General features: G+C 37.8%; 4 protein-coding genes and 1 long non-coding RNA gene across 5 annotated transcripts; 3 read left to right on the top strand and 2 right to left on the bottom strand.

Moving 5' to 3' along the window:
• The first annotated feature begins 14881 nt into the window (after nucleotides 1-14881).
• Nucleotides 14882-15997, top strand: LOC128265944 (CCR4-NOT transcription complex subunit 9). The gene is made up of 2 exons (XM_053002190.1): nucleotides 14882-15824; nucleotides 15878-15997. The coding sequence occupies exons 1-2, from the start codon at nucleotides 14960-14962 to the stop codon at nucleotides 15889-15891; spliced, it is 879 nt and encodes a 292-aa protein (XP_052858150.1). The 5' UTR covers nucleotides 14882-14959; the 3' UTR covers nucleotides 15892-15997.
• A 10602-nt stretch (nucleotides 15998-26599) lies between these two features.
• LOC128265945 (beta-arrestin-1) lies at nucleotides 26600-32068 on the bottom strand. Its single transcript, XM_053002191.1, has 2 exons — nucleotides 31292-32068; nucleotides 26600-29382 (listed from the first exon to the last, which is right to left on the bottom strand). Exons 1-2 carry the CDS (start codon nucleotides 31878-31880, stop codon nucleotides 28538-28540), a joined length of 1434 nt encoding a protein of 477 aa, XP_052858151.1. The 5' UTR covers nucleotides 31881-32068; the 3' UTR covers nucleotides 26600-28537.
• A 500-nt stretch (nucleotides 32069-32568) lies between these two features.
• On the top strand, nucleotides 32569-34919 carry LOC128265947 (DNA-binding protein modulo). Its single transcript, XM_053002193.1, has 4 exons — nucleotides 32569-32944; nucleotides 33182-33482; nucleotides 33547-34281; nucleotides 34356-34919. Exons 1-4 carry the CDS (start codon nucleotides 32702-32704, stop codon nucleotides 34679-34681), a joined length of 1605 nt encoding a protein of 534 aa, XP_052858153.1. The 5' UTR covers nucleotides 32569-32701; the 3' UTR covers nucleotides 34682-34919.
• A 1672-nt stretch (nucleotides 34920-36591) lies between these two features.
• On the bottom strand, nucleotides 36592-57510 carry LOC128265946 (205 kDa microtubule-associated protein). Its single transcript, XM_053002192.1, has 2 exons — nucleotides 55592-57510; nucleotides 36592-39562 (listed from the first exon to the last, which is right to left on the bottom strand). Exons 1-2 carry the CDS (start codon nucleotides 57098-57100, stop codon nucleotides 37853-37855), a joined length of 3219 nt encoding a protein of 1072 aa, XP_052858152.1. The 5' UTR covers nucleotides 57101-57510; the 3' UTR covers nucleotides 36592-37852.
• Nucleotides 57511-63706: 6196 nt separating this feature from the next.
• LOC128265943 (uncharacterized) lies at nucleotides 63707-68151 on the top strand. Its single transcript, XR_008268958.1, has 9 exons — nucleotides 63707-64386; nucleotides 64466-64577; nucleotides 64653-64717; nucleotides 64787-64903; nucleotides 64975-65090; nucleotides 65163-65227; nucleotides 65294-66391; nucleotides 66464-66528; nucleotides 66596-68151. It is a non-coding gene; the product is annotated as an uncharacterized LOC128265943 (long non-coding RNA).
• Nucleotides 68152-71658: the final 3507 nt, after the last annotated feature.

Genomic DNA, 71658 nt, shown 5'->3' with positions numbered 1-71658 from the left:
CTTTTCCAATAAATTGTCATGGCAAATGCATATATCTTGTTTATCGACTACCATAATTGCAAATTAAATATGTTTTCTAACAAAACTGTATTTCTGCAGAAATTGTTATAAAAATACAAAATAAAATGCACTAACAAAAAAGTGTCTCTTAAGTAAAATTTGTGATAATCAATAATATATTAATAGTACGACATGGCATATTAAATCGTTTTAACTCCAATGTGTGTCAGCTCAACAACACAGATCGGCAAATATTTAGTTTAAATTTCTGCCGAAAATAGATCAGAATTCTTATTTTGCTCTGATTTTTTTTAACTGCATTAAATGAGATTGCGATGGCGGAAAGGGGGATTGGGTTGTCGCTGAATGTAGTTAAGTATTACGGTGCTCAGAGGCATCCTGCACTCTGACACAGTGGACGAGCAGCGCGACTTGGACGAGCGCTACCTGTGTGCGTGTCCGTATATTTAGTATGGCTCTGGGTGCAATTACCAATGAACGTAACAGGTGATCAATTGTTATAAAACTCCCATGGTGCTTTTGCTTTTCATTATTATCATTTCACCGTCGGTACCATTCTGCATGTGTGTGTGAATGGGTGGGTTACCTCAGGCCTTTGAATCCCCGTCGAGGCTTGTGCCCTGTGTGCGGAGCCCTGCAATTTTATTGTCGCCGCCAAAGCGTGAAATTTTGTACATGACGCGTATACTTGATTTCGATTTTTCCGTTTATCCCGCATGCCCCGTGCTTTGGGCATGTCCATTGAGAAAACGATTTAGCGTGACCAATGGCTCTGCTACTTAGTTACACTAAATGTTTATGGCCTAGCATTCCTCACGGAAAAAAGTAAGGGCCAACATTTAATCACGCCCTAGCGTTAGGGAAAAAAGAGAGAAAAAAAAAAAGTCAATTTCCCGCATTGCTTTTGTTTTGCCAATGCTGACAGCTGCATAAATTGCAACCCATCGGCAGGACATCGTGTTACTCCTCCTAGAAGTGAGATAGGAGCACGGACTAGCTCTAGGGAGCAGCAAACTACCTTATCGCAGCTGTTAGTTACGGTAGATTGACTCCTGAAAAGAGCCTTAGTGGGTTAATTTTAATCCGATTTATGACCAGACAACTTTATCAACTGACAATTAATTGAACCTCTTATTCAGTTTAACATAAGATTTCTTCAATATAAGAATTACGCCCTAGAAAAATTAATAATATAAATTTAAATTGAAAATTACTAACTTACTTAATTACTTACTTTTTGGTTAAGGATATAAAATTAAAAATATTTCCCAATTGTGCAGTGTTTAAATTACCATTCATTGCTTTATTAAAATAAACTTTAAAGAGAATACACAAATTCCTAATGAGCTCGGTGGTCAGCAAACCAAACTTCATGGCACTCAACTAAACGCATTACACGCATTACACACAAGTGGAAGCTAGATAAACCGCTAATTGAATTAAGGCCTCTTCAAAGTTTTAAATAGAGAAAAGCTACGGAACAGAGATCGATTCTAACGATTTTCTGCTTATCTTAGCCACTTTAGAGGCAGCACAATAATTACGCTGTAAAATGCTAATACATCTAATAGCTTCAAACATCAAGAAGCCAGGTGTTTTTGGGAGTAGCTCTGCCAGAACCCCAACTCATTAGCAGGACGAGTTGGGCAAACAAAACAACGCAAATATCAGTCCGAAAGGAACAGTCAGGCCAGATCCCAGGGCTATCTCAGCTCACCAAGTGAGAGTGTGAGTGCCTGTATGCGGCTGCACTAATGTGTCATGTTAAATTAACACTTTAATTTATTCCGCGTTTGCCAAGCTGCAAAGTGCATATTTAATCAGTTTGTATTTGCGTTTCCGCCGCCCCACGTTTTTTGGGCTGCGGCTGCCGACGAAAGTCGGGTTGAAAAGTGGGAGAGTCGCGCGGAGGGGCCAGGGTGGTGACTGTGTCTGCCTAACGCTTTGTGTTTGTATATACAACCGAGACCTTAATACGCCCATGCCGTCACTACTAAGAGCTTTTTTGTAAGCCAGTTTAATTCGTGCTTGCATTTTTAATTGCTGCGTTTAACAAACAAAGAGAATTTTAAAATATGCAAACACATTGCCAAATAATATAAAGTAATAACCAAACATCCAAACAAATGCAAAGTTAATGGTCAGTACAGGTCATAATTTAAATATTGATTGCATTTAAGAAGCTCAGAATCCTTTAAAAACACATGCTTTTATAAATAAAGAGGATAGTTCAACATTTTGGGAGGCAATAATTTTCACGAATAAAATATAATATTTTATATATCCAAAAAGTAGGCGTAATCAAATTTAAATTAATCAAATTTCTGGGTATTTACCAGGTGACTTATTTAACAAGGAAATTTGTTAATTTTTAATGCAATCATTTTTTAACGCACTGTTAACTGTTGAAGTTTGTTATTAAATAAATAAATTAAAATGATTGCATTATTCAGTGCAGTAAAAACATTAACATGCAACCAGCCCAACTGCAGCTAGGAGCTCAAATGTTGTCATAATAGTTCAGCAGTGCTGTCAGTGTAATTTTTCCTTTGACCCTTGTGTGCGTTTGTGCAACATGTGGGAACATAGTCCATTTTCAAGTGGACAATGCAATTCATTCAAAGACCGCGCTGACCAAAAGGCAAACTGTGCGGGTTCAAAAAGGACAAAAATGTCACAGATATTATGATTAAGGTCCAAAAGTGCAGTCCATGTGATCCGGCAGCAGCAGCCCTCCTGCAAAACACCTAGTTCTATATTGTAACGTTTGGTCAGCGTTAAAGCGTAAGCAGCATGTAACACATGTGCTGCCTGTCCTCACATTTGAAAGCCTTCCCTTAGTTCAGCTTCTGGACTTGCACCGCGCATGAGGGTAATGTAACCAGGTAAGGTGGATTTTGGACTATACCCAGATATCAAGAATGCTCAAACCAACACACAAGTTAGTGGAGGGCAATTTCAAGAATTATTGGAAGTGGCATATGAGAAGTTGAAAATGTATAAGGTAAAAATAACCAAACCAAAAAAAAATTTGACAAGAGCACAAAGAATTATTTTTAATTTTATGATCATTTTAAGAGCATTTTGACTGAATGTAATTTTTTTTCTTTGGTTTGGACCTATCGTCTTTAACTGAATGTAAATTTTTTCTTTGATTTGGACCTATCGACTTTACGCACCTCCAGTTTAGTCTTGTTTCGTTCTCTAAGCAAAGCAACCACGGCTCGGCGGCAGCAATTCGGTTGTAAAAACACAGCTGCATCAACTGAGGCGTGCCCCGAACCGGGGAGAGGCAAGTTCCAGTTACACGACGGGACTTTTCAGTTTTCTTGCGCCACCCCCACCCACCAAACCCTGAACCGCAAATCAACCTCCAAGCACTTCAGGCCATCAAACTGGACTGAACCTTTCCCACATTCTGTAAGGGATGGCGTACGACTGGTGGTCGAGCCTAACCCACCAACTTTCAATTAAGTCGCACACACATCCACAGACAAGGCGTTGGCAATGGCAATCACCTGAGGTGGCTACGAAATAATTTACGCAGTTGAATTAATTTTGCCGTTGTAAAGAGTTGTGGTGTAGTCCCAGCCCGAAAAACCTAATTTCCCTGTTTTCCCACCTTTGCATATCAATTACAAATGTAGCCGAAAAACCTCTCCACAACGTTAATTAGAAAGTAAATCGTGACCATTAATAAAAAGCTCGACTAAAACTTTTCCATTCGCTCGTTTCTCGCATTTTAAGGTTATTTATCAAAGTTGTTTGCAGCTGAGATTGCTTTTGAGTGGAGAAAAGAATATTTAGCACCTTGAGCCAGTGGAGAACTTAAAGCAAGGGTTGCGGAGCATTACTTACTTGCAATCAGCACGACTTTACGCCTGTCAAATTTGAGACCAATCATAACTCAATTTGGTGTGCAATTTCATGCACCTGTGACGGCACGTAGTGACACGACAACAATATAGTATCAGCACCGCAACCCACTTAACGTTATTATAATGCTTTCTGCATAGTCAAGTGTCCTTCAATGGACACAATTTTCTAGTCACTGAGCTGTCAGCTTTACAAAACAAGAAAATAGCCTTAGCTATGAGATACTCTTAAGTTACTGCCGTACGGTTATGGCTATATAGTTTTTTGGTGAGGAAACTAATCAAACTATCAAATCTTATCGTGGTATAAGACTAACAATAAACAAAATTTCTGATTACAAATCTTACATTGGATTCGGTATAGGTTTGATTGGGTCATTTTTTTTTATTCCCTATGTAGCAGATATTTGAATTGGATAGATTCGATTGCCACCTTTGCTTTACTCAATCGTACATCTTGTGTGGGCTATAAGCAATGTTTATGGAAAATTATATATTTATTTTAAGAAAAACAACGAAATTTGTATAGCTTAAAGAGCTTTACCAGTGCAACTTTTTTTTTAAATCAATTTTTGCCTAATCAATAGTTTACAATTTCAAAAAAAAATCCTGTGAAAGCGGCCAGGACGTGCCTTAAATAGTTTTAGAGTAGCAGCATTCTAAAGAGTGACCGCTCGCAGGCATGTACCGCTGCACCTGAAACTTTAACACCGTTTAACTCGAAACGACATTTTTGAAAACTAATGACATCATAAAATAAAGTTGTCCATTTGGCAGAATTTCTAAAGTCATTTTTTTACCGCATTTTTTGAAAAAAAAAAGTTACAAAACTAGTGCAAAGGGGATAATATATGTTATGTATGCTTAGCCCCACTAAACGAAAATTCACACATTTAATTGAGCCTTGCCAAATTTATAATTTAATTCATGAGCAGTGCTGTGGAGCATTTGGGATGTGCCCGACCATGTGCTAATAGGTTGTAAACCCAACATCCGCACGGAATTTTGTATATGCATTCCGGGATGTGATATCACGTTTCCGCATATACAAACAAATTGCTCTCGTTTTAGCTGAGTGTAGAATACACAAAAAATGTATATATCTTATAATATTATTATAAATAATTTCTAGGAACTAACTTGATTCTAGAGGAAATTTAAGCGTAATTATGCTGTGTCTGTACAAAAGCATGAAAAAAGTGACACATTTTTTGACTAGACTCCCTTTGTTGTCTTAATTAATTCATAAACTATAATTACCTACTAACAATTTAGATTAAAGTTCAATTTTCTGTTTCTTAAATCATCATTCTTAATCTTAATAATGTTGACTTAACATTTTGTAATGTTATATACTTTTTAGTGTACAAGAAAATAAACTATAAGCTATAAACGAAGCCTCAACACACAAACTCGTTGAAACTATAGGCCACATCACTAGGTCTTATGTTCCGTATTACTCCACTTATTGGACTTTATTGTGCTTTAATAAAAATGAAAACTATTAGACTGCGCAAGAGTGCAACAGCATCAGCAGAAGCAGAAAGCATACTCTCACATACGATAATTAACATAATTGGGGCAATTAAGACTCGTACGCATTTGTTGGCGATTTATCGGCTATTGCCCACTTACACAATTGGTGATAAAAATAATGCATTTAACTCGCAACCAGGATGGGTGTAGCTCAAAAAATTACCATGTGAAAAATGGCGATGCTTAAATGCTAACGGGAGTGCCGGACCATGGCAATTGACCATTGGCTATGACGACAATTGTGGGCGCACAAATGGCGCGCAATTGCACTTGGTCATGTGCCAGGACTGGCCAAATGGCCGGCATTAAAATTTAGAAAATCCTGGCCTTTCTTCTCCCTCATGTAAATGGACTGCACACGTAGCACTGGCCACTGGCCACTGGCCACAGTGTAACAGGTTAAACACTGCGACACGTTAATTGCGTTGCTTATTTGTACTACAGTTGCAACTGTTGCATGTGTATGTGGCAATTTTTATGCAATAACAATAAGACTGCATAACAATGAAGGCAACGTTTTTTGTTCTCCTCTTTCTCTTTCGTTTTTGAAAAATTTCTTCACACAGTGAATACAGTAAAGGCACTGCACTGGCTGCCCCAAAATGCGCACAAATGAACAGCACACTGTCACAAAATTGCTCTCTAATAGTATGTCGGTCATATGCCTTCTGGTAACTTCATTTTCCCATGCACTAGCAAAAAACGGAGCAATTCTAAAGCACTGATATATTGTAAGGCCTTAAAACAATGAAATCTGATTGCGAATAATCGAAATGTGTAAAATTACCTTACTTTAAAAATTGTAAATAAAGTAGAACAATGTTTTTTTTTTACAATAAGCCCCTAGATATTTTCCACCAGTGCACAAATCCGGCACATTCACAATAGCTACTCTAATTGCCACACATTTTCGTTTTTTCAAAGGTTTATACCAGAAACCAAAACCGCCCAAACCGACGCACAAGCTGCCTGCCCCGGATTACGTCCGTATAGTGCCTTGTTTGTGGCCACTGGTCTGGGGCGTCAGAGGAGCTACTATTACATTCTCAATGCCCACTTTCCGACATTGTTCCTGAGCACTCCTCGGGTGTATGAGTTGTGTGCTCAATTGTGCAAGCAAAAAACGAACATTAAAGTTAACTTTTGGATACGCAATTGCTCAACTTTGTCAAGTAATTAATTTCATAGGCAATTTCTGTGGCTGTGGTCCCAACACTGTTAGAGCCAACACTGTCCTTGTATTTATCATTGGGTTTTTTAAAGTAGTTTAAACGTTTTGTACTAAGCTTGAGGTTTGGCTAGGTACAATTGACTTGGTTAACAACTTACAAGAGAAGGGCAGAAATGAAAATAAAAACAAGTAAGAGCCAAACTTTGACAAGCAGCTACCACAGTCAACAATTTAAGTGATATGGTCGTCCGTTCCGACTTACACTAAGGCTTTTGGAAAAGTTTCATATAGGCAGCTTTTGGGTAGAAATGCTGATCAAAAATATATATGCTTGATAGGTTACTTTTACTTTTGAAGTTTAAGTACTCTTAAGACCTAAAATTCTAAATTTTTGTAAAAAAAAATTGTTGGTCTTCAAAAAAAATGATACCACAATCGGTGCTGTTTTAATATTCCCCAGTTTGAGAGCGACCACCCACAAGCTAATACCTGAAACCGAAGCAAACCAAAGGGCAAAATTGCATTTTGGTGCAGTGGTTCACCACCGCCAAACGACCCTCTCCACACCATATAAGAACTGCTCCCTGCCGACGATGTCCAGGGGGCTGCTATTTTGTCTAATTTAAATTAATATTATGCCAAGCTGCAGCGATGGCCGCCTTAGGCAGTTCAGCTTTGTCCTTTGGTCCTTTTTGGGCCCAAACCAGACAGCTATTGGCCATTGTTCGCTGGCCACGCAAATTGAAATTGAAACTGCAACCGGATGTAATTGGGCTTGCATATGTACGTTCTGTTCGGGTCGGTGCGCTTAGGTCGCTCTGTCTGTCTGTTGATGATATCATTGATATCTTTTGCCACAATTTGTAACCACAATAAGTTGTTGCTGGTCACAGTTGGAGGGGCAAAATGGGACTATGCGTGAGTCTTTGTGAGGTGAATGGCATCTCGAAAATGAAAAGTTTAAGCTGCCCTTATCTGCTGAATGGCTTGTTGATTATTACCGAAGCTGGCAAATGGATTTGCAATTGCTTCATTTGTGGCAATAATGAACTTGTGCGCCAGGCTGGTAGCTTAGTGCGTTGGTGTGCGAGAACGATTTATTTTTGTTCAAGGAGATCTGTCTTAGCTACATTTTAAAATGATTTCGAATAAATGGCCAAAAGCCTCGATGGACAAATACACTTTTTCAGGCGTTTCCAATGACATTGGCTAGTATTATTAGTATTTCGGCAGACAAACCGTCTATTTTTGTTCACAAAGTTGTTCCGGCGATGCCAAACTTTTGAGAACTGTGGGTTCTCAATATTGTGGTCTCGAAATATTCATCAGATCGTCTTGGACGCTTTCTGCATGCCTGACATTACTAAGACTTCCAGTTACAAGTGCGAGTAAGGGAGTAGCTCGCTTCCCATTCAACAGAAAACTTTTGCGTTAGAAAATTTTTCTACCTCAAACCCGAAAACAAAAATTAGTCAAGTATCTTTAATAATAATTATTTTAAAGGGCTTTACCAAAAAACTGCACACCTATACTAAGCAACAGCAATAAGACATTAAACCGATCAGCACCAGCGAGTAGGAAAACTAAAAAGTGTCGCAATTGTTGTGACTCGTAACTGTTTACAACTGTTTAACTTTGGTCAATAATATCACCTGTGCCTGCTGGCCCAGAACAACACAAAACTGTATTTAGCTGAGAAAAAAAAAAAACCAATAAGTACAGGAGCCAGAAGAAGTCAAGAAAAGTGGCAAGTGGCACGGTAATGCAACAAGTAAAAAACTGCACGTATTTACCATTTACTAAGTAGTTTCTATGACTTTGTACCATTGTTTTTTTTGTTGCTGGGGAACTTTATTCTTTTAGAGGTTTACTCGAGTATTAAATAAGTCGAAGCAAAAAGGGGGAGGGCCGTGTGCGGACCCAAAATGCCCAGCTGCCTGGGAACAATTGTCAACAGTGCATTGTTTTGTTTACAACTTTTGTGCTTAACTTTGGCTTGGCCAAGGAGCCCTAAAAAATGTTCCTTTGCAGCTGAGCAATGTGATTGAGGCTACTTTGGCAAGCAAACACTATTTTCTTTACATAGTCTCCAAAATCCTCCTAAATGAAGTTGGATAGCTCCTCAATATATTTCTAGGTTTTTAAAGTTTATCGGGGAAAAAAGTAAAAGTTCTAGTCTAAAAATATAACGTTATGCCACTCCGGGTTTTAAAGGTCAAGGTATGGGTATTTTTAGAGGTAACGCACTTTACAAGACATTACCAAGAATTAGCTTTCATCTTTTTTAGGCCATCTTCCTGATAACCTGGTCATCAAAATGGCCCAAAAGTCAATTAATCGGAAAGAACAATATTCTTAATGCTGATTATCTATACGAAGTCGATCAATCTTCGGAATGTGATGGTTAATGACACTCTTTCTGCAAAGAAAACATGGTTTTTTCTGTCCGTTTTCTTTAGCTACGCTTAAAAACTTTAATAGGTTTGTAATCGGCATAAATTTGCCATGTACAGCAGTTAGAATTAATGCCAACGCACATGTTTATACTTTAATAAAGTCAAATGTCTCCTAAACCTTCCGTTGCCCCACCAAAAAAAAACTGTTAGCTTCTGCTTTACGTATGACAACATTTTGAAAACGATAACTGACAGTTGGGCGGAGGCTAATGGAGGTAAGGAGGTGGAGATTGTCATTAAAATGTTTCCGTTGTCACCAAACAACAGCAGTGGGCCCGTTGTCAGTCGCCGCTGCTAATCAGTGAAGATGCCGAAAGGTATTCATATGCAAAACAGAGAGACGTCGCCCTCATTATTCATTGCAAATGGCAAACGGAAGGGATACCATGCATGTTTGGAAAGGGCCGAAACTTTAGCGGCGCTTAAGGTAAAATATAATCAAAAGCCGTGAAAACATTTTTACACGTCATTAAACTCAAATTCAACAAACCATGGCAGCGTATGTTACAGCTTTCCATGGATCGCACACACACATTTATATAGAATCAGATGCCTGACGGCGAATCTCACAGATACACTCCCACAAGGAGACTTCTCACAAGCTTGCAAAAGATTGATGTGGCTCGGTTGCATTAATAAATTAAAGCTCCAACGAAATTCAAGGGAAGTGTTTTTGTGCTTACCGACCTTGGTCCTGCAGTTAGTTTTAAGCAAAAACGTATAATTAACGTGTAATGATAACACCCACACTACGCCAAAAAATATGAATAATGACTTTACGTCAAGTTTCGTGAAAGTGTACAAACATAAAGTTAGATTATGTGTATTTGTAGAAATTGAATCTAATTTCATATAGCAAACTAATTAAATTCATTTTCAAGTAGTCGAGGTAAATCAAACCAGTTTAATATCCAGTTTAAAGAACAATTCCCTGGGGACCGGGCCATGATCCATAAGTCTTTGAATTATTAATTTTTAAGCTTTTGCCCAGCAGAAAAAGAGTGACCCAAGGCTTTTAATTTGGCCTGTGGGTCAGTGAAGCACAAGTAATAGGGTGGTGCCCCAGTCCTCTTCCCCACATGTGCTTGCTCGCTTGAGTGGGCATTATCAGACTCAAGTAGCTGAGGGCAACATTATTAAAAAGTCCGAAAATGAAACCTCAGCAAAAAGATAACAAAATATTGATTGAAAATCACATGCATATTGCATTAGTTTTCCAAACCATTTTCCTGCTTTTCGTCGCGGGAGTCTCAACTTTCAACGACTTTGACTTCAAAATTGACACAAAGCTTATTATTTTTGCTACCCAGACAGGCAATTTGTCCAACTGCCAAAAGCAAAATGCTATAACAATACATTTTTTTTACATTCAAAATCAAACCAAACTGTTGTGTTTTAAGCTTCCTGACAAACGGAATAAAGGGAAAAGGTGGCTAACTGTCAGTTTCTCTCTCTAAGTAGCATTACTTTTTTTTTTAAATTTGGCTGACTGGCAATTCACGGTGTGCTTGCTAATGAGTATTAACAAATGTTCAACAAATTTAAACGTTTTTTTTTACCTTTTGCATAAGCTGTTGCTTAAAAAATAAATGATTTTTTTTCGAACCGCTTCATCCAGGTATTTTGCCTACAGGCATTTTTATCTCAGTATGACGAATGGGAACATTTAACAATAAGGGATGCAAACTTCGGCAAGCCGAAGTTCATATACCCTTGCAGCTATTTCAAAAACTAAATATTCTTGAAAACATTAAAATTATGATTTACTTTCGTATATGTTTAAAATCATTGAAGATATTATGATTTGCAGCTTAATAATTCGATAGTTCCTATGGCAGCATATCGTTTTCCGATTTTAATATAAGTAAAAGCGTAATTCTGAACTGTCAAATAATTAAATATTCAAAAAGAATTTCAAAAAAAAAAATGGCTAGATCGACTCTCCTAGTGTTGCTGATCATGAATATATAAACTTTATAGGGTCGGAAATGTCCTTCACTGCAAAGGTATCATGAGTATGAAATGAGTAAAAACAAGAAAGGAAGCAAACTTCGGCAAGCCGAAGTTTATATACCCTTGCAGCTATTGCAAGAATTAAATATTTTTTAAAACATTAAAATTATGATTTACTTGCGTATATGTCTAAAAACATTGAAGCAATGATGATTTGCAGCTCATTATTAGGTAGTTATTTTATATAATTTTATTATTTCGATTGGAGCTATATGATATAGTCGTCCTATTTTGATGAAATTTTAACCGTAATTCTGAAATATTTATCCATTACTATATCTCGAAGAACTAAAAAAAAAATTAAAAACACCAAAGTTATAATTTTTTTTTATTTACTTTTATGATTGTTCCTATGGGAGCTATATGCTATAATCGTCCGATTCTGATGAAATTTAAACCGTAATTCTGAAATATTTATCCATTACTATATCTTGAAGAACTAAAAAAAAAATTAAAAAACAGAAAAGCTATAATTTTTTTTCATTTATTTTTATGATTGTTCCTATGGGAGCTATATACTATAGTCGTCCGATTTTGATAAAATTTAAATCATAGTTCTGAAATATTAAACCATTACTAAATGTCGAAAACTAAAAAAAAAATTAAAAAACAGCAAAGTTATAATTTTTTTTCATTTATTTTTCCGATTGTTCCTATGGGAGCTATATGCTATAGTCGTCCGATTTTGATAAAATTTAAATCATAATTCTGAAATATTAAACCATTACTAAATGTCGAAGAACTAAAAAAAAAATTAAAAAACAGCAAAGTTATAATTTTTTTTCATTTATTTTTCCGATTGTTCCTATGGGAGCTATATGCTATAGTCGTCCGATCCGGCTCGCTCCGACTTATATACTACCTGCAATAGAAAGACAACTTTTGGGAAAGTTTCATGCAGATAGCTTAAAAACTGAGAGACCAGTTTGCATATAAACGGACGGACAGACGGACAGACGGACGGACAGACGGACATGGCTAGATCGACTCTACTAGTGATGCTGATCAAGAATATATATACTTTATAGGGTCGGAAACGTCTCCTTCACTGCGTTGCAAACTTCTGACTGAAATTATAATACCCTCTGCAAGGGTATAAAAACAGCAAAGTTATAAGTTTTTTTTATTTTTTCCCGATTGTTCCAATGTGAGCTATATGATATAGTCGTCCGATTTTGATGAAATTTAAACCGATATTCTGAAATATTAAACCATTACTAAATGTCGAAGAACTAAACAAAAAATTAAAAAACAGCAAAGTTATAATTTTTTTCATTTAAATTTCCGATTGTTCCTATGGGAGCTATATACTATAGTCGTCCGATTTTGATAAAATTTAAACCATAATTCTGAAATATTAAACCATTACTAAATGTCGAAGAACTAAAAAAAAAATTAAAAACAGCAAAGTTATAATTTTTTTTCATTTATTTTTCCGATTGTTCCTATGGGAGCTATATGCTATAGTCGTCCGATCCGGCTCGTTCCGACTTATATACTACCTGCAATAGAAAGACAACTTTTGGGAAAGTTTCATGCAGATAGCTTTAAAACTGAGAGACTAGTTTGCATATAAACGGACGGACAGACGGACATACGGACAGACGGACGGACAGACGGACGGACAGACGGACGGACAGACGGACATGGCTAGATCGACTCTACTAGTGATGCTGATCAAGAATATATATACTTTATAGGGTCGGAAACGTCTCCTTCACTGCGTTGCAAACTTCTGACTGAAATTATAATACCCTCTGCAAGGGTAAAAAAATAGTATTTGCCTTTCACCGCACTTTCTCCTAACCCAAAGAATTTTCTAAGTAGTAGTTTTAGCGACATTTTTTGATTGGTGTATTACTCCTTACGATCGGATTAACACAGCCGATTTTCAATTCTGCGGCTATATATAGTAGTCTCCTATGCACACGCTCTTTGTGCGCATCGTCACTACATGTACTGCCGTTCATAGTGATAATCTCTTTTATTTTATAATTTCTTTGATTCGTCAATTTTCGATAAGATTCTTAGGGTATTATTTTTTGTTGCCCTAAATTACACTATCAGTCAAATTGAGCCGGGGGCTATCAGCTTAAAGCAGTTGCCACTTCTAACAAAATTCCCTAAATGTTTTTACAAGTTAATTAGAAGCAACCAAACTAATTAACTTACCCAAAATGTTTGATGCTTGACAAAAAAAAAATTGACTTTATCAACTTGGTGGCTAGATCGACTCTCCTAGTGTTGCTGATCATGAATATATAAACTTTATAGGGTCGGAAAAGTCCTTCACTGTAAAGGTATCATGAGTATGAAATGAGTATAAAATTAGTATTTGCCTTTCACCGCACTTTCTACTGAACCAACAAATTTTCTAAGTATAGGTAGTTTTAGCGACATTTTTTGATTGGTGTATTACTCCTTACGATCGGATTAACACAGCCTGTACAATTGTTTGCCAAAGGCCTTGTCCTTGGTTGTTTTCGTGTGGTGAAATATTTGTATAATTATAACAAAAATAAAACTTATAAAACGTCTATATTTGAATTTGTGATGCATATCTTAATTAATACAGATTGCGCTGGCATAGGCAATTATTTTTTGGAAACTGTCGCAGCTGGCCGACGGCGTTGTTGAAAAAATCTGTTTATCGATGCCATAATATTGGTTTGACTTTCCTCTTTTTTTTTGTTTTTAATTGCCCAAATTAAAAAGGCAAATTTTGTGCTAATGACGGGTCAGCATGTTGTTCCTACAATAATGGAGTTGCTGCCAATTAACACGCCATGCACACACAAAAGTCCGCCCATTCAAACCCATACATGTAGAAGACCGAAACAGATTTCCGCTTCCGTTTTGCATTATGCGCTCCATGGAAGGACTCGTGATGACGTCTTCGCCACACATAAATTATTGCAAATTGTTTGCATTTAATTGGGTGGCTGAGTTCGTGTGTCCTTGCTTATTGTTATGCATAATTCATAGGAGCGTGTTTGGAAGAGTATTCTCGGTATCTGAATGCATTCGCTCTAATTAACTGCAACTCATCAACTTGTTTAATCTATGGCCAAACAACGTCCCGATGTACGGTTTAAGAAATGGGTCAGCTGATGGGGTCTAATAGTGATGCCTCTGCCCAAGAAATGACAAATGGGTTGTTAGATGGATATGTTCGTTTGAGAATCATCCAAAGCAAAATTAAAGTAAAATATCAGCAAAAAACTAAAGCTAAATATAAACAAGAAAGGACGCAAGCTGATATCGTTTTCCATATAAATAAAATTAAAAGTGTAAATTTGACCTGTCAAATTATTATTAAGTCAAAAAGAATTTAAAAAAAAAATTAAAAATTAAGTAAGTTACACTTTAAAAAAAAATTTTATTAATATTTTTATTGGTCCCATGGCAGCTTTATATTAATACCCTCTGCAAGGGTGTAAAATAATAATTAAAATTTATTTCAAAACTTAAATTTAACAATTCTATTTTGTAATTTTTTTTTAAAGTTCTTTTTGACTTATTAATAATTTGACAGTTCAGAATTACGTTTTTAATATTATTAAAATCGGAAAACGTTATCATATAGCTGCTATAGAAACTATCGAATTATTAAGCTGCATATCATCACATCTTCAATGTATTTAAACATATACGCAAGTAAATCATAATTTTATTGTTTTCAAGAATATTTAGTTTTTGCAATAGCTGCAAAAGTATATAAACTTCGGCTTGCCGAAGTACATTAGTACATGGCAAAACAAACATACAAAGAAGTGTCAAACATTAAACAAATACATATGCATATAAGCTTTCAGTTATACAGCAGGCCAGTCAACAGAAGTTCAAAATCAAAAAGTTTTAAAGTGATTCGGAAACCTGTTTCTATAATGAGTGCCACAAAGTCGGGTTGTAAACAGCGCAGCGAAACAGAGTGTGTATACGGTTGGATCACCGATCTTTGCAGCAAGCAATCGCGCCTGTTGGCCATGTTGGAGCTCTGCGAAAGACGCAGCCACATCGAGAGTCTGGGTCCCTTGCTGTGGCATTCTTTCGGAGCTGTAAGTGGCTTGCTGCAAGAGGTTGTGTCTATCTATCCGGCTATCCTGGCCAACGAGCTGAACGGACAGCAATCGCAGCGGATTTGCGCTGCCATCGGATTGTTCCAGGCAATGACCTCCCACCCCTTTATTGGCATTGAGCTGATGCGCTGCCAATTCTTATGTTATCTGATGCCATTACTTAAATTGACCCCACAAACTAGGTCCGTTGAACATGTTCGCCTCTCAGTTTTGAGCGTCGTCTGCGGTCTACTGAAGTCGGATCATCCGCAGATCGTGGGTTACTTTCTGGGCACCGAATTGATTCCACTTATCCTGCGCCAACTGGAATTGGGTTCCAGTATGAGTAAGGTGCTATGTGCATTTGTCTTGTGCCGCATCTTGGAACACGAAGTGGGCCTGACGTTTGCCAGTCGCAGATTGGCCCGTAGGCTGCATCTAATTCACACTTTGGCAAGGGTCGTGCACCAATTGACGCTGGAACCAGAGCCTAGAGTTCTTAAACATGTGGTTCGGGTCTATTCCCGTCTGGCTGATCATCCCGAAAGTCTGCAGCTAATCTTCAATCACCTGCCGGCGCAGCTTCGAAACGGCTATTTCTGTCAGGACAGTTTGCTGGGCTTCGAGAACGCCTCTCTGGAACTGGCTGATCTGAACCGAAAGCTGGTCAACAGGGACGTGAAAAACGACACAGGTATTAACTCCATAACTACCGAGATCGTTATCTCACACCATTCACTTTTTTAGCTCGTAAGGAATAAAACGCTGCCTGGATACAATTTACACCTCGGCAATTCAACCCACACAATTCGATTTACCAATATATGCTCATGGCCAACCACCCAAATACTTTATCTGGTGCGAAAATGTTGGCTTGGAAATTCATTTTTTTTCTTGGTTTTTGGGGTTGGAGAATTTAAATGGGTTTGCTGGGAGCATCAAGTTTGCGTAATACAATAAACAGATCGTAAATATTTTGATACCAATTTTCCAGCGTAATTGACTCGACGGTACTTTGAGTGTCAAACAATAAATTCAATTACTAATCCATAGCCCCAAAAATAATAGCTCTTTCCGTTGGGCATAACCCTTTACAGAACAAACACACAAGGCAGTTACGCTTAACCGTACCAAACACGTGCAGTGGCTCGGCATTTTGGCATGAATACACCGAAAAATGTTCGGAGAGACAAAAGCTTGAAGCAAAAGCTGGAGTTGGATACTGATGTTAGCCAAAGCAAGCGGAAAGCCACTCGAACAAAAAATTGGGACTTTAAAGTGGAACCCGCAACAGCAAAATAAAATTTAATATAAAATTTAATAATTGCATAAATGACTAAAACTACATTATAATTAAAAATTGAACACCAAAAAGGTAATAAGAGTAATATAATAAGTGTAAAACCCCAAGTCATTTAGTGGTTCGTTTAAGGGTCACAAATTTAAATTTAATTTTAGCTGAACGGAAAAAAAAAATTGGGCAAATGGGTATAACAGGGCATCAACAGTCCGCACTAAGGGCTACAACAATGACAGTTAAACAATGCAAAATCAATTTAAATTTTTATCCCAGACACGACCCAATGGATGAGAAAATGCCACGGAAAAGGGATAAAAACGCACACAAAATGGGTGAAAAAATCAGTGGAGCAACCGCAATCTCTTACCAAATTGTTTCGAGGATTGCCATTGCCTTTTTTCCACGCTGCATCAGCTTTGCCACGCAACTCAATCATAAATATATCTGCCTCACACACACGCACGTCGAAATAAAGAAAAAAAAGGAGAGAAAAAGTGAACCTTATTATGCCCCCTGGGTAAAATATAAACGAAATGTAGAGCGGGGGGAAAGTGGGAGGCGGTTTGGCAGGCGAGACACGTTCTAATAGATTTTTCCAGCCTTTTGACTCTGGGCAGGCCGTACAAGTTACACATGTTGCTGTTGCTTGGCTTCCTGTCACACACACTGATGAACAGAAGGAGTCCCAAACACAGACCTATGTACGTAAAAATATATAAATCTTATCTAGGTCATAAACCTTATAGTAATTTTCATTTACTCTTTTGCTCAAAAATAGGGACTCATGTTAAATATAAAGTTCAATTGCTTAAACTAGAAGAAAATAGGTGCGGCCAATCAATTTGAATTATAGCCAATAAAGTAACTTTTTCTTTTTTTTCAGTGTGCTAAATTCAGCAGACAGAATTCTGCCACAATTTACGGCCGTAAATCCTTTATTAAATTTTTGTCGCGATAAGCGCGTCACATTCAAAATCCGAAAAAGGATTTTAAGGCACAAATCGGCACAAATCGGCAGCCGTACAGCATATAAGCCTGGCCATATGCAAATGCTGGCAATCGACTGGCAAGCAAATCCGAAAATTATGCCATTGGCGCTCCACGAACAACAATGAAGGATGAACAGAGCCGTCACAATCCCAGTCGAAGCTGCTGCTATTGACAGGAGGGAAATCTGACAAAGATAGCCAGCGGGTGGTGGATAAAACGAGAAGCAGGATGAGAGCCAGAGCCGGAAGCTGGCACACAACTAATTGGACATCCGTTGGCCCCGCCGATTATCGACTTTGAACCAGGACAAGGGCAAGGTAAAGGTAACTCAAGTATTCTTTCCTGCTGCTACGTTTTCTGTCACTGCTCTGCAGTAAGTTTTGCGCCACGTTATTAACACCAGATTGAGTTAAATGGCGAAGTCCGTAAAAGGAGAAGGTGGGCTAAAAGGTCGCCATGACTGCCAGTTGTAGGTAGGTCGCTCTATTTCGCTGCTATCTCCATGTACGTTGGGGCACAAAAGAACCTGGAACGCTCGAATTGCCGGAGTCGTTTGGCTTGATTTAATTGAAGCAGATTACCCAGCTGGTGACTTCAGACCAGGCCGCCAGCTGGACGGCCTCATTAGATCGATCCATGTCCGTGTTCACGTCCGCTTATCAAAGTTGGTTTGGAATGGCGACGCTAAAGACGTCTGTTCAAACCAACAGACAAAGAAAGCACCTAAGAAGGAAATACAAATTAATTTTAAAAACCGAGCCAAGCCACTTAATAAGTTTTGTTGTTATATTATTCCAAGTGCTGTGTTAGTCGTTTAAAACACATGTGCCAAAATTTAATCGAACCGGATTTATTAGAGTCCACAACAAAGCTTGTTCAAGATCAATGGGATTGTCAGGGCTTCCACGTCAAAAGTTTTGCGACGGCAACCACTTCAAACCGCCTTTTAAGTGGTGTAGCACTGCCTATTTGTCACCCGCCTGTGGATCAATGCTCCACCCTTCTTGGTGATTCATTAGCCACCCGCATTTGTCTGTTGACCCGCTTTATGCTGAGAACTTTTAAGCTAAATTAAGTTTTGATAATTCCTTATAATCTATTCAAGCAAGTTTTCAAAAATGCTTGTTCTCTTGGCTGTCGCACTAAGTGGTTTAAATGGGATGATTTGTGGTGGCTTGGCGCGGAGGCAAGGGATTCAAATGAAGATGAGGTGAGCTTTTGTCGTCCGCTTCGCCCCCTTTCCTTCTGTGCGAATTGAGTTTTGAAATTTTCTTAGATTTTAATTGTTAGATAGATGGCGACTTATTAGATCGGAATACACAAATCCAAACTCAAAAGTTTTGCGGCGCCTCCGCTAGTATGCACTGTGCAAACACGGGTAGTAGGATAAAATACAAATTTGTTATTTATTATTGTCGTGACGACATATACAAATAAAAGAACCAGTTCTTAGACTATCAAACGCGAAAAAAGTTTTAAAATTTTCCACATTCGTTTAATGACCTTTTCTAGCAGTGTAATTGTTTTGAACAACTTTTCTGCCAGCAACTATTGTTGAAAAGTTTTCAATTGAGTATATTAATTTAGCCAATACACGTGGGCAAAGGAGCTGAGGGAAAGAAAAACAAACGGTAAAAGTTTTGTGGTTGCACAGCTCGAAACCAAACCAAAAAGAGGCGGAAACCGGTGGTAGGGCGTGCCAGGTATGGTGAGCTATATGGGATGTTCATCCTCGACTTCAGGGCGACGAGGTGCCGTCATAATATGGTTTTTGTGGCGCACTTTCTATAGTATAATAAAGAACAGTCGCTTTCTACTACCCACTTGCTGCCCCACTCAGAGCCTTACACTCCCGGGGACAACCAATCAGCGAAGCACACGCACTTTGGGAAAATTAGCTGCGTGTCCAACCAAGTTGGCCATGGGCCTAGTATTTTTGTGGCGAAATGAAGTGAATCTTCGTATTCAGTGATTGCAAATATTCTGAATACAGTAAGAAATGCGGCCAGTTGTCTCTTTAGCTTATCTTCAAAACAAACAAAAATTGAATTTAGTTTATAGGCAAACTACACCCAAAAAAATTTGACTTGTCAAGTAATTTGATGTAATATTTGTTTTTGTTAAATTATTATTCTTATTAATAACATCCATTTCTTTCAACTGTCTAAACATTTGAATTCAAAAATGACTGCAAATAACTCGATTTGAACAAAATCCATAAGGTTTGGTTTCTGTGTGTATATGAGAGAAATGCAGAACGGATCTTGTTAAGCCGCCAGGCACATGGCACGGTCTCCAACCCGTGTTCACCTGCAGGGAATTAGCATGCAAAACCGAACCCCACCCGAAAACACACCGTCTATGAGTGGGGGTCAGGTTATGAACATTGCGCTCATCATCGATGGCCGCCGGCTAAACTGGCGGATGGCAGACGGCAGCTGTTCGAGTGCCCATCTCGTCCCCACCCACGCCTTTGGAGTTGTGTCCGAAAAATGTTTTCCCCGGCATCTGCATGGTAAAACGGCAACATGGTGAGGTGGTCATCGTAAGCTCGGAGTGTTGTACTACACTCAAAGTCCATTCAATCACAAAAGCAATGACAAACAAAATGGACACAAAGACGAAGAAAATATATATTTAAACGGGAACAAATATGAAAAAAACTTTTACAAAAGTGTAAGGTATTTGGGATTTGATTTTTTTTTAAATTAAAATTGTCCTCCTACAAAAAGTACGAGTGAAAAGGGTAATTCTTTATGATCACCTCAACGTCGTAACCCCTATTTAAATGAAAATTTTGTTCACTGTAAGCGCACATTCTTTTTAATCACACACACATTTACAGACGGGGGCGAGTCAAAGGAAGTTGAAAGCCTGGAACCAGAGCCAGAAACAGAAACTAAACCAACGCAGGACCTGGATCTGGGACTGGGTGGAGACGCCCAGCGGTAACAACTGTCCAATGCAGAAGCTTCTCGGTTCCCACTTGCTTTGTTTTATGCTAGGTACACATGTTTGTTACCTGCGTGGAAGCGGAAGCTGATGGAAGAGGATGAAAGTGGGCGGCAGTGGAGCGAGCGCAGCTTGTTTCCGGTCCGCCAGGCCATGCAATACGAGAAAAGAAAGCAAACTGGTGCCTGCGGAACACTTTTGCATTTCGAGTGAAATGTCCGAACAAAGCTTCAATGCTGCTGGCTCTCCATTTCTGCACCAAAACCAAATCAACTCGTAGAAACACAGGCTTTTAAAACGTACAACAAAAGTTATAACTTAAAAAAATTTAGATGCATAAAATAAATTGCCTGTAAAATTGCCTATAAAAAATAATATTACAAATGCACATGCTCAACTATCTTTTAGCGACTTTATATTTATACTAAAGTATAAATAAAAGTATGGAAACTTACAGAAAAAAGTTCGGGAAGATCTCCTTAATTCTTAGATCTAAATTATTAAATTATTAAATATTGTATTAAACGACTATATTTCGAATTTATGCGTATATGTTTAAAATCAATGAAGCTATGTCGATTATCCGCTGAATTTTTTTATCGTTTCTATTGCAGGTATATGATATCGTTGTCCGATTTTTATAAAACTAAAACCGTTATTCTGAAATAGTAATTCATCGCTCTATCTCTGAGAATATTTTTATAAAATTATAAAAAAGCTATTCTTTTTTGTTCATTTACCACTCCGTTTGTTTCTATGAGAGCTATATGATATAGAAGTCTGATCCGGTCCGTTCGACCGGCAATATAAATAATATTTTTTGGTTTCATCCGTATAGCTTTTAAACTGAGAGACTAGTTTGTGTAAAAACGAACGGATGGACGGACATGGCTAGATCGACTCTCCTAGTGATGCTGATCAATAACAGATATACTTTATACATTATTTATATGGTCTCTGCGTTGCAAACTGTTGACTGAAGTAATATTACTCTCTGGAAGAGTATAAAAACAATACAGAAACTTACCGAGGGAATTTAAATTATGATTATGTTAAGTTAATACTCCCGCGTACTTAATGGAGCTGTTTCATAACCATTTAACAGTATTTTTGACGAACTAACACCTTGAAAAAATTACAACGCAAAACGTGGCTTGATTAATAATTAAAACACATATATACATATGTACATACGTTTGTATGTCGATGTACAAACTCAGTCTCCTCTTCTTGCCTTTCTGCCAGAGCTCAATTTTCGGCTCTGGCCAAAGGAATACTTGCTTTAAATGTGCAATTAAAAATGTTTAAAGCTGTAAATGTGTATGTGTTTAAGCATTTTCCATTTAAAAACATTCCTATTAAACATTTTTGTCAAGCAATTCCAATTGTTCTTATTGTAAAACAATCCTTGACGCGTCGACGAGTGACTGATTGAAAGACAACTTATTGCAGTTTAACAGAGCATTATAGAAGCTGATTTTAAATAAAAATAAGCTTTACGAAGCAATGAAAACGCTTTTAAACAATTCAACACAGAAGCTTTGCCGATTTGCCTTAAATTGCGCACTTATAAACATTCGACTTAAAATTACAGACCGATCAACAACAATGCTCTTTCAAATATCGAATACAGAATCGAAAGATCGATAGATTTGTTCCAGGGCTGGTTGTTTATTTGAACGTGGGTTTTTTTTAGCTCAGTTTGAAAGAGTAATTTGAACTTGAAGCATTCTCAATTTTCTGTGTAGGCAGATCTTTTACGTTTACAACTCATGAGGGAGCAAAGTATTTCAGGTAATTAATAATAAATAAATCTTCTAAAAAGAATAGTATACAAATTAATTGCCGTCCACGTGAGGTGTCACACTTTGAAATCGGCCTTAAATTAGTGAAGTGAATTTCCTATTCGCAGAGAATAATAACACAAACCTAAATTAAAAATGTTTTGCCAAGATTTTATGAAATTTAACACAAAGACTTTGCCACTTTGAATTTGGGATTGAGGTAGAAGCTAAAATCTTCCGGTTGAACAAAGTTACAGTTTTGCACAATTTGGATAAATGAAAGAAAAGCAAACCATTACAACATCACAAGCAATTATTAATATATATAATATAAACATGAATTAAAGTTCATAGATAATTTATGCTTGGGAAAAGATCTGCTGCTAATGCCCTCTTTCCACACAGCCCATCCGTTGGAAACGGTTGGAATTTTCAAAAAATGTGAAACTCCGATTTCCACAGAGCACATCGTCCTTCCGATTTCAGCTGATCTGAACAGCTGTGGCTGTCAACGGTCAACCATCTTTGTTTATGTTTTGATGAGCTGCAGCTGTTAAGATCAGCTGAAATCGGAAGGTGGATGTGCTCTGTGGAAACCGAAGTTTCACTTTTTTCAAAAATCCCAACGGTTTTTCAGGGATGGACTGCGTGGGAAAAGGGATGGACTGCGTGGAAAGAGGGATGGACTGCGTGGAAAGAGGGCTGCACCGCAGAAACATCGGCTAGCTATCGCATAAATTAGTCCGTCAAAGTCCGTCAAATTTTAACGGCGGACTAACTGGGAAGTTTTTGGAACGGCAAAACCTTATGGACCATCCCTTCAACGGATGGTGGAAGGTGGATGGATCTCTATGGAAATACCTAAAAGGCTATATAAACAGCCATATTGAAAAATTTGGTTTTAAATAAAAAGAATTGAAATCTAAATTTTCCTTTGGCTAAACCAATAAATATGATAATAATTACGTAATCATGTTTTTAGTTTAATCATTATGACTCTCCACAGTTATGTGACTCACTTGGGTGAAAAAGTGCGAAAGTTCATATAAAGATAAGAGCTAGCCTATAAAAGGGCCCATTCTCCCGATTGTTAAATATTCACTATTCGCACGGCAACCAGCTCACTTCTTTTGATAGAAATGTTTTTCTCCTTCCAGCTGCTCTTCGTCGCCCTTGTGGATCTGACCGCAGTTAGAGTCACTCCGGCGGATTCAAGTACTGGACTTAGCAGAGGTTGGTGGATTTATCAACATCGGGGACTTAAAGTTGAAGATCCGCCGGAACAAAGTGATCAACGAATTTCTGTTTGACTTGCACTTTTAACATGTCCAATTCGTCTGGTCTGCGCTTGGTGGACTTCAAGCAGACCGCCTATCTGGCTGGCGTGGAACTGGACAGCAGGAACACCCTATTGGTAAACTTCTTCCAGACGCAGGCTCAACTCTGGGCGAGTAGCAACTTAGAAGTCAACTGTTTATTATTAAACAAAACGAAATCAAAGAAAGATATTTACCAGTTTACGCATAAGGAGGGTGGTCTGATGGAAAACGATATTCAATGCATTAATTAAGCTAACGAGGCCCTGCATGGCTCATGTGGGGCTGCGGGGTTTTAGACGCATTGTCCATAAATCTCAATTAAAATTCAACAGTTTTTGTGTGTCAGGGAGGGGCTAGGGCCACTCCTTCGGCTGCAACTCCTTCTCTTCTCCTTTGACTGAGCTTGCCCCTGTAGTTTCTGCTGCTCTTATAATCCGCTTAAGTAACTCAACAGGAACGGAAGCCGGAAATGAAAACCATATAGTATACAAAGCAAGAGCAGAAGAAAGGTAAGGACGCCGCAAAAGACAGGGGGGACTCGGGAACAGAGATGGACTGAATTGTTTTGGGTTGGTTTGGTTCAGGTGCTTGTGCACTTGTCGCTGATTTTCCCCTGAAAAAAGAATTGCAAATCGACCTTTATTTGAAATATGGTCGATGATGCCAGCAAAATTGGATACATTTTTGGGACAAGTATAAAGTATAAAAAGTTTAAATAATGGTGAAAGAGATAAAAAAAATCATTTAAAATACATTAAATAAAAATCACATTTATCCACCAAAGGGCTCGATGACATTATAAAATAGTCAATTTATTGTTAAACTATATTAAAAAGCAGATAAAAATGAGCAAACTTTTTCGAGTGCAGCCACTTGCCTATACTATAAAAGAAAGGAGTTGTAAAGGAATCACGGTTCTTAAGCTGCACCGGAAATGAACAGCTCCTGCTCGACTGCTGTACAGATTGACTGACTGACTGACATAGACAAGACACAACCGCAGCGAATTCTCTCAAAAATGGATACACTTTTGGTCCCCTTTAAGAATCCGTACTCTGCGGTACCGTACATTCATAAAAGTTTCAGCCGAATTTGGTTGGCAGAGATTTCTGAGAGAGTGAGAACTTGAAAACGTAAATCCAAACAATAAATGGATTTTCCAGGTTGCGGTTTTCCGTTCAGCCCTTAACTCATCATAATAACCATTTGTCCGGACTTCCGCTCCAGGCCTTCATAGCCGTGATCCAAAGTCCGCTGCGCATTAATCAAATATTTAGATATGCATGAAATATGATCCGCAACAAGTCCTTCGTACTTTTTTTAGGGGTCAAGTGAGATTTGTTCTTAAAATTAAGCGGCATTCTCAGATTGTAAACCGAAACGATTTATCTCTGCTATCATCAAAAAAAAAATTTTGCCACGCTCTAACGGTGATTATTCATGATAATTTTTTACATTGAGTTTTTTTATTTTTTTTTATTGTTGCATAATTATTTAATAGTTCCCATTAACATTAAACTGTTCATGCAAATACAGAGACATTGTTATTTTGTCCCATTTTTTTCGTTCCCATGCCTGGACACCAAAAATATTTAATTCATCAATGAATTATTTTATAAATATAATATTGACAATCAAATAAAAAAAGTATTGGTGTTTATAAATTACGTTCCGAATTAATTATTAACTGCGTTCCGAATTAATTATTAACTTCTGGTTTTGTTTGCATAATTCTCATATATGTAGAATATTAATTATTTGATGGACACGTTGGAGACAAAGTGAGGATTATCATGGCATTGGTCTTTGTACCGATATAACAAACTAAAACAAATATTAAAATTTTTTGTAATGAGGCTTGCATGTATTAGATTAAAGCTTTTCCAACATAGTATTTCGCAGACATCCACACTTCCTTTCCCTCTCTCATACACACAACTCCAACGTGTCAGCCAACAATTTCAATATTCCTACCAATTTTCATGCTTTTACCGGTGCTTTGTAACATCAAACAAACAACATTTAATCTTTCGCGTTTCCCTTATTTTTTGAGTTTTTTGTGTTTGATTAGCAATAGGTCGGTAGTAAAAGATTTCATATTTCGTTTTGTTCGCTCGATTGGCATAGGGGCTAGGGTGGCTAATTTTGTATCACCTAGTTCTTTGCATACATACATTATAAAACTAAAAATGTATCAAATTTAATGCATCTCGTTACCTAACAAAAAGGTTAAAAAATAAAAGTAATTTCTCTTAATCTTTTCTGTGCAGGCTGACAAAAGGATCTGCAGGATCTTTTCAATCAACTCACTATATAATTTGCTTTAATATATATATTTGCTATTTTAAAAAGGTACTATCAAAACATTACAAATTATTTTTATTTATAGCTTAGAATTGTTTTTTAAATGGTTAAAAAATGGTTCCCCACATTAAAACAAGAAAAACCAGTTCACCAAGAAAAGAAGCAAACTGTCAATTTATTTATAAGTCAAAAAGAATTAAAAAAAAATTACAAAATAGCAAAGCATTGTATGTATTGTTCCCATGGCAGCTTAAAGTTATAGCGTTACGATTTTGATGAAATTTAAACCGTAGTTCTAAAATATTTCACCATTACTATATGTCGAAGAACTAAAAAAAAATTAAAAACAGCAGACTTATAATTTTTATATCTTTAAAACCGAAAAACTAGTTTGCGTAGAAACGGACGGACGGACAGAAGGACACGTACAGACGGACATGGCTAGATTGACTGTGCTAGTGAGCTGATCAAGAACATATATACTTTATAGGGTCGGAAACGTCTCCTTCACTGCGTTGCAAACTTCTGACTGAAATTATAATACCCTCGCAAGGGTATAAATATGGGAAAAAAAAGATTGTACACAAAAAACGGTATAGTATACAGCACACTTTTAGGCATGTACAAACAAAATCAAACTTTATTTTGTTTTTGAAAACTTGATGACAACGGCATATTTTAGTTCAGAATCTTTTCAATTTATGTTTAATTTAAATTATTACTTAAAGTTCAAGCACGTAGGATATGCAAAAAATAAATCCAACTTATCTAGTCAAGATTTTAGGTTAGGTTCTGCAGAAAAACAAGAAGGTCAGCTAACTCCGAATAAAATTATTGTATATTATTAAATAGTTGATGGTGCAATTATGTGTTCAGTTGGATCAACTGCAAAACAAATCGTGGCTTTCTTCGGAAATTGCTAAAATAAACTAGTGATATTGCTGATCTTTTAAGGGACAAGAATGTCTACAATTTAAATGCTTTACACTCGTCTTCAGTATAAATCTTGTCAAACAATTTTCATATTCACACAATATTATCCAAGTACTGGAATAATGTTCACATTTAAATATACATTTATAAATATTAATTGCTCTAACATATCTTCATTCTTTTTAGCATATTGTATCCATTTAACCAGTTAGTAATCCACGTTTATATAATTTAACACATTTATTTCATGTTCTGGCTTCTCTCACTTGATAAAAACATTTTAACAAACCTATACGATCGGTGTTAGGGTATATATATATATACGCGTTATAAAAATTCATTTAAAATATGTAAATTTCTGACAATGCCAACATTTTTTAATGTTTTCGTGCTTACGTTGCTTTTGCATGGAGCTGTTTGGAACACTAAAATGAAATTTAAGCTAAATTTTGGGTTTTAAAGCCCTTGAAAACAATTTTTTTTCTTTTTATTTATAAAAGGAACCGAACTTCAGCAGCCTTAACTGTTGGTTTTGTTTACCATCCGAAATGTTGTGAACATATATATATTTTTATTGACCAAATTCCAAATTTCTATCTCTAAAATAATTATACGCACTTTCGTAACCGTGTTTAATTTTTCGTTGACGAATTTCGATTCGGACGTTGCCAATTATAGTAAGATCAATGATCGGATTTTGTGACGTTACACTGATGTGTCACATATATTTCTTCAAAATTCGACGTTCACTATCGGAAAATCCTTTAACTTAATAAGCAATTTCAGTTCAGCGCAATACAAAATCGAATTTTCGATTATATCTTTTTCATATCCTAAGTAGTTTTGAAATGAGGTTGGTTGGAACATCCTTCCTTCTATCTGAATCAACATTTCGATTGCAAATCAGCCATTACTGAGGCCATAAACTCATCCTTTCATAAATTAAAATATTTTTATTATTGATTGGTTGCGTTTTAATTATAATATTGGCCATTTAAACTACTAGTTTTTGAATATTTTAATTTTTCAAAACAAAAAGAATAAAAAAAGGTGTCTGTGACACCAATATTTCACTTTCAATTATAATTCCGAGTTTTAATTACAAAAATAGATGCAATTTTTTGTCTTAAATAACACAAGACTGCTTGCAGTTTATAACAAATTGGTTTGCATTTTTCTTACTCTTTTTTATTACATAAAATATCCTATACCCTTTGGCGTAAATGTTGTTAATAGTTGTGTGTGTATGTTTGTTATTCCGATGCAGTCAACTAAAACTTTATTAAAAAATAAAAAACCACTATATTTTATTTGGTTGCATATCAAAGCTCATAAATATTAAACGGAAACAACTTTCATAATTTCATAATGACGGAAAGTCCAAAGTCAGAGTCTCGTTATATGACATTAAATTGAGCATTTAATAATGTAAGATAAAATAAAAAAGGGTACATTTTGGATAAAAATTAATATAATTTGTGTGCATTCTTTCAACTGTTGCAGGTGGGGCCGAAAAACATGGCATGTGTAATTTGCAAGTGCATGTGTGTTTTGTGTAGATTTGCTTTGTTGATTTGTTAAACAATTTCACATTTTAAAATTCGTACACTTTCAGCTTATGCCCTATAGATACTAGAACGTATGGCCTACACATATCAAATAGCTTACAACAAACTATTTACCGTGGCTATTGGTACAAAACTTTACATTTAGCGGCTGCGCAAATTTTTGTTTTACCTTTTCATATTATACAAATGTAATGTGAATATTTTTGCAGATGGACGATCAAAAGTTGAATCCGAAAACATTATGGGTCCTCTCTCATTTAGGCCTCTGTTTCGGCGCCTTTTAAACGCAGGCGGGCAAAGTCCTCGAATATAATGTCATCATCCTGCGCCTCGTCGTCGTCGAGCTGGATGAGATTGGTAGTGGTGGGCACATCCTGACCCCCTGCCGCCGATTCTGCCTCTCCACAGTCACCCAAGCTCACCAGCGGCTGACCACCGCCGGCCAAACTAGCCCGCGGCGATCGCTCCCCCAATGGTGGAGGCTCCTCTTCCTCAGGCTTAGGGTGCATTAGCGTGAACGGCAGCTCAGCCACGAGATCACCATTTAGCAGCGGCGAACTAATCAGCAACTTTACCTTTACCTTGTAATGCACCATGATACCGAGACTTTCTCGCTGGGCAGGATTAGTAATGAGCGTACTGGACGCTAAATTGGTATCCTCATGCTTAAGCTGCCCATCCAAGGCTAGTCCCCATTTATCCTTATTATTCGCCAAAAGGGGACATAACTCAAAAACCTTCGACAGGGTGAATCCCGGCGCCACTTGGCACCCATCCTCCGACTCGATCTCGGCCACCACAGACTTGTATTGGGCCGTCGAAAACAGGCAAATATCCGCAAACTGCCGGACACATACCTTGATCTTCTTAACCGTCCGATTTGAGTTGTTGGCCACATGGACATTGACTGATATTTTTTCTCCATGATGGTACAGCTCCTTGTCCAAACTCGCTTCCAAGTGGATCTTGTTCGGCTTCATCATAAACTCCTTGCTAACTTCGATCGATGGCTGCTCTCCGGCTTTAGAGGGGGCGTACATGACCTTGCGAATAGTCAGACGGACCGAGTTCCGCTTGTGGGGCTTGTCCTCCACGTTCTCACCTATCAGAGATAAACAATATGTGTTATAACTTTGCTATACGGGTTTTTTAGTTTTCCCAGAAAGTATGCATATTTCGACCGGGGATGTGTCACTTGTTCGTTTGTTAGAAAAGTGCGTCATAGGTTTTAGGCGGACACGGATTGGCCCAAAAGTAAGTCACGAATCAGTTTAAGTTCCAGGATCCACCAAAAACGGCCCCAGCAACCAGAATGTCTGACGTCAAAATAAAAAATACTTGATGCCTAGAGCTTCGGCTGATGTCAATTAAACGAAATGCTATCCATTCATAAGATCATAAATCGCGCTTCGTCAAGACGCGGCCCATAAGCTTATTGTTTATGCCAAAAACATGGAAGTAAAGCACATTCAATAAACAAATCAGCAGACGCGAAAGTAAATAAAGGTCTGCCCAAATTGTTACAAGGGGAGAAAGAAAGAAAAATTCTCTTAAATCGTTTCTCGGAACTATTGAAATTCCCAAATTGTTTTCGAGTTCTACGAATCGCACATACGAATGTATTTTGAAGTACAGTAGATATACTGTTAAATAAAACATGCGACGCACTCCACCTTCTATGGAAATTTGTATGCTCGCAGTTTTTTATGTGTACGTAATTCTTTGAACAATTTAAGGAAATAAAATTATGACTTAAAACTCAAAAATCTGCAGGCAACTTTAACATGATTTAATTTTATGTCAATTAGCTGTCATTGTCAACTTTCGATTATGCGCATGCAATTTCCTTTTTTTAATAGTCATGACAGAAAGAATGTTAAAAAGGTTTAATTTACAAATTTGTTTTCGGATATATTGCGACAATATTTCAATAGTCAATTAGTCAAATATCACTTAACAGTGTTTTTTTTTAATATTTTGTATTAGACTCAAATTTTTAAATATTATGTCTATTAGCCGACATTCACTGTACCATCATAAAATAGTGCAGCAACAGCTGAATTTAGATACAGAAAATACCACCCAGACGGCAAATGGGAATCGCTGTTAATTCATTAATCTTATTATAACCTTACCCAAATTGGCCGCCAGATAAGAAAATAATTCCAACAGGAACCATAAAACTACAAAAAATGTATGAACAACGCAAGGCAAACGAAAAAGAAAATAGATTTATTTACTCAAGAAAAGCAACGAACTGTACAAGCCGGTTTTCTTGTTTATTTGCTCCAATAATTATTGCAATATAAAAATCCAATGAGTAAATGAAACTATTTAAGGCCAAGCCAGCTGAAAATGGATACCTCGAAAAGCTTTCAACAATCGTTTTCAACATTCGGCTATTAACGCACAAAGCGTCAGCATATACAACTGAGACGACTAATTAAAAAGTAAGCAACAACAATAGCTGTGATACAACTACGTCCGAGTCTGATTCAAATAAAAAGCTTCGGATTTCAATTAGGTAGGACGCTGCGTCATCGAGCCCAATGATATTTTTGCGCAGCCCGTCGTAGCTGGAATAAATTAATTAACCCCGCGTACCCGACCGCGTGACACATGCGCTAAATTACACAAAACCACACATATAACCAATTTACAGTAGAGCATTTATAAGTAAAATGTCGATAGGACAATTAAATATTTTAGTTCGCTACCGACCGACATTCCATTCGCTTAACCATAGGCTTTCATTGCTTACAAAATAAATTAGGGAACAATTTTAGATAATACCAACAATACAAACGTTCTTCTATTCATTTGAATAATTAAACAAGAAATTAGAAAACAAATAAGAAAATTATTTGACTGTTGCGTTGTGCGGAGCGGAATGTAGAATTTTGTTATTGCATGCCTGTATCGACTGCTGCAGTCGCTCTTCGATGGTTTTGACTTTACCTGTCCGCCGGACAAGGACACACCCTGACACACAAAACCTGACCCGGACTCACCCACAAAGGCCTTAAGCTCGTAGTCCACTCCGCAAGATTTGCCCACATCCCCGGGGGCAGGTTGCAGGGAAACGGAGGCGGGGCAATAGGGCGGCACCTCGAAGTAAAATGGGTGGGCGTTGGGTCCCAGCTTTTTGATCAGCCGCTCCTGCAGCCGGGTCATCGGACGCTCCAACTGCATGGGCGGGTAGATTTGCTCATGCGCCAGATACAGGTCCTTGCGGAACGTTAGTCCCAGGACATCCAGGTCCTCGCGTCCGTAACGAAAGGCGGCTAGGACCTGGCCAAACACCTTGCGCTCCTTTACGTACTCGGGATCGATAAATACGACGCCGTCAATGGGATCCACATGCGTGACATGGTCCACGAAGTCCCGCTTACCGAGGTAAACGGTGATCTTGCCGTTGGACGAGCTCTTCTTGAACACCCGCGTCGCTTGGCGCCGGGAGCTGGCATCCCCACCAGCCTCATCGCCAACCGCCCCGCCTCCAGTGCTCCCGGCAGCTGTCACATTTGGGCTGGATCCGTTGCTACCGGGTGCTCCAGCTCCTCCACCTCCTCCGTTCGTGCTCGCGCCCAGTGTGTTCATTGGCGGTTGTGTGCTGCTTCTGCTGATTCGGTGGTGTTCCTGCTTATTGGTTTTCCGCACACACACCGCTCCTTATTTTTCGCACACGTCGCACTCCGTTTAGTAAATATATGTGTGCGTTGTGGGTGCTGTGCTTCAATTTAATTTTTTATGTGTATACTTATTCCGCCAATAACCAACACTGTCTATCATCCACACACAGCCATGTTACCATTTCTGGTATTTTTAGTTATCTAGTATTTTTTGACAAGCGAATGCTCTCATTTTCCTACTCTAATTATTTTTAAGGGTAGTTAATTTCAAAGAAGATTTAAAAATAAAACAGTTTTTTATTGCAATATACACTAACATACATCCCTAAAAAATTGTTTTGGCAATACTTGTTGCACTCACCGTTTGCCGTGAATTCAAACTAAGGAGTTTTTTTCTAATAGTTATAAAACCGTGACTAACTAACTCAAATTAAACAAGAGTTAAGGTTCCAAAACAATGTTAATTAAAACAGGTAGGCGGAACAGCTGTTCAAAAAAAGAATACAATTTTCTCTCATTCCCTCTAAAGCTGGAATTACTCGTTACATTTTTAATAACAAAGCAATTCGACAGTTTAGGGAATACCCTTATTGATTGCCAAAAAAACGGAACCTGTGTCTCCAGAGAAATCGATTAATCGGCTTACTTCATTTCTTTGTGCAGCTATACTGGTCACACTGTTCTGTCCCTCTCTTTCCACGTGCGTTTTAATCCAATCAAACACGCGTTGCTCCATCTGTACTTGACATTGTTCAATTTGTGTCACCAACATTCGACAGACTGCTAAAAATGGCCCAAAAGAAAGACATAGCCGCGAAAGGCAAGAAGGCCGCCAACGGAGTGGAGAAGCAGGTGGTCAAGCGTGGGGCGAAGGCGACGAAGGTCCAGGAGGAGGAGAAGATTGTGGTCACTCAGTCGCCTGCTAAGAAGTCCAGGAAGCAGCCGGTGAAGGAAGAGTCGCAGTCCAGCGAGGAGGAGTCCGGGGCCGAGGAGCTGAGTGGCGACCAAGCTGAGGACGACAGCGAATCCGAGGTGGGTAGAAAAAAAAAACGTGGTCTGCTCTCTTGCAGATACACATATTTGTACCTATCCCCATTTCATCTTAATAACACTTACCGAATTTTGATACACATAGTTATGTACCTACTTTCGCCTGTTCTTTACCACTTTTTTGAGGTACAAAACAATAGGTTACTACAGCTATAAGTTAAAATAAAAATTTTCATTTAATTTAAGATTCAGTTAAAGGCTAAGGACTTCTTATTTCAGGCAGAAAATTTGATTAACGACGAGGCTTTGGAAGATGAGGACGATAGCGACGAAGAGGAGGTTGATGACGATGATGTGGAGCCCGGGGAGGTTTCCAAAAGCGAAGCCGCGGAGGAGGATGAAGAATCTGACGATGATGACGAGGAACCAGTGGCCAAGAAGGTCAAGGAAACTAAAACAGCAGGAAAATCTACTTCTGAAGAAACAGAAGAAAAGGGCGGTATTCCGAAAGTAGCAGCTGGCAAAATTCCCCAAGGAACGCCTGTTAATCAGACCATCTACGCCTCGAAGTTACCAAAAGGTAAAGTAACATTTTAGTACTCAATTTTAGCCAATGTATTTCAATTTTTTTTAATGCTGCGCAGAATACAAACACAAAGATGTGGTCGCCCTTTTTGCCAAGTTCGGAACTATCTCCGCACTGCATCATATGAAGACTAAGTTCGGCGGCCACTCGGCCATCATTGCCTTTGACTCGCCAGCTGGCGCCGAAGCCGCTCTGCAGGCCAAGCCGAAGGCGCTTACCCTTGGGGACAATGTTTTAGTTGTAAGCCAAGCAAGAAACAAGGAATCTTTAAATGAGCGCACGTTGATTGTTGGCCTGATTGGACCCAAAATCACCAAGGAGGACGTAAAGGAATATTTTGAGAAGGTTGCTCCCGTGGAGTCGGTCTCCTTCTCCGGAAACCGTAACCCCCACGCCTTTGTTCTTTTGGCGTCAGTTGATGACGTTCCCAAGGCCCTTAAACTGCACAGCACCGAGCTTTTCAATCGCTTTATTACGGTGCGAGAGTACTCGCCGAAGGTTAAAACGACGAGGAGCCCTGAAAATACTTTGGTCGTCGAAAATGTGGGCAAATATGAGTCTTTCAGCGCCAATGTCCTAGAGAAGCTATTCAAAAAGTTCGGCGAACTAGATTATGTGGACGTGGTGTGCGGCACGTCGGTTTTAGCCTTTGTCACGTTCAAGCAGTCGGATGCAGCCACAAAGGCTCTGACCGAACTCCAAGGAAAGATTGTTAACAATGTGGAGCTGAAGCTTAAGCACTTCCAACTCAGTAACACGGCGAGGTCAATTTTGGTGACGAACTTGACTTCAGGTGGGTTACTTACTTTTGGCTTTTATTCAAAAGAAAGCATGCAAATTTACCGAATATGATTATTTTACTTCTAGATACTACCGAAGAAGACTTGAGGGGTGTGTTTAACGAGAGCGGCGAAATCGAGAGAATCACTTTGCTGCCTCACAAGGCTTTTGTGAAGTTCACAGACGATGACGGTTTCTGCAAGTCTTTTTTGGCCAACGAAACCATCGTAAACAACCAACCCATTTTCATAGAACCTAACTCGAAGCTGAAACACAGATTAATACAAAGTCGTGCCGGTAACCGATCCGCAAGCAAATTCCCGAAGAACAATAACTTCGGCAAGAAGCCCTTTAACAAACGTCCGGCACAGGAAAATGTTGGCAACCCCTTTGTAAAGAGGGCAAAGTTCTAAAGCTTGGAAACCTAAAATGGTTTAGTCTTAAGTTGTGCAGTACCATAAATACGGCCACAATCCCTTTCATTGCTGCCTGATTAAATGGATATAGTCGATAAGAAATACCTGTACAAGTTGTACTGGTCTATAATAGCTGTATTTCAAACCAATGTTGGCTTGTATAAGAAACGATTATAAAACTAAATAAAAGAGCACATAAAATTTAACAGCGTTTAATTTTTTACGCAACATTTTATTGAACCTTTTTTATTGAGTAAATTAGTCTTACTAACCCGGTAAAAAATTAGTCTAGTCGGCAAACATGTTCTTAAAATGAATGGTGATGTAATAGTTATATTTACCGGTCTGATTGTTGTTAGCGGTGGGAGACAAAATATATAATTTATAAAAAAAGATATGGCACAATTGTAAATTGCTTAATTTCGTGTAAGTTACCAGCACCTCCTCACTTGTATGTGAGGGAAATCAAGTCCTTAGGGGGTGCTTGTACCGTCAGTCCCCTCCCCCTCGCAATTGATTTATTACATATAGCAAGCGATGTGCCTGTCGAGTGATTCATTCAGCTTTTATGGCGACTCTAGACGCAAACATTTTATTTCTCCAGTATGGCACTCCCATTCCACCTCAACCTCCCAAGGCCTCTTAGCTCCTTCAGCTGGCTAGCCACTCGCCAGTTGGGTCTTTTTTCACGCAATCTTGGCCATAATGCAAATGAATAAAGGCGAATTGGGGACTGCATTACTAAAATAAGGACTTGGCTGAGTCACCGGTCATAATGAACCCAATTCATGAAGCCCTCAGACGACGGTTCTTATTGTCAGTAGCTTTAACGACTCTGCCTAGAGGTGCTTAGGGCTGGACTTATACTACTGCTCAACTGGTTATAACCGTCTTCAAGGCAAATTAAACTCAACTAAGGTACACGTTTGATTTATCAAGGAGAAAAACTTTTAGTAAACAATACAAAGAATCAAAAATGCAGGGACTTTTACTATTTTTGTATTTAAATACATAAGAAATAAATCTCCCCAATGCAAGGCAGTAAAGCTATAAAATTTTGCAATGTAATTGATTTGTATATTTAACATTTATTGGTAATACATTAATTTGTTGTATTTTTTTGTTGTTCTTGATGTTGTCACTACATGTTCACAAATATGATCTTGTTGTCTGATGTATATGTATGTTATAGATAAATGTTTATCGGTTTATATAAGTAGTTATTTTTCTTGTAGTCGTCATTTATGTTAGTACTGTCCGCTTTTACTCACAGTATGTGTTATTTTTTAAGACTTTTTCATGAACTTATTTAAGTATGTATATATATGCGTAAAACCGAAAGGTTCCTTTGACTAAATGCAACGGAAATTAAGTATAAGCCAACCGAGGGAAAGCAGAGCCCCTGATTTATCCACAGTCCCAAGGCAATGTTGGTTATGAACCACCTAATCAGTCTGTTTATGAAGTTAATTATAATGATTGGAATGGAGTTGGGTATGATACTCATTCAAGCCAAACATACAATGCATTGAAGTTTTTTTTTTTACCTCAGGTGGATTTCAGAGGGATTCGGCTGCTTTTTTGTTGGCTATACCTAAGTCTCTGTGTCTCTTTTTGCTTCCGACTAAATTTTTCAATAGATATAATATATTTATCATAATATAGCTTAGTTATAAAATCACTAAAAATAAGGCAAATTAAAGTGAAGGGCACTAGGCGGGATTTGGGCAAAGTCAAAATGCAAATCATTTAACTGTCTAAAACGGACAACTAGATCAATATGTACTCTTTTAACGGTTGGGTATATGTGATGTAAATTTAATTTATAGGCATTATTGCAACCCTCGCAACTTAATCTCTAAAATTGTCCATTCAACGTTTACTTTGACAAAAGCAGGCAAAATTGGTTTCTCGTACAATAAATTCGAGTCGTTGACGCTTCGGTATCATTCCTTTTTCATAAATATATCGTTTATAATTCAATATAAAAACTAAAAAAATAAAAGTTACCAAAAATAAAACAAATTAAAAGTATTTTTTTTTGCTCGTTTTGTTTTACTTGGTAATATCGTTAACATACATTATATGTAATACATAAATAGAAAGAAAGTGTATATAGGGGTGTTGTTACGTTCAATGTTATGCTAATTGTTTCTGTTGTTCTGTATTCCGTGTGCAACAACAAACAAAATTATAAAATAATAATACATGTCGACCTTGTTCACAAAAAGTAGGAGCATAATAGATTTTAAGTTGTGGTTAAAAATGAAACTTTCCGTTTTTAAATTTAATTAAAATATAACACTGGGTAAGTATTCTTCCTCGTTTGGTTCTTCTCAATTTCCACGATTTTTCATTTTCAGTTATGGAGGAACGTTTACAACACAAACATCCAATTCTTGAGTCTTGCGTCTGTAAGAATGTTGAAAATTAAGATTCTTGTTAATTTTATTACTGGTTATCTACGGTTTTAGCTGCGCAAAATAAGTTATTTTTTGTTGGATTATGTTTGATTCTTTTTTGTTTTGTTTTTTGTTACATACGTGACCGGATACAGACTAAAAGCTACAGTTAATCTTGAATTATCGTTTGTTTTCTGATTTTTGCGACAAAAAAATGTTTAAATTTATTTTATTAATTTTTTAAAATTTTTTTCTCTTTACCTTAGTCTTTAATTTTTCCATTTGTTCTTTGAAATGATAATTGTTAAATTTTGACGCAGCTGCGCTGGTTTTGCCGAAGGGCTGGCGCAATTCGATACAATTTTCTTTTAGCACATGAGCAACAAAATAACAGAACGGTAATAAATAAAACATCTTAGTTCTTAAACAAAACGGAGCACACAATAAAGTTTATGATTCGTTTCCTTGACAAAATAGCACAAAAATTGTGTAAGCTCTGGGTCCACTTAATAAAAAATACAAACATTGATTTTTGAAAGAAATAGGAAATGTAACCGACTATAAATAAATTCAATGGGGAGTAGTTCATAATTTAATTAGCAGTACGTTTTAAATTTTATCATGGTGCTGCATTCAATGTTTCTTCTCTTATTTGATCGTAACTCGTTTAAGGTTTTTTTTGTTCGCGCTATTTACTTTTGCCTTATATGTTTTTTAATATTAGTAAAGTAGTTTCAGCTTTATGGTCTGGAGCCTGGGATGTGCTCTAAAAGTTAAGGGAAGACACTTCTGCGTTTTCGGGGTAGACAACATGTCCCTGATCCGGTTGATTTTGAATAGGCTGCTGGGTTTCCTCAACAACGTGTAAGCCATTTCCATTACGCTTGGTGGCTTCCTCTGCATTGATCCCGCCATTGGTGTTTAAAGTAATTTCAGCTGATGCTACTTTTGCTGCCCGGATTGGAGTGGCTCCCTTAAGGGGTGTAGTCCTACGAGTTTTTAATTCAGCTGGCGATGCCTTAGTGGTTGCGCCTTCTTTTGGTTTTGGTGTCAGCGTCTTGACAGTAGTTTTGGCTGGCGACGCCTTTAAAGGCGAAGACTTCCTCAAAATAGCCGCCGATGTCACGGTGGAGCTACTAGGAACCAGCAGCCGTCGAATTGTGCTCCCATTGCTAGTGGTTGAGTTGGCCGAGTGGGTGAACTTTGGAGCTGGGCGAGCTGTAAAAGTTTTTGCGGTCGTTGTTGTTGTAGTAGTGGTTGTGGTAGTAGAGCTGGTGCTCCTGCCCAAATTAATGGTTGCAGGCTTGGCAGGACTGCGAGCTGAGGGAGAAGTGGCGTTTGTGCTTGGAACCTTGCGTACAGAGGTGGTGGTGTTGGGGATGCTGCGTGGGGCTGTAGTAGTGACTGCCAAACGAGGTTTGCTTGAAGCAGATCCTGCCCCTGACGAACTTGTAACTGGTCTGCGAGCTGCTGCGTTGACTCCAGTCGCCGGTCCTGATCCGATTGTGGCTGGCTTGCGAGCTAAAGTGTTGGACAAAGGGCGAGCTGTTGTCCGAGCTCCGCTCTCCGGTCCAGTTGTTGGTGCACTTTTATTTGCAGTTGATTTGCTGGCTGTAGTCTTAGTTCCCAATGCCGCCTTGCTTACAGGTGCTGTGGCTGGTCGTGTGCTAATTAAATTAGATGCTGCATTGCTGCTTAATGGCTTTCGGGTGGTTGCTGTTAGTGGAGCTGTAGTCGAAGTTTTGGTAGATTTGAAAGATGTACTTGTAGTTTTGGATGCAACGGGGGCGGTGCGTGGGCGAGCAGCGACCGGCTTGGTTGCTTCGGCAACAGAAGTCTTAATAGAGCTTGTTGTGGTTTTCTTGATTGCGTTGGGAGCAGCTGCTGGTTTAGCTTTAGCAGCGGGTTTGATTGCAGCAGCAACTGCAGTAGCTGCCGCAGCAACATTCGCTAATTTAGCAGAAGATGCCGCTATATCCTCTTCCTTCTTTGTTTTTAAAACGGCTTCCATTAATGACTCTCTCATAGAAAGCAGAGCATTTTCAATTTGGGAATTATTCGGTTTCTCTACAGCATCAGGCAGCTTCGGCACCTCTGACCCAACAGGTAGCTCTTGTTCCTCGGAAGCAGCAATCTGCTCTTCTGTTGGAATATGTTTTTCAACAAATATCGGCTTTATAGCGGGTAGCTCTTCTTTCTGAGGAACGGAGTCTCCCACGGCCGGCAGCAGTTGCTCCTCTGGAGGCAAAATCTGTTTCTCCTCGGACACGAGATTTCCATAAATCGGTAGCTCCTTTTGCTCCGCACTCTTACTAGCATCCTGAGCATCCAAATCGAAGCTAATATATGCCGGAATCGGTGGTTCTGGACAAATTAGTTCGTCCTCTAACGACGTTTTCGCCAAAGTAATATCTAGGAGCGGTGCAAATGTTTCGTCATCGTTAGGCCTCGGAATGGGTTCGTATGGCTCCTCTGTCTGCGAAATATAATATTTGTGTGGGGTGAAAGACTGCTAATAGGATATCATAATAATGCAATGCTTAGGAATAATTAAAATCTTAATACTATTAGAAAGCAAATTCCTGGGTTAAAACGCACACACACATTACAAATGCAAACAAATAACAATAATGACAGCACACGATAAAGGACAAATAAAGGCGTAACGAATATTTTAAGCAAACTTAGACCAAGATTGGATTTTCATGGATTTGTTTAAGTCAAAAATGTCTTCATTAATTTTTTTAAGATATGAATTTTTAAACTGAATTGTTAGGAAATCATACGGACACGGCTAGATTTCCTCTACACGTAACGGAAATAACAGTCAGAACAAAAGTGGAAATAAGGAATGGAACAACAAGCGTATTGGCAGAAAAGTTTTTAGTGACTTAGTATAGTGACTTGGCGTTTGGTGTAGGTGAAATGTGAGGAAGGAAAGACGGACAGGGTCGGAAAGTGAGTGTAGCGTTACATTTTTTACGGAACTTTTGCTCTATCACGCAAAGACCAACTCGCAGCACAAAAAACAATGTGCTCTGAAACTCTAAAATGTCATTGACCAGTAAATGCCACTAGCCGGGGCCATTAGCCGTCGGATGGTGCCCGTTCCCAGTTCCACTCTCCCAGTTTCGCCTATAATTTCCCAATTTTTTGTTGCTCGTTTCCCACTTTTAGCCCACTTGGCTGACCAGCTGACTTTCTTTACTACACTTTGGGAAAAAATCTTTTTTTTTTTATAAAGCTTACTATTTTTATACCCGTTTCCCGTAAAAACCTTGTACCCTTTTTTTATATTGTATGTAACAGGTAGAAAGAAGCGTTCCCGACCATATAAAGTATTTATTTTCTCGATCAGAATCAACAGCCATGTCAATCTAGCCATGTCCGTCTGTAGTATTCTAGTAGTTCCTACTAGTATTCTAGTAGTTCCTACGCAGCGCAAGTTTATTTAAAATCGGAGCCACGCCCACTCTAGCGCCCAGAAATCGTAAAAGTTTGTACTGTATGTAAAAATATGTAGAGTGACCTGTTAGCGGGAGGTAAGGGTGCTGCACGAACTTAGCTTCTAGTGTTGGATGGCACCACCTTAACTTCGATTGTTTTGTAGGGGGAATACTTAGTTTGATTGTTGGCTGAGTAACGGGTATCTAAAAGTCGGGAAACTCGACTCGTTCTCTCTTGTTTTTGTTTGTTTCTTTGTCTGTGTTTACCTATGGTTGTTTGTTTTTAATTCATTTAATTAAAAGTAAATAACCAAACAAATGTCGATCAGGATTTTTTGTAATTACCATCTTAATATATAAATGCATATTATATGTTTTTGCGCCATTTTTAAGCCAACAAAACTTCATTTGCTGTCGAAAAAAGTCAACGTCCCCAAACTAAGTAATTCTTTGCATCTGTACAAAATTTCCAAACTTAATACCCATTAGGATTAAGAGCTCTAACATACCAAACAGCTCCAAAAATAAAATTTTGGTTTTTTTAAGTTTTTTGTTTTGCTGTTTTATAATACAATAATTTTTAATAAATAAAGCGAAATAATTTGCAATACAGAACCAACTTTGATCAAAAGATTTTGCGATTAAGATTTTTTTTGGAAGCAATGATTTTTAATAAATAAAGCAAAATAATTTGCAATACAGAACAAACTTTGATCAAAAGATTTTGTTTTACAAACCAAGTCGTACCACCAAGTCACGATAAAAACGCACAAAATTTTTCGTAGTTATCAGCCATATTATAAGAAAATATCTTCTTAATCAAGATAGGCTTAATAGTGTTTTTTTAAAAAATCAATTTTGTGCCCTATTGATATTACGGATAAGCTATACTAATACTATACAACTATATTGTGTCTGGGATTAACTCAGCTGTAATTATTTTCCCTAGTGTAGCACTTTTTGTTAGGCCTACACTGCGGACTCTCGACTTGGACTGTTGCTCAAGCGTAATGGGGTTAAAAGTGAGCTGAAACGAATAAGACCAAAAAAGCATAATGCACAAAAACTAAGCTTGGTCGGTTGGGAGCTCTTTGCTAGGTTGAAGTATATTTCAGTTACTGACCGTGACTCATTGCCTGTCGAAAGCAAGTATGCGAATCAATTATGTTTGAAAATGAGGTAATTTGAAGTTAAAAATATCCCATAGGTAACAAGAAATTTAAAAACCTGTTGTATAAACCTTAATAACAGCGATTATTGTTTGGAATTTTATCAGTGATAAACTTTCGTTGGTACTCAGAGTAAAAACGCCGGCTGGTGTATATTATTGTTTAACACTTGTGATGATTTTGTTTATCTCCGAAAAAATGTTGTCAGCACACACAAGCGCTCATATGTGCATGTGTCCGAATGAATATGAATAGAAATCTATTTAAGCAGCTTGACATTTCAATGTCCGCTTCTGTCGCTGTATTTACAAAACATTTTGGCACTCGAAGAAACCGGCGAATAAAAGTTTAACAATGAGTCACTCAATTATTGTTTTGCTCTCCAGCTTAAAGATGTGTGTGGTGTATGAGAGTGTGTTCCTCCCAAAAAGCAACAAACAACAAAAGCAACGATGACATCAACAATTCCATTTGACGGCAACAGCCCATGCCAATTTTTAGGTTTGTTAATTGCAAAAAGTGAGCAGCAAATAAAGAAATTGTACGAAAGTTTCCGTCAACTTTTTAATAGCGACAGCAGTAGTGGGCAGTTAGGTAGGCAGGACGGAATGAGAGCAGATTTATTGTTGAAATCAAAAATTAAACATGATATACATAGTTACGAATATCAAATTGAGCAGATGGCGTATATTTGCACGAAAAACCACGAATGACGAGGCGATCCAAACTAAACAAGAAAGAAAGCAAACTTAGGCAAGCCGAAGATTTTATACCCTTGCAGCTATTGCAAAAAATAAATATTCTTTAAGTTGAGTTATAAAGATTTTCAGCTCAATTATTCTATCGTTCCTTTAGCAGCTATATGACAAGGTTTTTCGATTTGAATAAAATCCAAAGTTTAATTTTGAATTATTAAACCATTAGAAGGAGACATTTCCGACCCTATAAAGTATATTTATTCTTGATCAGCATCACAAGGAGAGTCGAACTAGCCGTGTCCGTCCGTCCGTCTATTCGTCCGTCCGTTTCTTCGCAACTAGTTTCTCAGTTTTTATGCTATAGGAAGTAGTCTTCCTATTGCATGTAGTATATAAGACGGAACGATAAAATAAATATATAGCATACAGCTCCCATAGGAACAAACGGAAACATAAATGAACAAAATTATAACTTTGCTGTTTTTTTTTTGTTTGTTCTCCGAGATATAGTATTAGTTTTATATTTTAGAATTACGGTTTAAATTTCATTTGAATCGGCCGACTATAACATATAAGGAACAATCGGAATATACAAATAAATAAATGTGAAAAAAAATATTACTTTTTTTTAATTTTTTGAACATAGTAATGGTTTCATATTTCAGAATTACAATTTCGATTGTATTAAAATCGGAAAACTATTTCATATAGGTGCTAAAGGGTCAATCGAATAATTGACCTAAAAATCGTCATAGCTTTTCAATAGCTGCAAGGGTATATAACTTCCGAAGTTTACTTCCTTTCTTGTTTTTTATTTATTTATTTTTTAATATTTTAATTGTTCCTATGGGAGCTATATGATATAGTCGTCCAATTTTTATCAAATCAAACAAAAATACCTCTTGACGAGGTAACGTGACGATCGCACTTTCGACTCCAAAAACTTCTGATATCAAATTTGGGACGACTTTTTTTTATTTTACCAAAAAAATGATTTTTTTTATTAAACTAGTTTTTTAATCGGCTCGCTGCTTTCAAATAGTAAATAACTGCTGATCAAGAACTTTATTCGGTCGGAAATGACTCTTTTACTGCGTTTCAAACTTCTGACTGAAATTATAACACCCTCTGCAAGGGTATAAAAACAAAGAAGCAAGCCACAGTAAAATATCACGTTCGCAACCAAAAAACACCATTTATCTACTCAATTAATAATTATTATTAATCTAGTCTATTACATAAGTTTACAATTTTACTGTTAAACAAAACATAAAATGGAATTGGTAGAAGTTTCTAGCAGCAAGGTTTAGTTGTATAACAAACCAATTAGTATTAAGACTATGTCACCTTACATTTTTGAAATTCGATGTTTGACATGCCTCATTAGAAATCCAAAAGAGGATTGAGACGTAATAACGGAAGTCAGTTAGGAACGGTAGCCATTGGCCGGTGCCCAAAATGAAATGCAAATGACTACCGCTTCTTTTTGGTTTAAGTTAAAAAAAACTATGCACAAAATAAAAATTTAGTGGGACAAAAAAAAAGAATCTGTAAAATGTTCTTTTTAGTTTTTAATATTTGAGAATTAAATTAATAATTGTGAATGCAGAATGAAATAGTTAATGTTTCTTTGAATCTTTGTTTAATAAATTAATTTGCTGAGTAAATATTGCTGAGAAACAAATGGAAAAATTGTTTGCATAAAGAAAGCGACAAGATAAATGAAAAAGCAACGAAGCACAATAAGTTGCCAGCGCACGAGCAAAGAAGAATGTGGCATCGAATCTACCATTTCCAAGCCTGCAGGTTTTGCTTGAATTAAGAATTAAATTAATAATTGTGAATGCAGGTGACAAACAAAAATTGTACGAAAATAAGAAACTTGTTATAAATCTTTGAACAGAAGGAATGGAAGTGCAGTGTAGGGACAAAAAATTTGTAAATTTTTTTAGACATGCGAGCGAATATAGTAACGAGTGCCCTTTGCTCTTTTGGGCTGCCGACTTTGTAATGTCTATTTTTAAACTAGCGAAAATTTTGACACATCGGAATGAAAATGAAGGGGCTCAGAACACAATTAATAATATTCACTTGTGCCCTTCAGGATTAAATAATATAGTTTGTATTGCTCTTCAAAAAAGAAATAGTTTTTGTTTCTTTAAATCTTTGTTTAATAAATTAATTTGCTGAGTAAATATTGCTGAGAAACAAATGGAAAAATTGTTTGCATAAAGAAAGCGACAAGATAGATGAAAAAGCAACGAAGCACAATAAGTTGCCAGCGCACGAGCACAGAAGAATGTGGAATCGAATCTACCATTTCCAAGCCTGCAGGTTTTGCTCGGTGCTGCACATTGTTAATTTTCCTTGTCGATTTATAGAAATTGTTATTTTTGTATCGTTCACCGTTGCTGCATGCATAACACATTAAATAAAGTTATAGGGGTTCCGTCATTTGTCTCTTTTAATTTTGCTTAATTTTTTTGATGATAATATTTCAAGAATCAAACTCCGCAGCAAAGCAACTGAGATTTTATACACTTATCAAACAGTTGTTAGTCATTATCAGGGAAATGCCGATATGCGTTGGTTGTATGTAAAGTGGTTATGACTGCAGTCGGTCCATCAGACTCATAAATTATAAATTCGAGAATTTAATGGAACCCCAACTCAGGCCACATACTGACACTATAAATTATAATACAGGTGGCATAAATAAAAAAAAAAATAATAAAGCAAACAAAGAAAAGGAGAATTAAGAATGAAAAAATATACTATACACAGCGCAAATTGTGTAGGAAAACCGGCAAACGCCCGTGCAACATTTTCGCAGGGCAGACAAAAAACAATTCAACTAAGAAGTAAAGCAATAGTGTTGGTGCCGAGCTGAATAAAACACACTGAAACAAAAACAGTGACTCGCGAAACAACATTACTCTGAAATCGGGTTTGTTGTAAGATTTAAGCGATACAAGCAAACAAAAAATTTCTTATTTCAAAATTAAAACAAAATAAAACTTATGTAAAAAGTCGAATCAGAATTTTCTACTTAATTGTCAATTTCTCCAAAGTGCAGGACATTTTTGGAAAATAAATTGGTGCAACAAAATTTTTTTTGAAAAATGTAAAAGATCATTTTGTTTACTGGTCGAAGTCGAAGAACTCGACCATACCCAGAACTAAAATCTAAGAAGTCGGTTCTTGTTCTGCTTTGTGGATTTAGCTGATGGCATTTTTTTAATGTAGCTGAATTTTATAGAATAGTACATAGGTTTCCTTTCTTTCTATTGATTATAGACCCCCAGAGAATTCAGTGCATTTGGCTTATAAATTCATTCGGTTGGTAATTTGGTAAAGGTCTTCACCATAGGAGTGCTGAGATGAACGAAATATAGACGAAAGAAATTAAGAGAATAGTAACATAATAAGCTAGCCAGCATGAAACGGATTCAACAGCGGTCTGTCACAACATTTTCTATGCTTTTGTGAAAGTACACAACGGACGCAAGAGTGAACCGAATACATACCATTAAAAAAAAGGGACAAAGAAAGATACATATGCAGGCATCCACACTGCAGTTAAATAAACACATTAGAACGAAGGCGCAGCCATAAAACTGACTAGCTTTCTTAGCCAACTCGGACCTGATGTCCGATCATAAACCGAAACACTTCAAAGCAAAGAGCCCCCTATTAACAATAAAAACGGTAAGCTGCATGATGAGTTACAAAAAGGGGAAGAGAAAATTGTACTCAAACGAGCGAATTCATAATAGTGCAAAAAATGAATTACAAAAAAAAAAAAATTCGGTCCAGCAGCTTTGTTTTGCACAGGCAAAAAAAAATTGTTAATAGTAATAAAACACCTGGCCAAGTTTGTTGGTCAGCACACGAACATTGGTTTGGCAATTGGAAAATGAAGTGAAGAACAGCCCGCAGCAAAAAAGACAAGAGCAACGCTCCCTCACCACTTCTGATTTTATGAGTTCTTTAGCATTGGCCCCGAGTTCTATTCAACGTTTAATGCGAAACAAAAGGCATTGTGGCTAATGGCCACTGCCTCTTGCCTTGCATAGATTCCGAGGTTGAAATAATCTCTCAGCAATTGTAAAAGTAAATTTGTCAGACCGAAAACACGAAGACTCATATATTAAAGAGATTACAATTTGAGAACGCTTTTGAAGTGAAAAGGTCCAAATTTAATTATCAATTGTTAATTCTCAATCAATTGTTGTTACCAATTAATTATAGTTTATTAGCGCTTTCAATTAAATGCTTTTATGCATTCGAGTGGCCTTAAAAATTAAGGCGCATAAATGTTAACTGTACAAATAAGTTTTGTAATCGTAAATTATAATAGTAATAAAGCAGTTTAGTGTAGTAGTAAATGTGACAAAAAAAAATTATAGCTTTAACAAGTTTTATGTCAAGCTTCAGGTCATTGTTACTTCACCCTTTACCACCTCTATCGTCTTTTTAGACAATCATTTAATAACCGTAACACTAAAATGACAAATAGTTTTAATACCTCTAGAATAACGGCTATCCTTATTCCTTGTACTTTAATTAACAGCACTTCTATTTCCTGTTTCTTAAAATTTTTCGGCGGTCCGTGTCAACAGCCCAACACTTCGCCTTCCTCCAGCAACGACTTAACTCTATTTTTATGCCAGGAGAAGAGCCCACATATGCCATCAGTTGCCATTCCCCGCAGTCCAAGCCTCCTAACTTCCAGCATCCATTTCAGAACCCGTCTATTGACGCGCTGCAGGGGCCAAAATGCTGCCGTAAAACATCTTGTCTCCCGCTTTCTTTGAATAACTATTTTGTGTACGCGAAATTCTGAGTGTGGTGTAAAAAAAATCTATTGAACTTGGCAGAGTATTTTTCCATTTTATAAATACACATTAACCAGACGAAACGAAGATGAGCAATGTATCTAATAGCCTGATTCCATTGCCGCATTAGTGGACTTTTTAAATGTGCCTGATTCCATTGGCGCATTAGCATTTAGTTAATGCTACTCCGACATGTGAGTGGCACGAGCAGCTGATCTGGGTTTGTTTACTTTAGCATTTTGGCCAATGGAATCAGGCTATTAGAAACGGCAAAGCGTTCATAAGTGTCGTTTGCCAACACAGCTACGTTAATAAATGCTACCACTCAAACTCAATTCTCCTGCGAGCGATTATTGCAAACTAACGAAATGATAGATTTATAAATTCAATTGTGACTAACATTACTTTTCAGTGGAAATGTAAATTTAGAGGAGGCACTGACAGTAGTAAGCAATATATTATCCTGCTCATAATGATGCCGAAACTATTTTTTAACTTGATATTTAAAATGGTAAAATTAATCGTCAAGAGTTTTCTCAGTTTGAGACTGTCTCGCTAGGTTGCATTGGCAATCGAGTTTTAAGTGCTCCGCTGCTGGGGTTTTTTGCCAATGAACTCTATTCCAACTCAGCCCAAACAGAGCAAAATTAGCAGCACCACCACGGTTTATAATAATCACAAAATGTATAGGCCTTCAGTTGTTCGGCTTTTGGCTTTAGGATCCTCATCGGTTCTCATGAAAAGCCGTAAAATTAATCAAATTTTTTACAAATTCACATTCAACAAGAAAGGAAGCACACTTCGGCAAGCCGAAGTTCACATACCCTTGCAGCTATTTCAAAAATTAAATATTCTTGAAAACATTAAAATTATGATTTATTGCGTATATGCTTAAAAGCATTAGAGCTATTATGATTTGCTGCTCAGTCATTTGATAGTTCCTATGACAGCTATACAATATCGTTTTCTGATTTTAATAAAATTAAAATCGTTATTTTAAACTATCAAATTATTAATAATTCAAAAAAAATTTTAAAAAATTACAAAATAGAAGGGTTAAATTGAAATAAATTTTTTTGTTAATAATTTTATTGTTTTTATGGCAGCTATATGATATAGTCCTCCGATTTTGATAAAATCTAAGCCGTAATTCTGAAATATTTAAAAATAACTATATGTCGAAGAACTAAACAAACAAGAAAGGAAGCAAACTTTAGCAAGCCGAAGTTCATATACCCTTGCAGGTATTGCAAAAATTAAATATTCTTGAAGATATTAAATTTATGATTTATTTGCGTGTATGTTTAAAAGCATTGACGCTATGATGATTTACAGCTCAATTATTTGATTTCCTATGGCAGCTATATTATATCGTTTTCCGATTTTAATAAAATTAAAAACGTAATTCTGAACTGTCAAATAATTAAATAATCAAAAAGAATTTTTTAAAAAAAATTGCAAAATAAAAAAGTTTAATTTTTTTTTTATTTTTTTTTATATTTTTATAGTTTCTATGGGAGCTTTATGTTATAGTCGTGCGATTTTGATGAAATTTAAACCGTAATTCTGAAATATTTAACCATTACTATATGTCGAAGAACTAAAAAAAAAATTAAAAAATAGTTTGTTCTTCAACACATAGGAATGGTTAAATATTTCGGAGTTACGGTTTAAATTTCATCAAAATCGGACGACTATATCATATAGCTCCCATAGAAATAATAAAAATATATAAAATAACTATCTAATAATTGCTTCAATGCTTTTAGACATATACGCAAGTTAATCATAATTTTAATGTTTTCAAAAATATTTAGTTCTTGCAATAGCTGCAAGGGTATATGAACTTCGGCTTGCCGAAGTTTGCTTCCTTTCTTGTTTTTATTTGTTTTTCCGATTGTTCCTATTTAAGCTATATGCTATAGTCGCCCGATCCGGCTAGTTCCGACTTATATACTACCTGCAATAAAAAGACAACTTTTGGGAAAGTTTCATGCAGATAGCTTTAAAACTGAGAGACTACTTTGCGTAGAAACGGACGGACAGACGGACGACGGACATGGCTAGGTCAACTCTCCTAGTGATGCTGATCAAGAATATATATACTTAATAGGTTCGGAAATGTCTTCTTGACTGCGTTGCAAACTTCTGACTGAAATTATAATACCCTCTGCAAGGGTATAAAAATAAAAGAAAAAAATGTTAACTTCTATAATTTACAATTTTTTAAAATTCTTTTGGACATAGTAATGGTTTAATTTTTGAATTACGCTTTTAATATTATTAAAATCGGAAAGCGAGATCATATAGTTGCCATACGACCGATTGAATAATAAATAAAAACATTATTTACTGTATTTTTGTAATGTGCATACATAAGGTAGAAATCCGGATCTTTAAGAATTTTCGTTTTTTTTAATATTTTTTTCTGAATTAACATTATGTTGAGAATATTCTGCACAAATTTCAAGTCAATCCGAGTTTAACTAACGGAGTTACAGCGTTTCAAACGACCGTCCGATTTACCAGATTGTTCACGTATGAAAAACTTTAAATCGATTTATCTGAAAATGTTTTTTCGAAGTTCGTGAACATGATAACTTAAAATTTACTGAACCGATCCTATTTAAAAATTTGAACATAACTTCTTCTCATAAATCAGCAGATAATGACGAAGAGTTTTTTTTTCTGTTTGTTAATAATAAGTAAAGCTCGATTTTTGCAGCTAAAATTACGTTTTTCCCTTCAAAGTGGTAAAAAAATAGAAAAAGACTCTGCGTCATTACCTCGAAAAATTCATCAGCTTTAAAATGCACATAAATTTTTTTTCAGATAATTAGTTCACGTGTTATGATGTTCACCGCCAACCACATTTTTTTCAAGGCGCCCCCGAAGATTCAAGATTATACCGGCTTATTTCTAATTCTTTTTATACCCTTGCAGAGGGTATTATAATTTCAGTCAGAAGTTTGCAACGCAGTGAAGGAGACGTTTCCGACCCTATAAAGTATATATATTCTTGATCAGCATCACTAGTAGAGTCGATCTAGCCATGTCCGTCTGTCCGTCCGTCCGTCTGTCCGTCCGTCCGTCTGTCCGTCCGTCTGTCCGTCCGTTTATATGCAAACTAGTCTCTCAGTTTTAAAGCTATCTGCATGAAACTTTCCCAAAAGTTGTCTTTCTATTGCAGGTAGTATATAAGTCGGAACGAGCCGGATCGGACGACTATAGCATATAGCTCCCATAGGAACAATCGGAAAAATAAATGAAAAAAAATTATAACTTTGCTGTTTTTTAATTTTTTTTCTTAGTTCTTCGACATATAGTAATGATAAAATATTTCCGATTTACGGTTTAAATTTCATCAAAATCGGACGACTATAGCATATAGCTCCCATAGAAATAATAAAAATATATAAAATAACTATCTAATAATTGAGCTGCAGATCATCATAGTTTCAATGTTTTTCAGCACATACTCAAGTAAATCATAACTTAAATGTTTTCAAAAGTATTTAATTAATGCAATAGCTGCAAGGGTATATGAACTTCGGCTTGCCGAAGTTTGCTTTCCTTCTTGTTTCTTTAAATTTTTTTTTAATATTCTTTAAAAGTTGTATAAAAATATGTAATTAATCTAAAAAAAAATAATATTATAGGGTTCGCCGCAAAAAAATCACAAAAATATGTTCTTTAGATTTGGCAAACAAAAATTTGTAAATATCAAGAACCACAATTCTGTGGGTTCAGTATTTACATTTTGCACATCAAATATCTTTTGGGTCACATACACAATTTACGCTTTGCGCCGTTTTAAATTACAAATTCGCTCAATTACAGGCATACAGAACTAATTTACTTTTATTTTAGCCTGACCGTTTTCATTCCATTACATCTAAAACAATGATTGCGCATGTATGTAAATTGTATAAATTTTAATTAAGACGAAAGGTTTAAGCAATTGACATGCAAAATTTGTGAATTGTTGCGCAGGCGAAAGTTGCTTCCACAATATTTTTAATTGTTTTAATAATACAATTTTTTTAGGTTTAAGTTTTTAGTTTCTTTCACGTTTTTTTCGTAAGCATTGTAGGCGCGACGATATAAACTGATTTATAATTTAGACGCGTGAGCCAATTTGAGTATTTGTCATGTCTTTGTCTAATATGTTCGCCCGTTTAGAGTCAGGCGCATTTGATAAGGGTTGCTGTTATTAAAAGCTTTTAGTGACCGATGGGACACAAGTCGAAGTGCATTAGATGCTAACAATAGATTGCAATAGATGTTTCTAGCAAAGTATTTTTGTAAAATATTTTTCATTTAACTTAGTGAAAGTTAGTGTTTTTGTTTATAATATTTTTTTATTAAAAATTGCTGACCAAGATTAATTAAGACAAAAAGGTTTTAGCAATTAACATGCAAAATGTGTGAATTGTTGCACAGGCGAAAGTTGCTTACACAATATTTTTAATTGTTTTAATAACACAATTTTTTTAGGTTTTAGTTTTTAGTTTCTTTCACGTTTTTTCGTCAGCATTGTAGGCGCGACGATATAAACTGATTTATAATTTGAGTATTTGTCATGTCTTTGCCTAATACGTTTGCCCGTTTAGAGTCAGGCGCATTTGATAAGGATTGCTGTTATTAATAGCTTTAAGTGACCGATGGGACACAAGTCGAAGTGCAATAGGTGCTAGCAAAAGATTGCAATACACGCTTCTAGCAAAATTTTTTTGTTAAAAATTTTTCAGAACTAATTTTCTCTTATTTTAGCCTGACCGTTTTCATTCCATTACATCTAAAACAATGATTGCGCAAGTATGTAAATTGTATAAATTTTAATTAAGACGAAAGGTTTTAGCAATTGACATGCAAAATTTGTGAATTGTTGCGCAGGCGAAAGTTGCTTCCACAATATTTTTAATTGTTTTAATAATACAATTTTTTTAGGTTTAAGTTTTTAGTTTCTTTCACGTTTTTTTCGTAAGCATTGTAGGCGCGACGATATAAACTGATTTATAATTTAGACGCGTGAGCCAATTTGAGTATTTGTCACGTCTTTGTCTAATATGTTCGCCCGTTTAGAGTCAGGCGCATTTGATAAGGGTTGCTGTTATTAAAAGCTTTTAGTGACCGATGGGACACAAGTCGAAGTGCATTAGATGCTAACAATAGATTGCAATAGATGTTTCTAGCAAAATATTTTTGTAAAATATTTTTCATTTAACTTAGTAAAAGTTAGTGTTTTTGTTTATAAAATTTTTTATTAAAAATTGCTCACCCAATTTTACTAAATTGATTTTTAAGACAAACAATCAAATTAATTAATAAATTAAATCAAGCAATTAAAATGAAATGACCACTTGATACTACCCAAAACACTTGAAAATTCTTAATGGTCTTGTGTTTTTTTTTTGGTAATGACTCCGGCAGAAAATTTCTTGTTGTTCCCTTGTTTGTTAGAAAAGTCGGTGGCAATATTTTTGAAACGCTAATTTTCCCGTAGTATTTTATTGTTTATGAATATACAGCAATACATAATTGGTATTTAATTAAAACTACTCATAATTTTAGAAGTCGCTAAAATATCTGTTATGGAAAAAAAGATTTTCTTACTAGTTTTTAATAAGTTTTAAGATAAATAATTGAATCTTTCATAAAGGACCTATTTCTATTGCGGTAAGTAGTCGGACCGGGACGTAGAAAAAAATTAGACAAATTTTAACATTGTTTTTTTTTCAATATACATAAAAACATACATACACTACAACCTTCATTTATTTTTTAATTTTTTTTTAAATGTTTGAATTTAAATAATTTATTTTGTAATTCAATTTTAATTAATATTAATTTATTTGAAGAAACTTTTTTTTTGAGTACTTTTGTACATTAATTTTACACAACAAAGGTTAATGGGCAAATTTAATTTATTTCAAAAAACTCATATTTATGTGCACTTTGTTTTAGGATTTACGTAAATTTTACACAAGTCACAAGTCAAACTTCCATCGGAAGTGGTAGTATAAAAAAGTTAGGGACAAATCACAACAAGATTTCTAACAAGAAAGGAAGCAAACTTCGGCAAGCCAAAGTTTATATACCCTTGCAGATTTTGCAAAAATAAAAGAAAACTCTTTAAAACATCTAAATATTGAATTTTATGAGTACCCTTTAAATAACATTGTAGCTAAGATGATTTTTACCCCTATTACTCGATGGTTCCTATGGCAGCTACATATATGATATGTTTCCCGATATGCTTTACTCTTTTGTTTAATTTTTTTCCCCCGATTGTTCCTATAAGAGCTATATGTTTTAGTCGCGCGATCCGGCTCGTTCCGACTAATATACTACCTGCAACAGGACAACTTTTTGGAAAGATTCATGCATATAGTTTTAAAACTGAGGGACTAGTTTACGTAGAAACGGACGGACAAACAAACGGACATCGAGCCTCCTAGTGATGCTGATCAAGAATATATACACTTTATAGGGTCGGGAATGTCTCCTTCACTGCGTTGCAAACTTCTGACTAAAAATTTAACACTCCCTGCAAGTGTATAAAAGTACACGTGCATGGTAATAACGGTGTATATGTGTCACCCAATTAAGTAAGCCCAAAGTTAAAACCGTCCACTCTCTCCGACTTCTTTGCACTTATCTGTTTTAAACCGTCTATCTCTGTTTATCTGTGCAGTTGTTGTTGCTGTTGTAATTATGAAAGCCTGTCTGTGTGTGTGCGTTGGAGCTGGAATTTGCAACGAAGCGAAAAGATTGCCAACTCTTGCAGCAGTTGGCAACGCCATTTACTGTTATTTTTGTTGGTTCTGCTCATGCAGATTGCAGACGGAAAGCAAAAGAGAACGAGAAGAGAAGGAACTACAGAGAGGGCCAAGTTTCATTTGAGTACATACAAGAATCATTGACCGCAACTCAATGCAACTCAAACCCAATAAGAACGGAAGTCACGAACGAAAAGTCGGAAATACTGTGTATTTATTTTATTTCGTAAAATTTCTATTCATTTTGATTAGAATTACTCTTAGGCGGGTTTACGTCATTTTAAAAAATGGTAAATAAAAAGCAACAAACAATTAACAAAAAATTAAAAAAGTTACCTTTTTTTTAATTTGAGCACTATTATATTTTTTCGCCAAAACAAGTATACAATAATTTTATAGATTAACTTTTCAAAAGTAAAAGGACAACTACCAACACATAACCTTCAAAACAACAGAGTACCCAATACTCCTGCCCTTTTTTTGTATGAAATGAGTGACAGTCAAGCAGGCAACTAAAACGACCCCACCCTAATGCAACGAAGAAAGAGAGAGCGTAGCAAGAAAAAATACTCAATACATTACACTAAGGCCTCAAAGAAAACTCTTGCTGGTAAAAATAAAAACTGGCTTACATTTTTTTATGTTAACATAAATAAAACTTGAATTTTTTGTTTTTCCGTTACTAGTTTATGGTAAAATTAGCTAAAATCAGAGACTATTATTGCTGTTTTTTAAATTGATTTTAAATAGAATTCTTCTTAACGTTGGTTGCCTCTGTAGGTCCAAGGTTAAATGTATTTAGCAAAAAAAATAAAAAGATAAGTTACAATAGACGGACTTTAGCTCAAGAGCAGTACGATATGTCGTTTTTTAAATTTAGTTTCATTAACACAGTATACAAGTTAGACAGCTGACTAGCACACACAAATTTAACGTCACGATTGATTCATAAAATTTTAACTTGTTTGAAAGATAGCAGCAGCTCTTTGAGTGCGCAGTAGTAAACATATGGAAATTTAATATTGAAAACTATATTTTAAAATAGCATTAATTTTTATTATTTATGGGAATTCATATTAGCCAAATCCTGTTTTATGTTTGCTTTAATAAGCAACAAAAACAAAACTTTTTTAATTAGGACTTTTATAACTGGAACGATACAGAAAAAGACAACAACTAAGAACATTTAATTAAATTTTCTCTAGAATAACACGTAAACCAAAGTAGCATACGTTTTCTATTTTTTGACACAAAGACTTTTATATTTATAGAAGTTAACCCATAGCTATGGAAAAGAGAACAGTCAATGAGGGGAGGATTTGCGAATCTAAGGAGTGGCGGGAGCATATGCACATCAGGAGCAGAGACAAAGGTGTATACCAACAAATTTAATGATTATTTTTTACGCCAGTGTCCAGGTGAAAAGCGAAGACAAAATACAAAAACAAGCGACAAAGGGATGAAAGTTTTGAGTCCAACAAAAGCGATAAATCGAACGCAACCCAAATGTATGGTCATTAGGGGTAACAGGTACATACTTACTTCTGTCATTTCCTATTATTTTTAGCTTACCAGTTCAGAAGACCCAAAGAAATTTGAATTCCGACTCAGTACGGTTTGCTGCACGGTGTCGCTCATCAGCAAACTATGGTTGGTAAACATTTCGGAGCTCTCTCCAGGGAGCTGCTCCTGCTCAAGCTTATCGTCATTTTGGGCTTCAATAGACGTATGCTCGAAGTAAAAAGAAGCCTGCATGAGATTCTGGTCAGAGTTATTAAACAATCCCTGTCGATCAAGCTCTGGCTGGAACTCCTGCTGGAATTGGAGCTCCTCAATAGAAGGCGACTGCGAAACAAGCTCCTTTTCTTCCACATGTAGCAGCTCCTTTTCGTCACCAACCTGAGTTGGCAAGGGTTGCACGGAATTTAGTATATCTTCAATGGAGGCGTTGTTGTCCACATAAAGCGGTTGCTTTACGATGTCGCCGCCGGCGGGCAACTGATCTAGTGACAAGTCCAAATCGACACTAGTCTCCGGACCGTGATCCAGGACATCCGTTGAGGCGGCTGGTTCAGCGGATCCTACACCGTTCAGCAGCTGCATCTCTAAGTGTCCTGCGTTAAAAATATCCGATTCCTGCTCCAGTTCGTGGGGTCTCTTATCTGCCTCAATGTCAAATTCCCGTTCATCGGGCACTGCAATAGCATCCATGTTTTCCCTGGCGGAGCCCTTGCGGGGGCTCTCCGCCACCAGATCGTCCAAGGGGCCAACAGCCAGCAGCTGGCGGGCAGGCAAGCCGAGTAGGGGTTCCTCCACGGCGGAAAGAGGAGACGAGGGATGGGAGCCAGTGCTAGGGATAAAAGCAACAGCATTGGGATTCAACTGGGAGTGGTTTTCCTCCACTTCCTGCACAAAATCACAGTTTTCCTTGTTGTCTGAGCACTGCAGCAATTCTTGGACAACTGGCTGGGGCTCCAGCACTATCTCCTCCTGCTCCAAGGGTGTGGGATTATTCTCGCTGAGACTGCTGGTTCCGTAAGTGGTGGCCACAGAGCTTAGCTCATCCTCGTCCTCTTGATCTTGGGACTGCATCTGCTGTTGTTGATGCTGTTCCGCCAACTGATCTGCCTTCTTGGGATGCTGCTGATCCTGGGCCGGCACTTCTCCCGTGGAAGTCGTGGTGTTGGAATTCGTGGAAAAGTCACCATCGTTCTTAATAACTTCTACATCCTCCTCCTCGTAGGCCAGAGTAAAACCAGCGGCGGCACCGTTTCCCAGAATTAAATCCTCAGACGGTCGGCCGCCACTGAATCCGTTGCCAGTTTCCAGCGACAGTTGCTGCTGTTGCAGCTTCTCGGTCTGCTGCACCTCGTGAATGTACTTCCACTCCTCGTCATCATCGACATCGCCAGCCCGCTGATCCGATTTGGAGGACGCGATGCCAGGAGCAGAGTGTTCTTCTTGGGCAGTGTCGGCCAAATTAAGATGCTGCTCGCCGGCGCCCCCGGAAAGTTGCAGACTCTCGGCCAATCGGTTCTGCAAGTAGTTGTCAAACTGAGCGTTGTCCTCGTGGTGCTCCATTCTCAAGTATTTGTCTGCAATTACTTATTCGGCCAACAGAAGCAGCTATTGCTGTGAGATGATTCAGCTTGTGATTCACACGACTGCGTTTTATTTCTCGATTTCTCGCTTTTTGGCGTTGCCTTTCTTGCAGATTCTCGCACTCACACAGTTACACTTGCTCTCTCACACACGGGCGGTGAGAAAGAGAGACGTAAAAAAGGAACTGGAATTTTTGACTGTCCTTCCTTCCACTTGTTCAGCACAGCACTCAAGCTCCAACGATTTGTCGAATTTAATTTATTTTTCTCTTCCACGCTCACAGTTTACAGTCTGCAGGGTTTTTCTTTCCGTAATTTCCGCTTTGGTTCTCCTTTTTCTTCGTTTCAGTTACTTTTGAATGCTTGACGACAGACTCTGTAGAGATGGGAAAACTTCGATGCCATTAATGTTATCGATGTTTTTAAAAATAAGGGTGACCAATGCAGTTAGGAACAATATACCCCATAAGGTAATAGCCGGACTCCATTGGCACTTTAAAACGCATTAAGTCTAATGCGCATTTGATTGCACATGGAATCCTATTACGCGAAATGCTGCATTCAAAATAAATGCGAAAATTAAATACAACTACAAGCCATTTGCCCAAAGGTTTAAAAAAAAACTACTAAAAAACACCATTATTTAACAATATATTGTTAGTGCCACCACAACAACAGCTGGCTTCTATAAGCAACGATGGCGTAATTTTTTATTTCTATCGAACTTAAAATCTATTTTGCAAAAAAATGACAAAACAAGAGCAAGCACAGCAAACATGGTCTTGCTGGATTTTCTAGCACAAAACATTTTTTGTATACGGGGATCTTTGGTCTTTTTTGAAAACGGTTTGGTCTTCCCAGCCTTGTCGAAGAAGTTTTCAAATGCCATGTCCACTTATGCGCCAATCAATAATTATTTTTAGTGTGCAATAATTAATTAAGTATAAAGCTTAGTTAAAGTGAGAACACATTCTACTGTTATAATTATTAAAACTTTATTGTTTTTAGATTTAAAACCATGTTTAAATTTTTTGTATTATTAGTTTTAAGTTATGATTGCATTAGGGCAGAAGCCTAGAACTTTACAGATGGAATGCATGAAATGGAGTGAAACCAGGCTAGAGATAGAGTGAAACGGTAACAGCAACAAAAATTAATCATTTGCGGTCTTATCGATGTTTTAAAAAGGAACATCGATGTTTTCCCATCTCTACTCTGCCTTCCCTCGGCAGCAGCCCTGCCAATTGCTTACCATTTTCTTAACAGATATGTTAATATTTTGTTAACATTTCATAATCTTTGTTTTTTCTACAGAAATGTAAATGTTAATAAGACATTATTTTTTCTGTTTGGTGCCGGTGAAACGGTCACAAGTAAGACCACTCAGCCTATATGAATAGGTGTGTGGCTTAGTATTTATTTCAGCTCGTTTAAACGTTAGCTATATATAAATAGTATTTAGAGGCGTTAGCAGAGGCCTTTACAATAGTAGGCTTTAAGAGATTTGTTTAACAGTGGTAACATAAAAATATCTTAAAAATAAATACTGTGTATGTTAACAGGTTTTAAAAATACGTGAACTGTGACAAAACGCGACAATTTATCGGTATCGAAATATTCTTATGGGAATAGTAGGCTTTAAGAGATTTGTTTAACAGTGATAACATAAAAATATCTTAAAATTAAATACTGTGTATGTTAACAGGTTTTTAAAAATACGTGGAACTGTGACTAAACGCGACAATTTATCGCTATCGTAATATTCTTATAGGAACTGATTACTGTAAGGTGTGACCAAAATGCCTGAGTATTTTTTTCTGTTTGGTGCCGGTGAAACGGTCACAAGTAAGACCACTCAGCCTATATGAATAGGTGTGTGGCTTAGTATTTATTTCAGCTCGTTATATACGTTAGCTATATATAAATAGTATTTAGTGGCGTTAGCAGAGGCCTTTACAATAGTAGGCTTTAAGAGTATTTTAACAGTAGTAACATAAAAATATCTTAAAAATAAATACTGAGTATGTTAACAGGTTTTTTTTTTTTTTAAATACTTGGAACTGTGACTTAAACGCGACAATTTATCGCTATCGAAATATTCTTATGGAAATAGTAGGCTTTAAGTGCTTTGTTTAACAGTGTTAACATAAAAAATAAATGCTGAATGTTTTAACAGGTTTTAAATACATGGAATTGTGACTAAACGCGACAAATTATTACTATCGAGATATTCTTATAGGAACTGTTAACTGTGAGGTGTGACCAAAAATGCCTGAGTATCGATGTCAAGAGTCACTGCCGCGAGTATCGATAGTGGCCTTAGTGACCCGATATCGCGGCATGACAATCGAAAAAAGCCAGCATGGCTGGTTTGTTTACATTTTTAGAATTTACAAGTTTGCTAATAAAATTTTCTTTTCAGGTATTTCGCGGCTTTCTGCCAACAGGATTTGGAGTTGCCGCATCCACAGGAAGGCGTCCAGTGTCGATGGAGGTGTACCAGCCAGCGGAGTCGGCGAAGTTAAGTAGCAGCAAGTTTCCAATCCACAGGGGAGAAAGTATCGTCAGAGTTTTTGCACGCTGTAACTTACAAGTCTTTTCCTCTCGTACTAGGAGTGTGTGTTGCAGCACGTGTCAGCCTCATTCAAAGCCTCTGGAGAGTCCGGATTAATGTGGTTGGCAATTTCAGATACAGCCAGCTGTAGATTAGCGACGCCAACTTCAGGAGAGTCCACCGTCGGTTGTTGGCCAATTTGAAACCGAGTTTGCTGTGGATACTGGATGCACGCTGACCCCAAGGGAGCAGTGGCAGAAGGAGCTGGTCCAGCTGGATATGATAAGGACTCGTGGGAGCAGGAGGCGCTAATCCAGGATGTAGTGGAGGCCAGTGTTTTAGCGACTTCAAAGCAGCCCAAACCAGTGGCCGCGGTGGATCCAGTAAAATCAGCTCGGGGCAAACCAGTTGTAGAGCATTCAGCTGTACTGCCCAGTGAGTCCAGAGGTGCAGAAACTTGAGTGTCGTTGTAAACAGTGCGTTTTTGTACGTGTGGTCGCATGTTGTTAATTAAAGTCTTTTTTCCCTCGCCAGGTGGAAGCATCTCGTGTACATGCAGATTTGACCGCTTGTCTGCGTTGGAGTTAGAGGCTTCAAGAACGCTTGGAGCAGCAGCTTGGTGATGGATAGTGGACGAAGGTGGAACAATTTGGAGATACTCTTCTCTCACACCAGGAGTGAGTAGCACAGCCACATCAGTTGCTGCCGACGATTCCAAGGGATCCGGATTAGCGCCGTCAATGATTTGGTCGAGGGGCAATCTTGGAGCAGCATCACTGTTGGTGTGTGGACATCTAGGAGTGACCTTCGTTGAAACCTGTAGATTTGAGTGAGAAAAATTAGGGGTGACGGCCATGGTTTTTTGGACCGCCACAGATAAATCTGTATCATATGAATCTAATAATTCTTCTTCCAGGTACAGTTTCAGCCTGTTCAGGCCAGCTTGAAGCTGCTGCTCTGGAGTTGGCGTGCGGACCTCGGATGGTAGTAGCGGGCTCATAATAAGCCTCTGGATGTACTCTGGCTGAAACCTGATGATATGGGCCATGTCTACACGGCTAATCGTGCCACTCCTGACTGACCGTGACATGTTGTTGACCCAGTCCATCGACGGCCTTTCCTGGGGTACGCCGGTCGCTAACGCTAGTTCCTGTTTTTGCCTAGCCTGGCTTTCACGATGTTCTATACGCAGCTGTGCTTGCTGCAGATTACGCTGTTCCTGTTCTTGTTGTTTAAGGCGAATTAGAGTTGGAATTTGCTGCTGGAGTGTTACCGGCTGCTGTAGAAGTAAACGCCGCAAAGGCTCAAAATGTTTTTCGAGTTGTTTCGTGTAGATTGGCAAGTCTTGGTTATCCGGATTAAATAGATTCAAGAGAAGATTTCTCACTTCTGTGTTCGGGTGTGCAAGGAGTGAGTTGGCGAGCCTGCCACTGGCTTCGTCAAATACTTCTTGCACAGACTTCACGTTGTAAGAGCTTTGTATGTCCTTATTCCTCATATAACGGCCAGCTTGCACAGTCCAGCGTAACATTTTGTTGTGTGAAACCTCTATTTTACCAAATTGTGTTTTTGAAACCAGTGGACCCCAGACAGGGAGTGCGTACTGCCAGGTTGGCGCGATTAATTGTTTATATAGTAGTGCTTTACTTGAAGCTGGGAGTTTGCTCTGCTTACCCAAGATCCAGCTCAAACCATAAACAGCATTTCGCACTCTGTTTGATAACTGGGTGGTATGGTGATTTAATTTTAGCCTCCTGTCTAGTAAATTTTTTTTTAAGTTTACTCAACGACACTCAGGAGAAGACTGTTGATCAGAATTCCCTGGTCGTTATATTTATTGCCCTCTGATTACATGTATTGTAATATTTAGGTACATTAAATGGCGGGAAATAGTATATACATTGCATTTTTATGTGTTAGTGTATTATGTCTATTTTTGGTTTTTAGCTATTTTGTAAGTTTTAAAGCTAGATTATGTGTTAGTATATTTTGGGTTACATTTGGGATTTTTTAGTTTAGGGTCACACTGTAATTTATTGTAAACATTGGTGGTAGTAATTTTAAGCGTGTTTTCTTTTCCCGCAGTAATATTTCTCGCCGACTGATTTCTCGCCGCCGTGTCCTCCCCCGCCGCGGTCTCCTCCCCCGCCGCCGTCGGTTCCCCCGCCGCAGTCCTTCCCCCGCCGCCGTCATTTAGTAAGAGCCGCCGTCGCAATCGCTCCCGGATGATTTGATAGCAAGCAAAACAATTGTGGCAGGTGAGTTTTTTGTTTTGTTTGCATCTCTTTCAGCACTCTTCAGTAGACTTTTGGCCGGATCCGCAATGCGTTTGTGGTAGGTAAGTTTTTTTTCAAGTTTACTCAACGACACTCAGGAGAAGACTGTTGATCAGAATTCCCTGGTCGTTATATTTATTGCCCTCTGATTACATGTATTGTAATATTTAGGTACATTAAATGGCGGGAAATAGTATGTACATTGCATTTTTATGTGTTAGTGTATTATGTCTATTTTTTTTTTTTTTAGCTATGTTTAAGCTTAAAGCTAGATTATGTGTTAGTATATTTTGGGTTACATTGGGATTTTAGGTTGAGGGTCACACTGTTATTTAATATAAACATTGGTGGTAACAATTTTAAGCGTGTTTTCTTATCCCGCACTAACATTTCCCGCTGTCTAATTTCTCGCCGCAGTATCCTCCCCCGCCGCAGTCGCCTCCCCCGCCGCAGTCCTTCCCCCGCCGCAGTCAGGAGCCTCTTGTTTTGATCGCCGCAAACATTCCAGTGTGTTTTGCCAGTGGCCGAGAGAAGCTTGGGTCAGGTGAGTGTGATTTTGTTTTGTTTTGTTTCTGTGTTTCTCTCAGCAGTCAAATTTGGCCGAATCCGCAATGCGTTTGTGACAGGTAAGTTGGAATAGTCGCAGTGGATGCTTGTTGACGGATGTGTTTATGTTTTTGATTTTAGTTATAGCGCATTTAATTATAATTTATTTTATTTCTTGCAGATTTCCATCGCGAGTCTTCTTCTTGCTTGTCAGAAGCCAAGATACCATTTGTGGCAGGTAAGTGGCTTTTAATTTAAATTGATTTATTGCACAAGTGTTATAATTTTTAATTTGTTATTGTGCAGGCGCAGCTGAAGTTTTTACTGGGACTGACTCGCTCTATTGGCATGTATTAATGTTTTGGGTTATTTTTTTTTTATAGTGCGTTTAATTTTAATTTTTCCTTTTTGCATTTTTCGCAGAGTCGTCCACCGCAGCAGTCATAGCCCTTCGGAGGCCAAGAGGAACCGTTTGAAGCAGGGAAGTAGCTTTTAATTTAGATTTATTTGTTGCGCATGTGTGTTATAATTTTTGTTTATTTTTTCCGCAGGCGCTGCCGGAAATTGGTTGGGCTGGATCGCTTATGTGGCAGTTACGTTTGTGTTTTGATTTTATATTACTCAATTATTTTGATTTAGAGCACATTTTCTTTTTCCCTTTTTTTCAGGTTCTTCCATCGCAGCAGTCAGAAAGGATTTCCCTTTTTTTTCCATGGCCAAGAAATCATTTTAGCCAGGTGAGTAGCTTTTAGTTTAGATTTATTTATGTGTTAATATTTATTATTTTTTAATTTTCAGGCGCCGCATTTTGGTACTGGATCGCGTTTATGTTAGTTAAGTTTATGTTTTAAATTTATTTATTGTGCGTTTGGTATGTTATATGTTAATCATTTTAATTTTTATTATTTTACAGGCGCAGCGGAGGATTTTTTTGTTGTTGCTGGATCATACATGAGTCAGATAAGTTTATGTTTTTATTTTGTTTTTAGCGCATTTAGTTTTAAGGATTTTTTGTTTTTATTTCCCGCAGATTCGTTCATAGCAGCAGACTCAGATTTTCGGATGCCGGAATACCTTTTAAGACAGGTAAGAAGCTTTTATTTTAAATTTGTTAATTGAGTAAGTGTTATATTTTTATTTGTGTTATTTTTTAGGCGCAGTGGAATTTTTCTGATGAATACTGGATTGCATTTATTGTCAGGTGTTTTAATTTTGTATATTGCACGTTGTTTTAAATTTTTATTTATTATTTATTTAATTTGTTTTTAATTTATGTTTCTTGCAGGTTTGTCTGCCGCAGTCGTCACAGCCGTATTTTCTTCTTTCTCCGCAGTTGCAATCGTCAGGAATCACAGGAAATGGTCAACCCAGCCAGGTTGTGCTTAGTTGGCTTTGGATAAGGATATTGATGGATTTAGTGGCGCGCTGTCTGGAATATGAGGGACCAGTGAGGATGGACAAATCCCCCGCCGCAGTCGTCTAGGCTTGGACCAGAAGAATTCGATGGCTGTGTCAGATAAGTTTATGATTTAATTATGTTTATTGCGAGTTCAGTTTTAAAGAGTTTTTAATTTTTATTTCTCGCAGATTTGTCCATGGAAGCAGTCACGGATTGTCGGATGCCAAAAAGCCCTTTAAGGCTGGTAAGTAGCTTTTGGTCTAAGTTTGTTAATTGTGTATATGTTAATCGTTTTAATTTTTTATTATATCACAGGCGCAGCGGAAGATTTTTTTTGTTGTTACTGGATCATATTTGAGTCAGATAAGTTTATAGTATAATTTTTATTTAATGCGCATTTAGCTTTTGTAAATTTTTGTTTTTATTTTATTTTTAGCAGATTCTTCCATCGCAGCAGTCGGAGTTTGGAGGCCAAAAATCATTTTATGCAGGTAAGTAACTTTTAAGTTTAGATTTATTGATTGCGCTTGTGTATTTTTTTAAAATTTTTTTCTTTTTTTTTTTCTGTAGACGTATCCCTCGCCGCAGTCGTGTTTACCAGGACCCTGGCAAGCCCAAGCGTGGTTCTGGCTGTGTGTTTGTATGGAATTTACTCGTCGCAGTTTTTATGTGGTTGGGGTAGGTAAGTATTTATTGTTTTGACTTTGTTTATTGTGAGTGTGATTTTTAATTATGTTATTATTTTTAATTTTTACAGGCTTGTCCCTCGCCGCAGTCGTGTGGAATTCCCTCGCCGCAGTCAAGGTGTGGTTGGGGTAGGAGGTGTGTTTTGTTTTGCATTTGTTTATTGTGAGTGTGTTTTTAATTATGTTGTTGTTTTGTTTTTTACAGATGTATCCCTCGCCGCAGTCGTGTGCACCTGAAGCCGGTCAGGAGCCCAATTGGGTTCCAATAATGAGACTGTGTGGAATTCCCTCGCCGCAGTCAAGGTGTAGGTTGGGGTAGGAAGTGTGTTTTGTTTTGGTTTCGTTTATTGCGAGTGTGTTTTTAATTATGTTGTTATTTTGTTTTTTTTGCAGGTGAATCCCTCGCCGCAGTCGTGTGCACCCGAAGCCGGGTAGGAGCCCAAATGCGTTCCAATAGTGTGTCTGTGTGGAATTCCCTCGCCGCAGTCAAGGTGTGGTTGGGGTAGGAAGTGTATTTTGTTTTGGCTTTTTTTTTTATTGTGAGTGTGTTTTTAATTATGTTGTTATTTTGTTTTTTACAGATGTATCCCTCGCCGCAGTCGTGTGCACCCGAAGCCGGTCAGGAGTCCAAGCGTGGTTCAGACAAGTGAATTTGTTTTGTTTTTATTTGTTATAAATGATGTGTTTTTAAATATGCCCTTTTTTCCCGCAGGTTCGTCCATACGAGCAGATTGAAGTCGTAGCGCCACCCCTCTCCGCAGCTTCAACCATCATGAATCGCAAGGATGTTCCACCAATTAGGCTGACCCTAGCTGGCAGTAAGGAAGGGAAGATACCCCGCTGCCGTCGCCTTTCTTTGGATCAGAAAGGAGTCCATCGGCTGTATGCGCGCCTGTGTGTTCGCGCAGAGCGTGTCCCTCGCTGCAGTCGTGTCCGGAGATCCTTGTAGGAGTTCGTTGCATCAGTTTTCACCGTCATGGTCAATCAGAGGCGCGACCAATCAGGCAGCGCGAGGCCTTTCCTATGGCCAGGAAAGCTGTCAAGGCAGGAACTTATGCTTGTGCAGATCAGGCTTTTCATCTATATGAGGTATTACAGGTGAGTGCTTTGTCTGTCAAATTTTATTGGGTCTGTCTTGGTCCTTAATGTCCTCTGCGTTTATTGGAGAGTCGACTCTTGCAGCAAGGACACCAAGGGAAAGCTGTGGTTGACAATGACCCTTAATCGCGTTTCGTGTGTCTTGTTTAATGTACCCATTGCATGCTTCATTTTGGGAGAGTCAATCGCAGCAAGGACCCCTTTTTGGGAGAGCTGCACATGGCAAGGACCCCTTACTGTGAGCAGGCATTTTGCGTTCTTTGCCTGGGCTTCGCATTTTGGAGAGTCGACCCACACAGCAAGGACCCCAAAGGAGAGCTGTGGTCGATAAGGACCCTTAATCGTTTACAGTGGCATGAATGCTATTTGTGTTTACTATAGCTAAGGTTGGGAGAGCTAATTGTGGTAAGGACCCCTTATTGGGAGAGCCGCAGTTTGCAAGGACCCCCCATTGTGAGCGTTGAAGACTTTTTTAATTTTATTTGCAACTTTGTTTCACTGTGTGAGAGAGTCAATCTCCTTAGTAACATCAGTAGAAACCCCTTTTGGCTCAGTTTAGGAGAGTCAAGTGCAGTAAGGACCCCTTAATTTGGGAGAGCTGTGCATGGCAAGGACCCTTTATTATGAGCATCATTTTGATTTTTGATTCAGTTCACGCGTCCATGCGTCTGTGTAGAATTCATTCGCCGCACTCGGCGTGTGGTTGGGGTAGGTAAGTGTATTTTATTTTGGCTTTATTTATTGTGAGTGTGTTTTTAATTATGTTATTTTTTTATTTTAACAGATGTGTCCCTCGCCGCAGTCGTGTACGCCGGAAGCCGGGCAGAAGTCCAAGCATGGTTTAGATGGGTGAATTTGTTTTTGGTTTTAATTGTTATAAATGTGTTTATATTTATGTAATTTTTTCCCCTCGCAGTCATGTCCAGCCGGGCTCGTTTTTGTGAGCAGGATCCATTTGTGAATTTTATACGAGCAGTACATGGCTCGGGAAGGCAGTTCAAGTCCTCCAGAAGAACGCAAGGACAGTTTGGAGTCGTCCAGGACAGGAGCAGGTGTTTGTGGATAACTGGTAATCTATTGATGAGCCCATTTTTGAGTTTAATTTTGACCCCTTTCCCCTTTTTATTGTATTTTTTTAATTTGTTGAGTAGTATAGGGTTTGTTGTCCTATGTGGGTTTGAAAATCAGGTATAATTATCCTTATGATGCCGTGAGGTTGCCCTTCCATTTTGTCAAGTAGTTCTTCTCGTGTTATTCTTCCCTCTCTAAAAAGTTTATTGTATTTGTTAATAAGCATTTCACACCATCTCTCTGGGGGTTTAGTTTTTAATGCCTTTTTTCTCTCGTTTTTCTTTTTAATCTCCTTTTCGTTTTCTTCTAGTTCCTCTCTCTCGTCTGTTAGTCGCAGTAATGTAGGAAGACTTTTTCTAAATTTTTCCCTTAATTTATTCAGTATTTGTTTTTCCTCACTTTCCGTGTAACCGTATGTGCTATTGTAGGTGGGCTCTATTGGTGGTTCAGGGATATTTGCTCTTGCTGAAGCAGGTATTTTTGGTATTGATCTAGGTATCTGGATCTGCTCGCCGCTAGCCTTTTGGGGATATACGGTTTTAGGATGAGATCTCGTATAAGTGGATTTCTGTGGGTTGTTGTTGAGATCGCAAACCTTTGGCTAGAATGAGCAAAGACTTCTGAGAAAGATTTGATGTTGTGTATTTCTCTGATAGTGGATTGTTTTGTGTACCTAGATGCATTAATAGATTTTCTTATTAGCTTATTCTCCACGGTTTGAATTTGTTTGGCGCTTGTTTCTGATATTAAGGACCCCCAAACAGCTATTGAGTAGTGCCAGATGGGCGATATTATTTGTTTAAAGAGAAGTGTTTTGGTGTTGTCAGGTAGTTTGCTTTTTTTGCCTAGTAGCCATTCTAGTTTTTTATAGCTTGAGAAGATTTTTGCTCTTAATTGTGAGACGTGTGATTTAAGAGTAAGTTTTTTGTCCAAGATAACCCCCAAGTAGCGTTGCTTGTTTTGTTTCATTGTCCTTTGTCCGTCAACAAGTGGGGTAGTATACGGGTGTTCCTTTCCCCTTAAGGAAAATAGTATGTGTCCCGTTTTTTTCGCGTTTATTGAGATATCCCACTGTTTAGCCCAACTACAGTATTTGCTGAGGTATTTGTTGCTCAGCTCAGTGGCTGTGTTTGCTGTTGAAGCCCTGCTGAGGATGACGGTGTCGTCTGCGTATGTGGCAAGTAGCATATTCTTAGGGAAGTAGTTTGGGAAGGACCTTTCATAGCTGGGGTTAGTTAGGATTGGAAACGGCATGTCAGATGTGAAAACTGAGAATAGTATAGGTGCTAGGTTTCCACCTTGGGGCACTCCAGCTGTTATTTTGCATGTTTTTGATGTAGTTCCGTTGCCTAGCTTTACACAGAATGTTCTGTTCTGTAGGTAGTTTTCTAGGACGTTGAACATGCAGATAGGGAGAAGTTTAGACAGCTTGACAAGGAGTCCATCATGCCAGACCCTGTCAAATGCCTCTGAAACATCGACAAAGGTTGCAGAGCACACCTCTTTCTCTTCAAAGGCCTTTAAGATAAATTGTGTTACTCTGCTTAGTTGATGTTCAGCACTGTGTTCCTTTCTAAAGCCAAACTGGTGATGAGGAATAGCTTTAGCAAAGGATTCAGTCTCGAAAAGCCTGACCATTAGGATCTTTTCGAGTATTTTGGAGAAGCTGGGTAAGAGGCTTATGGGTCTGTAGGAGCTTGCACAGGAAGGGGATTTTCTTGGTTTAAGGATCATAGTGATTGTTGCGTGTTTCCACTGGCTTGGAAAATGACCTGTTTGTAGAATCCTGTTGTATATAAGAACGAGGTACAGTCTGGCTTTTATTGGTAGAGTTTTAATCAGTTTGTTGTCAACTTTGTCATGTCCAGGGGCTTTTTTATTTTCTAGGACATCAATTAGCGTATTAAGTTCCGCTAATGTGACTGGCCTATAGTTGTTGTGATTCTGCGCTCTTGTCATTGCTGCGTTAGTCGTTTTATAGTTCGTTAGTTCCTTTTTAATTTGTTCTCTGTCTGTAGTTTCGTTCCTTAGGTTTGGGGTGAATCGGGACTCTAGGTGAAGTGCAAGGACTTCGGCTTTTTCATCCGCAGTCTTGGTCCAGAGGCTGGCTGGTGTGGGTTTATTAGGGTCAACTTCCTTTTTAAGTGGCCAGCAGGGTTGCTCTTGTCTCTTAATTGTATTTGTCATTTTCCATAGTTTGTCCATTTTGTATCTGTCTGTAGGGTCAATATCTTTTATTTTGTCATTTATATTTTTTTCCCTTAGTTTTTTAATTTCCTTAGCCAGTTTATTTTGCGCTGCTTTGAACCATGTTTTTGCTTCTTTCGTCCCTGTAGCTCTGTATATTTTGTTGAGTTCTCGTTTTTGGTTGAGTAGGTTGAGGGTTCTTTCGTCAAGCTTTATTAGATTAGGGTTTTCCTTATGTCTATTGTTGTTTCTGTTTTGCGTGTGGGTTTGTGGGGTTGCTTCTTTGGCTGAAGTGTTGATGTTTCTCATGAGTATGTCAATGCAGTCTTCTATGTCCTGCCCTGATTTAATGTCTGTATTTAGTAGAATTTTGTCCTCCAGTAGTTTTTTGAATTTAGGAATGTTAGTGTTTTTTGTAATTATTGTAGTCTTTGCTTTTTCCTGCATGATGTTGGTTTTATTGAAGTTAATAGTGAGCAGTAGGGGAACATGGTCAGAGCTGAGGTCTTGAGAAGAAGTGATGTGGAGACATTGCCTTCTGAATCCTTTGTAGATGGCGAAGTCAAGTGCTGAAGGCTGTTTCCTGCTGTCAAATGGGTAGTGGGTTGCTTCGCCAGTGGCTAGAGTCTGTAGGTTTCTTGTTGCTTGTAGACTGTCGTGTAGGTGTCTGCCCCTTTCACAAGAGCGGTAGTTTCCCCAATTTGGGTGTTTGGCATTCCAGTCCCCGCCCAGGATAAATTTTGAATTGCCACCCAGTACTTCCTTGAAGTGGTTGAACATTTTGGTAAAATGATTTGGACTCCATTTGTAGGTAGGTGGGCAGTATATGGGGGCAATAATAATCATATCAGCTCTAATACCGCTTGACGGGATGAGGACTATTGGTGAGCTTTGGAAGGACTCCGTTTCTATTGGGTTTAAGGCCGTGTGCCTTATGTTTTGATTGACTATTATGGCTGTGCCGCCCTTTCTGTTTGAATTTGGATTGCGTGAGTAGTATGTGTGGAATCCTGGGAAGTTAAGGGCTGTTGAATTTGGGTGTAGCCTGGTTTCGATGACCATCATTATTTGAATTTTTTCTTTTACTATAAAGGCCTCTATTTCATTTTTCTTATTTCCTGCTCCACAGGCATTCCAGAAACATAGTTTTAGTGAGTTTGTGTTATTGTTGTTTGTAGTGTGTGTCATACGGTAGGGTTTTTTACGGCTGAATTAATGTGTTTTGTTTCCTAGTTTGAGCTTCCTATTAATGTCATTATTTTATTAATGAAATTGTCCAGTTTAATTTCTAGGCTTTCAATCCTTAATTCTAGGGCGTGGCTGAGGATATTATTTTCCATCGGAATTGGTTTGTTATTGGGTTTTGATTCTTCAGGGGAATTTTTATTTTCGATTGTTCTAGGTTTGAAGAAAGCTCTAGCAGCTCGGCTAGTTGTCGGGGGGCTTTCCCCAGCTTTCTGGTTTATTTTGGGGAATCCTGGGGGGGAATTTTTTCCTTGGGAGTCTATTTTTTTATTTTTCTCTCGTAGTCCTTGTTGAAATTTTTTTAAGTGTTGCTCGGCTGGGTTTTTTTTTGTTATTTTGGGTTCCTTTTCTCTCCGTAAGCGGTTGAGCCTTTTTTGGATGGCGGTGTCATGGTGTGAGGGGCGGTGGGTAGAGGGTTTTCTCCTTTCTTTGATATCCCGGAATGGGTTTTGCCGTGTGTTTGCAGCTGGCGGTTTAGGGTAAGCATGAGTGAGGGGTTGGGGCCTGATTTCCCTTCTGGTTTCCCTGAATTCTCCCAGATTTATTTGGTTAATAAATAATGAGTTTTTTTCCTTTTTATAGGCTGGGCAGCCCCTGTACGAGCTGACATGCGCCCCCGAGCAGTTTGCGCATTTAGCCGGAGTTGATCTTGGTTTTAGACAAACTCTAGTTTCATGGTTTCCGGCGCACTTCATACACCTAGGGCCTTTTAGGCAGTGGTTTCTGGAGTGGCGGAAACCTTGCAATTGTAGCATTGGACAGGCTCTCGAGTTTTATGCATCCTTTCCACTTTGACGGTTTGGTTGCCCAGGACCTTCAAAGTGAGTATACTTTTATGGTCTCCGTCAGGCTGTGTTCTATTTCAACTTTGTGTAATTTCATAGGTACCCCAGATGTCCTATTTTTCATACACTGTATGAAGCGGGTTTGATACCCAATTTTCTGGAGCTCGTCTATGACCCATTTGTAAGGCGTGGAAGGATGCAAGTGGCGTATGACTACGTAGAAGCCCTTTTCTGCCCGCGCCTGGTGGGTGTGGGCTGAGATGCCATTTTCTACAAGTACCTGTTTAATTATTTTATAAGATTTAAAGTCAACAGCATTGATTTGCACCCCATTTCCCTTGTGGTTCTAGTTTTGTAGCTAGAAATGCCCGCCCTATAATTAAATTTTTCTAGCAGCGGTACTATCTGTGTAGTACTAGCTACTTGCAGTGGTGGTACTTTCCTGCTGGAGGGCACTGTCCTCCAAGGATGGAGGTCTGCATCTGTTGTTTTTTTGGGGGGGGAATTATAGCTGTCTCTAGTGAGATGCTATTTTTTCTGCGTTCGTCCGCTATGAAATTGGCTATGCTACTTTTAAAGATTGGGGTCTCAATGTCCAGGTTTCTGTAAGTAGTATTTTCAGCAAGTTTACATTGCTTTTTGGCAGGGGTTTCGTCAGGGGTAATTTCATTTATGTCCAAACATCTTTTTC

This window comes from Drosophila gunungcola, unplaced genomic scaffold, assembly GCF_025200985.1.
Source record: "Drosophila gunungcola strain Sukarami unplaced genomic scaffold, Dgunungcola_SK_2 000187F, whole genome shotgun sequence".
NCBI lineage: Eukaryota > Metazoa > Arthropoda > Insecta > Diptera > Drosophilidae > Drosophila > Drosophila gunungcola.
Note: the sequence above shows the minus strand (reverse complement) of the source record. Positions and strands in the feature narration are given on the sequence as shown.

Coding starts and splice junctions, on each gene's coding strand:
- LOC128265944 (XM_053002190.1), top strand. CDS start 14,960: ATGAGTGCCACAAAGTCGGGTTGTAAACAGCGCAGCGAAACAGAGTGT.
- LOC128265945 (XM_053002191.1), bottom strand. CDS start 31,880: ATGAACACACTGGGCGCGAGCACGAACGGAGGAGGTGGAGGAGCTGGA. Junction 29,383..31,291: donor CGAGCTTAAGGCCTTTGTGG/GTGAGTCCGGGT, acceptor TATCTCTGATAG/GTGAGAACGTGGAGGACAAG.
- LOC128265947 (XM_053002193.1), top strand. CDS start 32,702: ATGGCCCAAAAGAAAGACATAGCCGCGAAAGGCAAGAAGGCCGCCAAC. Junction 32,945..33,181: donor AGGACGACAGCGAATCCGAG/GTGGGTAGAAAA, acceptor TTCTTATTTCAG/GCAGAAAATTTGATTAACGA. Junction 34,282..34,355: donor GGTGACGAACTTGACTTCAG/GTGGGTTACTTA, acceptor TTTTACTTCTAG/ATACTACCGAAGAAGACTTG.
- LOC128265946 (XM_053002192.1), bottom strand. CDS start 57,100: ATGGAGCACCACGAGGACAACGCTCAGTTTGACAACTACTTGCAGAAC. Junction 39,563..55,591: donor TCTTTGGGTCTTCTGAACTG/GTAAGCTAAAAA, acceptor TATATTTCGCAG/ACAGAGGAGCCATACGAACC.